General features: G+C 36.6%; 2 long non-coding RNA genes across 2 annotated transcripts in view; both read left to right on the top strand.

Moving 5' to 3' along the window:
• Positions 1 to 2,772, top strand: part of LOC147829835 (uncharacterized) — a 63,262-nt gene extending 60,490 nt beyond the window's left edge. The window contains exon 4 of the long non-coding RNA XR_015445939.1: positions 1 to 2,772. This exon is cut by the window's left edge and continues 11,033 nt beyond it. This is a non-coding gene — a long non-coding RNA (uncharacterized LOC147829835).
• A 32,080-nt stretch (positions 2,773 to 34,852) lies between these two features.
• Positions 34,853 to 59,389, top strand: LOC147829834 (uncharacterized). The gene is made up of 4 exons (XR_015445938.1): positions 34,853 to 34,992; positions 48,576 to 48,634; positions 49,864 to 49,921; positions 58,563 to 59,389. It is a non-coding gene; the product is annotated as an uncharacterized LOC147829834 (long non-coding RNA).
• The last annotated feature ends 12,700 nt before the right edge of the window (positions 59,390 to 72,089 follow it).

Here is a 72,089-nt window from a genome sequence, read left to right as displayed (position 1 = left end):
ATATCTTAGGAATTATGTCTTGCAGCCTACTAAATATGCTAATGCAGCACTAAGCAGGGATAAAGTTCTTGCCATACACCCCAACAGTTGTGTGGAACCTGCTGCCAAGTGATTGTTAATTGTGAAGCACAAGCAGGGTTTGCAATCCATCTTAATTGTCATACTTACTTCAGGTTTTGTGGTAAGGCTCGATGTTCTGTTTAAAGTGACAGTGTTGACAAGGGGAAAGGGTGTGGGCCTGAGCCTGTGGTTCTGAAGGGGTTGTGTGCTCTGACCTGCCGAAGGTTGATATGGATGGTCTGTGAGGGGATTTTAGTTGTCATGGGGTCCCCAGGCAGTTGAATGGAGAGACTGTCTGTCCTGCTTTTTCCTGTTAGGATCCTGACACATGGAGCATTGATGAACTCAGCACAACATTGAATGGAAGCTTTTTGGCAGCTGAGACACTGGGGCTAAGCTGCAGGTCAGAGATAACACCAGTGCGGATCTTCTCCTGCACACAGCTCCTCGCGAGCTTTCTTCCCTCCTGAGTTCAGGAAATGGCTTGTGTTTAATGCGTTCACTTTTCAGTTTTCCTTTCTTCTAAAATGGAGCTTGACAGATTGGACATTTCAGCTCCCCCTTTTTTCACCACCTCTGCTTTCTACCTCAGAAATACTCTTCAGGAAGCAGGAGTTAATCTTGGTGAGGAAACAATAAGGTGATTCTTGATTTTCAGGGAAAAGCAGAGGGACAGGGCTACCTCCTTGCAGCACATACACATACTGCTGTCCACCACGGAGGCTTTCCTTAGCTGTCCCTTCATTGCTGACCGGGAGAGTAATAGAAAAGAGAGGCTACTGCTCAGACAAATGTGGGTAAGCACAGTGTAGCACTAAGCATCATCAGAGAATAGGAAGAACAGATTTGGGAGGTATTATTGGCTTTTACAAAGTGTTTTCTCTGACATGAGGGTGGCTCTCTAACTAAAGGATGTGTCATCACTCACATCAAAATGCCTGGGCATTGTTTTATATGGAGCTAAGTTTTGCAGGTTTCTGAGATATGGAGAACAAAGAGAAACTGCTGAAAAAGAGTCACTCTAATAATCTTTGGCCAGCATCCTGTATTCACGAAAGCAATGTAGAAAGAATTCTACTAGTTTTTTATCTGCTCTGAGCTTGGGCAGTCAGACTGCATTTAAAGGAAAGGTATTTGAAATGGATCCATATGTGGTATTGATTCATGACTGTGAAACCAATACATTGCAGCCACTCCCAGACCAACTCAAATTCTGAATCAGGGCTCATGTGTATGCTTTCAGTGAGATATGAAAGTTGAGTTTATGATGGCTTTTGAAGCAAAAGGGGTGTGTGTGTGTGTGTGTGTGTGTGTGTGTGTGTACATGTAGGTAGAGGGGGTAGAGGGGGAAAATGGAGTGAAGAAAAGGGAATGGAAATGATGAGGAAAACTTTCTATCAGGGTTCAGTAAGCCTTAGAAAATAAAAGGGTTGTGGGTGGAATTTAGAGTAGCAGTACAGTCCCAGGGCTAAGGCCTTAGAAAGAGTAGGTGATGCTGCCCTTTCATGTCCATTACTTCTCACCAATTTTGTGCATCCTTTTTGTCACACAAGGGCATAGAAGAAAGGGAGGAGGGAAGAGAGAAGGGAGAAAGAGAGAAAAAGAAAGAAAGAAAAAGAAAGAAAGAAAAAAAGAAAGAGAGAGAGACCTAAAAACTCCATATGTCTTCTAAGTGTTTCTGCAATTAGCCATGGTACCTGCTAACGAATCTGATATTTCTCTTGGGAGAGTAATTCCTAATTCCTACATAGAAGCATATTTTCTTGATATTCTTCAATCATATTTGAGAGAGGGCACCTTTAATGATGCGGATGATGTTGATTTCTTATTTACTACCCTTATGACAACTGGAAAGACAGAAACTGAATATATGTGGCAGCTAAATGGGGTTTTGTTAATTATTTACAAATTTTTGCACTTATAATGGGTCAAGGAGGTTGCTAAATTGGAGTTTATAGTCTCCTAAATAATTTTTAATATATCAAGATATATAGACGTTAATGTTTCTAGTCACCTTTGTGGAACAAACAGAGTTTAATTTTGGGTTCTTTATTTCTTTTCAACAAGACCTTTCCTTTCTGACCACTCTATCCTGTCCAATAAGAGGTACACCTTGTGCCCATTTTGTTTTGTGGCTCTCCAAGAGAGAGCTTATCTTTATCTTGTTTTTCCTAGATTATGAATTCTCAAATGTTTTTCTACTCCAGTGAGTATACCAGAATACTAGTGTATTCTACTTTGAACTATATTTTAAAAATGTCTTTTTTTGGCTAGTGGTGGTGTAGGACTATATCTTGGCCATATTGCCCAGGTTGGTCTTGAATTCATGAGTTTAAGTGATCCTCCTATGCCAATGTCCTGAATAGCTGGCACTCCAGGTGTATATCACTAAACAGTCTCTTTTGAATAAACGTACCCTCCCCTTTGATTCTGTGATGTCCTTTTGGGAAGGCATATTTCTTTTCCCTTGTTCATGTCTTTCATCTTTGTTTTCTCCCTTAGTATAAGAAACACCATAATTACCTGAATATTTTTTCATTTTTCATATAGTTGTTTGCCCTTTCCCCTTTTTCAACAGACTTACTTGCTGTAAGTTTGTACAGGGCCCGCAGTCCTGTATGTATTAATTTATGTATTCAAAAAAATGACAAATAAATACACCTTGCGTATTTTGTAGTAAGTACTTGTTTTATTTTCTTTTGGACTGCTGAAGTTTTATATGTCTATATTGTAGAATGCTTAGATATAAAGAAAGTTATGGGTGAGAATAAATTCACCTATAATTCTACCATCTATAGTTAATCATTGTTACAATTTGGTTATTTTTTTTCTTGACTTTTTGTCTTATATATTGAGAATGCATGAATCACTGTATAATTTTCAAAATTTTTTTCTTTCTTACCCAGAGATTCAGCCATTCAAGTTGTTCCCTTTTCTTTTATGTAGTGGGTCCCAAGTGGGATCAATATACAATAACACTTTAGTGTCTAAAGCTAGATCTGGCTTGAATTCCGGGAAGGTCAGCTCACAGCCTCTACATACTGAATTTGGATCTTAATATGCATTTTCCTGCTCTGAAGCAGTGATTTACTTTTTGATCTTTGTCAGTGCTTCTTTTCAAGCTTGAAACAAAAGAAATTATCTAAAAATAACCAAAGACTATTATCCAAGACTTTAAAGTAGTATGAGCCCATAGTTTGATACCTTTGATTCTTAGGTAAAAAGTTATAGCTTTTTTTGTTGGCTTTCTGCAAATGGAGGAAGTGGTGGTTAGTTACAGAGTTGATGCTTTTTTATTTATAGTAAACAAAGCTCTAATTTTGTGAGCACTTACTACTTAAAAGTATGGTATTTTTACTTATAAGCTTTCTATTTAAGTTTATACTTTAAAAAGTAATTGTACTTCATTTTTAAAATTTGGAGTCAGTTTTTAAAATTTATTTTTATTCTTTAAAATTTTTTTATTATAATGTAGTACAAGTAGATATTAATAAAGAAAATATGAAAGCCATTCTATGAAAAAAATAATTTTTCATAGCAAAAATTATTAGAGAATAACCATGGTAAATACACTGTGTATCATGATCTTAAAAGAATATATTTTCATATGCTAATCAATGTCTCAGCTCATTTCCTAATAATACTGTACTTTTCTTGCATAAAACATTTTAAGTATTGACAAAGTATCTCACATTCTGTGTAATTTTGAACAATTTCTTCATATTTCACAATATTTATTATTCTTTTTGGTCCTTATTTTCACTTTCAGTTTCTCACACCAGAGAGACAATGTGATATTTACACATGTGTTTCATTTATTTCACTTAAGAGTATGTTCTCAAGATGCATCCATTTACCTAGAAATGTCTCAAGTTTATCCTTCTTTATGGCTGCATAGTACTTCATTATATATATTTAAAAACCCAGATCTTCTTTTATCCATTCATCAGTTGATGGGTATTTGGGTTGTTTCCAAGATTTAGCTATTATAAACTGTGTCGCTGTAAACATAGATGTGCATATATCTCTGTGGTATGATGCTTTTAATTCTTTTGGGAAGATACCCAGAAGGGAAATGGGGTCAAATAGGACCTCTAATCCTAGTTTTTGGGGATCTTGGAGCCAGTGTTGAAGTATATGGGGAACAGTCCTGTTATCAGAATATTATCCTGATTTAAAATAATGTCTAGGGCCGGGGATTTAGCTCAGTGGTTCTGGCACCTGCCGCACAAGCGCCAAGTCCCGAGTTCTATCCCCGGTACCCCCCCCAAAAAAGTCTGCTCTTTCTGAGATCTCTCTCACTCATTGCTTTTACAGCTTCCCATTTTCAGTAGGCAAAAAGGAAGCAAATGTAGTGGCTCAGGCCAATTCTGATAAATTAAAAATGAATCATCTCAATTTTAATATTTGATCTTTTGAGGAGGGAAATTTTTATCCTTTTTAGGCAGGAAGGATAAGAGCAAATATGCTCTTCTGACCTTGTTGAGGAGTGAATGTTGGATGCAAAATCAGGAGAGTTCTCTTACTTTCAAATAGAGCTGAACAATTTTTTTTTTGAAGTTATGTGTTTCGATCAATATTGTGAAAGTAAGCATTAGTAACTAAATAGAGAAATAAAAAGAGAAAGACAAGGGTCAAAAGGCCAAAAATGTGTTTAATTCAAATGCATAATCTGTAAATGTTTTATATCTACTATATATAAGGATATGAACATACAAATTATGTAGAAATTAAGAAACAGCAAAGCTTATGTATATGGGGAGGGTGTAGGGATTGAAAGGAGGGTGGGAAAATGGGACAAAATAAGAATCAAGATATATCATGTACAGATACAAATTCTCAATGATGAATGTGATCCTAAAGTATACCTAAACATACCAGGAAACTCAATAAAAATTTTAAAAATGAAACAGCATATCGTGGTTATCTTGGTAGTTTTCTCACCTATTTCTTTCAGATTGAGTGTGTTCTAGGTGGTTTTTTAGTCAGACATCAAGAGAGATAAATTTCACAGATAGAAGTGGACAATTTTTTTTTCATCAGAAGACAGGATATGCCATTGACAGTTTGCGACATGGAAATATGGAGAATTTAAATGTATTCTATGTCAGAAATTATCCTGGATTCTTGAATTGAGGTGTTTAGAGTTTGCTGAAAAAGTAGGTGTTATAATTCAACCAAGTGAAGATGAGTGTGTATTGGAGACAAGACCTTGTGCAGTCAAGCAAGTCAATCTGTGGGATGGAATATAGCTGCTGACTATGCCTGCAGATGCAGACTATCTGCTAGAAGAGTTGACCAAATGATTCACAAATGCTGGAAAACTCTTGGTGAGGGAAGAGAGAGGGAGATGGAGGGGAAGAGGGAAGAAGGAGGAGGAGGAGGGAGAAGAAGAAGGAGGAGGACGAGAAGGAGGAGGAGGAAAAAGAAGAGGAAGAAGAAGAAAGAGGAGGAGGAGGAGGAGGAGGAGGAGTAGGGAATCTGTAGCCCACTCTTTTTTTTTTGGTACCAGGGATCAAACTTGGGACCTTGTGTTTGTGAAGCAGGCAGAGGAACCACTGAGCTAAATCCCTGGCCCAAGCTCACTTATTTTTATCTATCTATCTATCTATCTATCTATCTATCTATCTATCTATCTATCTACCTATTATCTATTTTTGTGGTACTCAGAATTGAATTTAGGGCCTTTGAACTGAGCTACATCCCCAGACCCTTTTAAATCTTTTATATCGAGACAGAATCTTGCTAAATTGCCTAGACTGGCCTCCAACATTTGTCCTCCTACTTTGGCCTCCTGAATAGCTGGGATTGCAGGCATACTCTGCTGCACCTGACAAGTCTGGAGTTTGATACCAGCTCATTACTAGTAAAAAATGATATTCTTTAGATTGTTTTACTTATATCTTTACATTTATAATTATTTGAGTATAAGATAACCTGGGAACAAAGGCTATAATAAAACTATGTTTATTAGAATTGATAAGAAACCATTTTTTAGCTTAAGTGATACTTTGTGAAGAAAGATGTAAAGATTTCAGGTTTACCTGGCTTTTGGGGACAGGAGGGTGAGGGTTGCTAGGGATTGATGTCAGGTTCTCATACATGCTAAGAACACACTCACAGGTTAATCTTTTAATCCAGATTTTTATTCCTACTTCACTATATTGTGCTTACTTTTAAAAAAGTAAACTACCATTATTTTTAATTTAGTTTCACATCATATTCTTTTCCTTTATTTCTCCACCAAATTCTGTCCCTAGCATATCTGAAAGCCAGTCAGGATGTATCTGCTCATCAAAAGTTGAAATGCAGTTCTATTTATAAACCCGTACAGACATGCATGTTTCTTACTATTGATTGTGGTCATGAACACTGCCTTTCTTGACATGGAAGAAGGCAGACATAGTGTCTTTGTATTTAAAGGACATGTACAGCATACACTGCATAATGTGGTACCTCCATGCTTTGTCTAATAAATATTAATTGATGTCGATGAGTGAGCACATGTCACTAACAAGAACCTCCTGCTTAACTTTGGGTCTTCAGAGGCTTAAAGATTCTTGTAAGCTGGAATGATGCCCTGTTGTGGTACTTCCTTATGTTTTAGATAAATGAAGAGATGATTTTCCATATTCCATTTTAGGAGCAATCTTCTCCCCAATGATTTTGGCATGATACATGTATTGCTTATATTAATTTTTCAATAGTTTAATAATTGGGAAATTAAAAAATGAAAAAAAATTACATATTATATATATATATATACACATATGCCATACAAACATGTATACATATACTACACACATGTACATACTGAGAAAAATGGAAATTTGAAATAAAAAACAGAAAGATATTATTTCTATCTTAAAGGAATTCAATCTATTTGAGTAAAAGAAGTAAAAATCTTTAGAATTGGTTATTTATACTCAGCATTAATTCATCAATAAATATCGATGAAATATCTACAAAATACAAAGATGAAGAAGTTTCCATTAGATCCTCTGAAATATTTTATTTTAGTAACAGGGAAATGAACACAAATTTTACTAAGACATGGGACTATTAGACTACCCTCAGAAAGCTTTTAATCTAATGGGTTAAAAATAACTGTGATAGAAAAAACGATTGTTATTTTCAGAAGAGAGATGTTATGGTTTAGATCTAAAATGTATCCTTAAAGTCTCATGTGTTTGGACGGTGATTGGGCCATACACTATACTTTTCAGTGGACACATTCATTGCTGAGTTCAGTAGGTCATGTGCTGTTAGAAAGTGGGGCCTGGTTGGAGCAGTGGGTCACTGGGGGCGTGACCTGAAAAGGTATATTCTCATCCCTAGGTCCTTCCCTTTTGTCTGCTTTCTGGCTGTCATAAGGTGAGCAGCTTTCCTCTGCCATGCACTTCTACCATGTCACTTCTGTCTTGGAGCCAGTCATTCATGGACTGAATTCCCCCCAAACATGAGCCAAAGTAAACCTCTCCTCCTTTAAGCTGTGGGTATTGGGTATTTTGTCCCGGTGACAGGAAAGCTGACCAATACAAGAGCCAAAGAATGCTGAAATGAAAACAACAAAAATACCTAACCTTGAAGAGTTCTTATTCCATATCAGGGGATATATATTTTAGGTGTATTGCTTCACTTAATCCTCACAACACTTTCTAAGGCAGGTACTTCCTCTGCCTTGCTTCCCCTTGACTTTCCAGCAGCATGTAATTATGCGTTTTGGTGAGATAAGCAATGGTGGACACACAGTGAGGGCATGGATGTCTGATCCCAGTGCTAGGGATGTCAACCCTTATGCTCCCTACCTTGTAGATGACGGGGATGGAGACATTATGTTTGATTAGGGAAGGGTAAAAGTAGTTTCCTTGAAAAGGAGACAACTTGATTTCAGTCTTAGAGACTGGCAGGTTTGTGAGGGACAGTGCTATAGGGGTGTGAGGATGCCAGTTTGAGAGCCTGAGAGTCCTTATGTCTTGAGGAACAAGAGCTCAGCTTGGGTGGCACAGAGCTCAGTGGGGCCTTGCAAATATGCAAGGGTTACAGATGAGCAGTGGGTCAGTTGGGAGCTGAAGAAGAGAAGAAGACCCAGTAATCTGACCTAAATTCAGTACGAGAGGAGTATAAAATAGAATAAAAATTTTGTGAAAAATAGCTCTGGAAATGGATATTAATAAAAGATAATCATTATGAAGAGAATTTCAATTGTCAAAGACTTAGATGAACTGGATTTTCAGCTAGGGTTTGAAGTTAATTGGAATGGAGTTGGGAAATATATCAGTGACTCAGAATTCTATGATTTTAATAGTAGATAAGAACACCTCAAAAATCAGCGGAGCTGAGGAAAGATGACTTTCCATAAATTCAAGGATTGCTGAGGGAGAAGTTTGAATAAGTGGCTATCCCTTAAGACCTTCTCTTCACCCCAGTTGTCTTTATCTGAGTGAATAGCCACCATCCTCCTAGCTGTTTAAGTATAAAACATGACAATTATTTTTAAGCTCTTTTCTCCCTTCTCACTTAAACTGCATTCTTATTCCTTCTGATGCCATTCTTCATTAGATTTGCTAGCCATCCCATCAAGTCGCTTCCTTGTTTCACTATCCTCCAAAGGCTGGCCATTGCATTTAGAAAAAACTCCAACACTGTAGCCTCTTAGATGTCCAGCCTTACTGCACTTGGCTTTTTCATTATGCTTAGTCTTCCTTCCTCTTTTCTGTTTCTCGTATCTACTCAGGGCAGTTGAATGTTCCAGTCTTTTAGTAGAAAAACAACTCAGGCATGTCAGTCTTAGACAGTCCTTCTTGGCCAACCAACCTGAAACATTATCTCCATGACTATTTTCTTCTAAGTAATTATATTTAGAATTATTTTCCAATTAGTCTTCATTCTTATTTTCTCAGTTATATTTTCCTTGTAGTGCTTACAATTTTCTAAAATTATTTGAAATAGATCTATCTCCCTGTTTCCCCTTTACCTGTCTATTATTTTGCTCTTTATTTATATCTTGGGTTTCTCATGTAAGGGAAACAATTTGACATTGGCTTGGGATAGGTCTTTTGCAGTTGGGAAGGAGACTAAGAGTTGGATGGAGGGTGGAGAAAGAGAAGGAGAAGAGAATGTGAAAGGAATTAAAATGTGTTATGTGCTTGTACCCACTCCCTATAATGAATGCAATCATTATGTACTGAAAACATGTACTACTAAAAATAAAAATTAAAAAAAATATTTGAAACAATGTGCATTTGTTCTATTTCTTTCTTCAGGATAATTTAGGCTAAAGGAAAAGACTTACTTTTTATTATCCAGTGTTGCAAACTCAGTGCCCAGCAAAGTGCTTTGAACATAGTAGGTGCTCAAAAAATATTTGTTAAATGAAGATTAATGAAAAGAATGTGGGTGAGGATTGAGTAATGGGAAGCTTACCTTTTATCTTGTAAATTACGTAGGTAGTGAAATAAGTCATGTGGAGCTTTTTCTAACCCTGTTCTGTTTCAACAGTTAACTAAGTTGTTTTCTTCTTGAATACCAGTTCATTGATGGTAGTAGGTGGACTAAAAGCCTTTTGTTTTGCAGGGGGAAGACAAGCCTGAGATTTGAAAGAAAAAAAAAAAGGCCTTAGTTAATCCACTGGTGGGTGAGAGCTCAGTCGGCATACTCTCTGGAATTTGCACAATTCAGTGACAGGAATACTAGGGTACAAGTGTTGGGGAGGTCAGAGGAGTTTGTGACATATGCAGACACTTTGGATATGTTTACTTTTTTACAGTATTTTCTAGTGATGTTTAATTTGCATGGGAGACGACCCTGTTTTTAGTGCCTTCCGTAGCCAGTATAGGATTGTTCCTTCAACAAATATTGGCATGCTTTGTTGAGTATAATTCTTAAGTGTTTTAACAGATGGAGTCTACAAATTTATTTTCTGGTAGAAATAGTGATTTCAAGACAAGGAAGAGGTTGTAGGAGCTACTTATTGTCACTTTTTAAAAGAAATACCTTCCTGGCAAATAAGCAAGCAAATAAGTAGGCAGCCTCCACAGCTTTCTTGGAATGAGTCGACTGCTGTAGGTATGGGAGAATTCCTTTGGCCAGCCTTAGCTTTCCTGTGCTTTTCTTGCACTTGTATTGGCACAGTTGGTGGATTTTATTATTAGCGGTGTGTCCTACAAGCCATTCAATCATGGAATATGGCCCTGGGAGAAGAATCTTAATGTGCAAATAAAATTATTATTGTTTTTCATTGGCTTAGGGGACATCCCACATAATAGAAGAACATCCCTAAATAGAAATACCTCAATTCAGAAGAAAACAAAAACATAAACCCAAAACAAAGAAGAGGTGAAGAGAGATGTTCTCAGTGGAATCAGTCGGAACTGAAAATTGAAGCCTGTTTTGTGCAATGCTAGTTGCCCTGCCAGTCTGAAGCTGGCACTGTGGGCTCGCTGTAGCTGCTGAGGCTGAGCTGAGGAATGGAGACAGTTTGCTTCGGTTTTATTGCCGAGCCTCACCATGCGTCTCAATATGTTTTTGATTTTGTATTTTTAAAATAAGGTGAATGATCTCAAAAGGAAATCATTGCAGGCGATTTTATTTTTTTGCTTTTTCTAATGGACAATTAAAAAGCAATCCTGGTCCTATTCCAGAGATTTTCTCATTTCTTAGTACAGCAGTAATTTAGGCACATTGAATAGTGTGATGGTGTTATTAGATATTATTGTTTTTATTTTATTCATGAAAATGTGTGGACACACCTTTTTGTATTCTTCTCAAGGAAATGTCCTGGAATGGGTTTTGTCTTGGTTCCTGTTTGTGTATGTCATAAGGTGTGTGTTAGAGTTTAAGATCTGAGGAATAAGAATAGAATTTCTTTCTTTTTTTCTTTTTGGAGTGCATAATGATTTTGAGGAGTTTCAATAGACTATTGTTGCTTGTTTTCTCACAATGCTCCAGCCCACGAAGTCCCACTGTGACACACTTCCTACCAGCTCCAATGGCAGATATTTATATTTCAAATTCGAATAGACGATAATTAATTTTCTTCTGAAAAATTTTTGGAATTTTGTTTTTCATGATCTAAAAGGTAATTGGATAGACCCTAGGCTATCACAGACTTGGGGCTGGGAATCACTGTTTTAATGATTAGCATTTTGTAAGCCTTTAAAAATATTAAAATCAGGATAGATTGTCTAATTTCTGGTGGGTGGATTCACTTTAGTGTAATATAATGTGTTAAGAAATGCTCAGACAGGAGATTGTGGATCCAGAAAGATGGCTTTTGCAGAATTTATTTGGATAAAAGCCTTCTGCAGTGGTGTACTGGGGCAGAAGGAATGAGGTGACTCAATTAAATGACAGGGAAATCTCCAGAAAAAATTTTGTCTTAAGTCAACCCAATCTTAACAATAACATTATCAACACTGAAAATCATTAATCCTGTAATAGATGCATAATAACTTTAAAAAAGATTCTTTTATTAAGTATGTTTGTCTGGCTAGCTAGAATGAAATATTGAAACCAAATATAGCTTTCTTTACTTTAACAGTGATAAAGTTCTAAGTGTTGAGAGCTAATCTCGGATGAGAAGGGTAAAAAGAGTAAAGACATTCACCTACTGAATTTGTGCCCAAAGCCGCCTATCTTTCCTAAAGTCATTTTTGGCTCTTGCTTACCCTAGCCGTGGTGACATGCTGAGAAATTCATGCCCAGTCCTCCTGGGTTGCTGAGCCACTTGCACAAAGCAGTGGTAGAGCAAGCTCCAGGCTTTGGGTACCACTCAGTAGGGAGTCCTCAGGACTGGGGCTGGGCAGTGCCTGAAGAACCACTGCGTAGCTGGCTAACTGGTACTGTTAGCCTGTTGCCATTCCATGGATCCAGGGAGGCAATCTGGTCCCTGCCACATTCACAGCTGGACTCAGCACACTGGTAGTTCTGTACTGAGAGCATTCAGGGTCCATCAATTTGATACTGAAACCTAGATCTGCTTTGTGGCTTTCTGGGATATATTTAGGACATTTTTGTAGTGTTTACATACGTATAGTTCACCATAGATCTACAATTACATATACAGTTTGAAAAGAGATTTAAGTAACTAAACAGGTAGACAGTGAGAAGTTATGCTACTCTGAAGACACCTCTGTTTTCTCCTAGAAGCATCCTTTGGCAAGGATGTCTGGTTTGGGCCTCGTGAGCTTCTTGCCTGGTAGTCTGCAGGATAATTGCATTCCACAAGATAGGACAGGCTGCTCCTGAAACCTCTGGAAGGTACTCTAATGTAACAGATATTCCCCTAGCCTTTGGGGGGAATATTCCCCTATACCTTGGTTAGTACAGGAAGTACTGATTAATGCTCAGTAGTCCTAAATATATTTTCACTATAATTTTTCTAAGGGATAATGTCATTTTTCTTTAAAAGAATATATCTAGTAATGGGCAGGAATCCCTTTTGTTGTTAATTTTTCTCATTTTTTTATCGTCTAGAATAAAGGAACAAATATAGGTGAAGAACCACTTTGTCCCTACAATGATGTGTTCTTGAAGGGTTCAGCTTCTACATTCATTTCTCTCAAAGAAAAATTTCTCAAGTTTTTTCTAAAAATTAAATATTTATTTCTGTAATATAACTCTTAGCTCTATCTTATTTTTGTATATATGCTTATATTTTGGGATTTCCTTGGACATCAAAATAAATTTCAGACTTGAGAGGACAAAGCTAGATAAATCTATAAAAAATAGTACTTTCTTTTCTCTTTCAGAATGACATAGAAAGGAGGAATTGGATTTTTTTTTTGGATGGTTCCATTCTGCTCTGGACAACTTGGGTTTCCATTCTATGGCTCAATTCATTTGTACCTGATTCTGTTGTCTCCAAGGTCAAGGGTTTGATCCTCTTGTGTGTCAGTTTGCTGCATATTTTCCTAACAGTTGTACAGAGAATTAGTGTTACTAAGAAATGGCAGTCATGAAGAAGACTGGAGCACACTTAGGTGGCAGGTGAAAATCCAGCCCCACTGCTAGGAAAACAAAGCTTGTGCCCTACTGTCATTGTGTATTGGTACAGAATGTGCCACTTACAACCTCCCTGCATCTCTGTCTCCTCATCTGTTGAATGGAGATAAGATTTACTGCCTTTCTACCTCACCAGGATCTGTGAAGATTAGATAATGGCTGTAAAGTCTTTATACAAAGGTATGCACATTATCACAAACAAGGAGATCAGCCAACAGATGAAAAAGAAAGTATTTAAAGGACCTCCCAAAGTGTATTGTCTAATAATTTTGAATTAGTATTAGTGGTTTGCAGTCCAATCCATTCTGAGTTTGGTTTGGTTGGAAAGAGTTAGATGTGTTTGACTTCTCTATTTATTTATAAGGTTAAAAAATTGTTTGGAAAAAAATTGTTTGGTAGTGAATATTTGCATTAATAAAAACAAACGGGTTTGAATTTGAAACAGGTTTTATTTGTAAAGAAGGCCAAGGGGAAAGTCTCTAGGAACATATGTACTACTGAGGAATATTTGCATGTATTTGATCTGCAAGTGCGCTTCAGTGATTTTCACAGTATACCTTGGAGTTTAGGTTGTAGCAAAGAACCACTGCCACGGCTCAGAATGTAGTCTGCTCTCTCCAGCTTTATTATGGCATAGAGCGACAACTTCATTTTTAGCGTAAAAAAATCCTCTTCACTTAATTCAGACAGTGACCTGCAGGCCTCATTCTGACTGAAGGAGCCATTCAGAATACTTCCAGACAAAAGCAGGGCTTTTTCCTAGCAACCAGATCAAAGCCAAAGCTCCCAGAATAGCTCCCTCCCAGGTTTCCTTTGGCTCATAGGTTCACAGGGATTCTAAGGCTCATGGTCTCCAGTTCAAACTGTTCTTTCAAACTGAAATGGAAAGGAAAACTCCTGAGGAATTTTCGCAGACTGAAAGCTGGCGAGCACTACAGCAGCACTTAATCCTGGGAGAACATGGTGGTCATTTGGAGCACCCCCTAACTTTGTTATCGCCTGCATCTGCATGTACATTCTGCTGGACTCCCAGAGAATGAGGTCTCTGTTTCCTCTCTGCCAATACCTAATATCAGCTATGCCCAGGAGCCCGCTGATGAAGACTTCCTGTTTGTTTTGAGTCACTGTTAGAGTGATAAATATACTTTAGCTTTCTGCGTAGAGGGGAAAGAAACCAGCTGCCCTGAACTGAAGAGAAAAATGCAGAGATTCCACTGAATGGCCCTGTTATCATGGAGTTCCAAGGGCAGCATAAAAATGAAAACTATAGGCCTGGGCAAAGTAAATAATTTCCATATTAAAGCATCTTACTACTTTGCACAGACTAAGTTGTTTGCCTTTAATCATTTAGGCGAACCATGCATTTTTCACTCTTTTAAGACTAACTCAGCATTGTTTAGAAATTTTAAAAACTGTAAGCTTACACTACAGAGTGATGGTGAGTTATATAAATAAACAGTTACAGTTGTGGTTGTTTGATCTGACCACAAGCTTTTAATGCCATTTTTGCATGAACATATAATGCTTCTGGATAAACAATAATGTTTACATCATTCAGGGCATCCACTGTTGTATCGAGTCATTTACATACATGATTATTTGGATATAGAATAACCCAAGAACAAAAGAATATTTTGAAATTGTTTAAAGTAAGAAAGACAGGAAATCCCTTATCATTTAAATAGCACTTCTTAAGTAAAGTTGAGGAATTTTAAAGTTGTGTTTTAATCTCTTTTTTCTTTCATTTTGAATAGGTTTGGATTTGATGAACAGATTATCCTTTGAGGGGAATTATTACCGTGATTCTGATTTAGAAGACAGTGAATTTAGAAAGTCTTGGTGATCTGAATGTCTTGACCACTATATTTTAGCTTTTGTCTTTTTTAAAAGGCTCAGTATAAACTTGATGTCTAGAAGTTGTAAGTTGTAATAGATGACAAAGACTTATATATGCACGGAGAGGGTATGGGTTGCTCATTTTCTTCCAATAGGAATGCTTTCTGACCATTATCTCTAATCATAGAACAATTTATTAGCAATCTACAATAAGTCTTTTTGTTCAGGATGAAGAAAATGTTCAATCAACAAATTCAAAATAAAATCAACTTTAACACTTTTATTTTCTCCAATTAGTGATGTGAATATGGAGGCAGGATGGAGTACATTGGCCTTTTGACAATGTATCTGTTTTTATTTGTAAATAATAATCAAAGCTGCACATGAATAGTTGTATATGAGGTAGGTTTCCCAACACATTTTAATCAATGATTGGGACATCAACACAGTGGCCTCCTAGGTGAGAGAATTAAAGTGTAAAGGCTTAATGTAGAATAGTCTAAGGTTCACATAAAATTGAATGAAATAAAAGGAGGTCACTCATAAAGGAGAACATTATGTAGAAACAATCAGCAACAAAGCCAATGATGCTAAGTATTGTTTTTAATTATAAATATATTGTGAGGTGTGTTTTTAAAATATTCTTTTTAAGGATTTGAAGAGGATGAGGAGGCATATTTAAAACATATTTAAAACAATGGTTGAAGATAAGAAGATTAAAAGACTGAATAATATAATTTCTATCATAATGGAGACCTGTATGTACATGAATTTAGAAGAATGGAACTACAGATTGGCTAGTATTAGAAGGACAGAAAAAAAAAATAAAGCCAGCATTTTCTGTGGATAGGTCCAAAACAAGGGATTAAATAAAATTTTGAGATAGGTGTATTTGCAGAGCTAAATATGCTGGAGAACAATTTTAGTAGTTATATCTGCTTCTGTACTTTTAAGTGAGGTTAGAAAACTTGATAGAAACATCAGATACTTTAGGTAAAGTTTCTGGGCTTCTTAAAAAATCTATCATTTAAAATAAATTAGAACTCTACTTGGGTGGAACCTATCACTTACAAATATAAAAAGGTGTGAGATAACCACCCTTTACCTTTGTCAATACTACTAAAGGTCATGTGGTGAAGTGAAACTACTATGGTTCAATTGATGCTATTCATATCGAATCACCATTTTTTTTTTCAGTACTGGAGATTGAACTCAGGGACTTCATATTGGCCTACATCCAATATTTTGAGACAAGGTCTCACTAAGTTGCCCAGACTGGACTTGAACTCAGAATTCTCCTGCTTCAGCTTCCCAGAATGCTGGGATTACAGGTGTGTACCGCCATGCCCAGCTCAAATCATCACTCTTTACAGCAACAGTTTTGAGTTAAATTGTTCAAAACTAGCTTTGGTTGTAATAGTATCTGTGTGCTTTGGCCTTAAGGAATGAAAAAATGGGAGGAATGCCATGAACTTATAACTAGCATCCCTTTCTTCATGATCAAATCAGAACACAATAGTCTCCTCTTATTTTTAGCATATTACATGTCAATTGACAAAATGTTTTCCCTTGTAACACCTCCGGTGACCCTTGACTGTAACTGGTTCTGGTGTAAATGGGAACAGTAACAGGTGGTCATCTGTCCTATACTAATGACCATGACTTCAGCAATGTGTTTCCTTTTTAAGGGTCAGAAATCTTTTCCACACTGCCTACAGCATTTCAAGAGCATCTTCCTATGAAACAGAGAGTGGTAAACCAGTATTTTTGAGTGTAGTAACTTGTAACATAGGGAAAGCAGAGTGAATTTCATAGAAATTTACACTGCATCTCCCTGAACTTATGTCACTCCATTTCTGATCCCAAGAGTTCTAGACAAATCTGCTGAAGAGGGTGAGGAATTGGCATGAAGAATAAGCACTATGGACTATTCAAAATCATTTACTGTCTGAGTAAAGGTTTTAAAAAAGAATTCATTTATTAGAAGAAGTGGGGATGGAGGGATGTTTTTCACACCCATCTTCACACTTTTGAGGTGATAAGTCAAGCCCTCACAAAATAAAATGGCAGGTTTCACACTAAACCCACCCAGACATATTCTTGTACTCTCCTGCTCCACTATTTTTTTTTAGAATAAAGGGGCAACAAGACCTCTTGCTCAAATGAGCTATAGAAAGAGGTCTCTGCCATCTTTGCACTACCCTTCTGTCTTCCTCATGTATTTACCATCTTCTCAGTGTCACTGTGGCTCTGCAGTGGGTCATTGCTCTGTCTCCAATGTCATTGGTTCTAGATCACCGATTTCCTTTTTTTGTTCTGTTCAAAAATCTTTTCTTTTAAAGAGTAGGAACAATTTATTGAGAGAAAGATGGCTTCTTTCTAAGAGATAGAAGGGGGACCGGAAAATGGGATACCCCTCTTAATCTTAATATGTAGTGAATTAGATCATTAAAGTTCATGAACTTTGGGCCGGGGATTTAGCTCAGTGGTCCCAGTGCCTGCCTCGCAAGCACAAGGTCCCGAGTTCGATCCCAGGTACCAAAAACAAAACAAAACAAAAAAGTTGATGAACTTTACCAACTGGGCTCAATATTTTACATTACTTAGATACTTGTAACCACCATTTTTTTCTAAGTCACTCACTGATGTGCCTATAATTTGTTTCTCACCGTCTTTCACCTTCCAAAAAGATCTATTTGATCACAATCTAGAGTCACAAAATCCTATGACTGGAATCCACCTCAGGGTTCACGCAGAGCAATATCCCAACAGAACTCCTGGTTTATCAATTTTCAAACCTGTTTTTCACTGTTTTTCTCTAGGCCAGGAAATGTCACTGTCACTTACATAGGTGTTGAAAAGAAAAACTTCTATGTCTTTTCCTTGGTTCTTTCTTACTGTTACCACCCTGTATCTGGTTATCAGTAAATCTTATGTTCTTGCTGGCCTGAATCTATCTAGTTCTTTTAAAAGAGATATCTTTCACCTCTTGCCTGGTATTTTTGGAGCCAGAAGTACAGCTCCTTGCTGCCTATCCTCTCACATTTCTGTATGTTATTGTCCATGGTTCACTTTGTAAAACTTTGTTTATGGATTTGCTTCCTTTGATTTTCTTGTCCTGCTACTCCTTACTAGGCTGTCATTTCCGGAAGAATGGAGAACTCAGCAATAAAGTATGGCATTGTATACTCTATTGATATTTGTGTGTAAGTGAATCCCCTCTCACATAGACTAGAAACATAGGTCACAAAGAAGTTTAGTGGATTCTTTAGGCTCACAAGATTAGTTAGGAAATCTACAACGAGTTTAGGTCTCTGTCTAATGTTCTTCTCATGTTACCATATTGTGGTTGCTATTATTGTTGTATAAGAGTGGATTATATAGATTTAAGGAATGCAGTCCCCATAGCTGGTGGCTTGCACTGTGGTGTGTCAGGAAAGTGAGGGCAACTGATTATAAGATCAGTAACTAAGTGATTGAGTGAAGTCCAGGACAGATCTGTTGCATCAAATTCTATTCTTCAGCAAAGTCTGAACATCTTATTCAGTGCATTTAAGTAGCTTTGACTAAAGCTTCTTAAAGACCTCTAGAAACCAGGTATGATGGCATATAGCTGCAATCCCAGCGCTCTGGGAGGCTGAAGCCAGAAGATTGGAAGTTCTGTCCTGGTCTAGGAACCTTTACCAACTTAGTGAGATCCTGTCTTTGTCTTTTTATTTTTCCTGGTACTGAGGATCGAACTTCAGACCTTGTGCTTGCCAGACAGGAGTGGAGCCACTGAGCTACATCCCCTGCCCGAGATCCTGTCTTTAAAAAATAGTCTGAGGATGTAGCTAGTGTGAGGGCCTGGGATCAGTCCCCAGTAACTAACCCTCCACCCTCCAGAAACCAGATCTCTACGAATGTTTACCTTCTAGGTGATTATCCAATACTATTTTAGTTGTAATGTCATTTTCATATAAAAATATATATATTCATATATAACGCACTTCTTCCTTCTGTCTGTGAGAAGTGTGTTTCCACTTTCCAAGGTAAATGGAAGGTTCTTGCTGTACTTGTATTTTGCATCAAAGTTTTTCCAGCCTTTTCTGAGACTTTCTTTCCTCCCTAGTTGCAGCCCCTTTCCTGCAACTCCTGCAGCATTTCCTTCTCCACTGTCTTCCTTTGTGGACTATAGTGCTTGGGCTCTAGACTCTGTAGGCCTCAGTTGAACCCAGGTTCTTCTGTTTACTAGATTTTGACAGTGGAGACATTGCTTAATTTCTCTGAACCTTGATTCTTTGCATATAAAGTGAGGCTAAGGAAGACCAATTGTATAGCTAAAATAAGAAAAACTATATAAAGAACTTCTGACACAAAATATCCATTAATAGTAGTTACAAATATTATTATAAAAATAATCAGATTTTTACTATGTGAAAAAAAAGCATCAACAGAAGTGAAAAGATCTCCAAAATTCTCTTACCTCTACTATCCCTACTGTTTTTTTTGCCATCATTTACCTTTATGCACAAAATTTTTGAAAAAATATGCTCCGTGTTTATTTCCATCTCTTTCTTACAACATTGCTGAACCTATAGACTGAGAAGTGTGTGTTGTCCAGTGTCAAACACATTATATTAAAATTATATCATTATAATATATATTATATTAAAATTAATATCAAAATTATATTCTTGATTCTTCTATGCAAACCATAGTTATTATTAGAAAATGTCTGTTTCTCATGTGCCTGTATTCTTATGTTGTAGGATAGTGAGTGTTCTTAGTCCCTTAGGAGAATGAGATGGGTCACTAAGTTAGCCTGGTGGTCTGGGAGGAGTGTGGTGAGTTAGTGGGTAGTGTTCTATTAGGACTGATATAGTTAGAATAAAGACAGGTAGGCCATTATTTGTAGGAGACCCAACCAGAAGTTTGGAAGAACTAAATTGCTGGTGTAGGAGGTATGTCTCATGAGGAATACTCTTCAGGTTAAAATGCCAGTATTTAGAGCTAAGGGTGCCAGTGGAAGGTGACTTAAAAGGAAGAAATTCATAGGAAGTTAGTTGTCAGTAAGTGGCCAGCCGCCATAGCGAAGCTACTCTTAGGAAAAGCGGGAAGAGAATGGCTCTCTCAGAACTGCAAGAAAAATTTGCCATTGATGTTGTAGATTTACCTATGGAAAGAGACCTCATCTAAAGTCCATCAGGATCACTGGGCAGCTAACTCACTTGGGTTGCAAATAGTAATGGCTTACTAGATTTTTTTCATGTTTTTTCCTCTAACTAAACTTTCCTCTGCTGCAAAGCAGTCAGTGTTTGTACAGAGATAATTTCCAAGTATCTGTGGTGAGGCTCAAAACCAAAGGCACAGGAAGCTTCTAGAAACTCACCTCAGTTCAGAGTGCTGCCAATTTCTATGAAAAAAAGGAGGTTTCTAAAAAATGTAACTCAAGCAGTAGCATTCCAGCTTGCACTCCCTTTAACCATCTGTCCCTGAATGCTCACTGCTCTACCTGGTCAAACACAAACTGCCAATTCTACATTTACCCGATCTGCACTTCGTGAGTAAATTACCTACAACACGTTTTCTCCTAACCATTACATTTCTTTCTGAGAACAGAGTTTTGAATGTCTTGTTTTAGTTGGAAAACTACAAAAGGCCAGTCACTGGAGAATTTGATCAATCTTGAACATACAAGGTTGTATTAGATCTTATATGAAGTACTGCAGACACTTACACTTTGAGACTATTGGGGATGGGAGCTTTTGGTATGTGGTCCCTCACAGGTCTTGTGATTAGGATGAGTTTGCTTAAGTAGAGAATCTATTTCCTTTTATTGTTTTGTATTATATTTATTGTCACCTTATCTTCTCCGTGTGCCAGTTTTCCATGGAATGATTTATTCTAATAATTAAAAGAAGGCAATATTCTTTTGGTGGATGAATGTTTTGTCTGAGGTGTAAAATACAATTTGCTTTTTTCTTTGTACTATTGTTCCAGAAAAGATTCATCTTTAATTAGTTTGAGGTACTGTGGCTTACCTTTGTTTCCAAGTAAAAGATTTTTCTTTTACAAAAATGGATGAGTTCTGAGCTGACAAGGTTAAAAATCTGCAGTAAGATTAAATATGCTAAGACATTTCTGTAAGAAGTACCTGCTAAGTTGCTTAATTGAGCATTTTGAGTATTGAGCACCTATTCAAATACTTGTTTGCATTATGTTCGATGTAAATTAGGTGACTCACTTTCTCTATTTCTGTAATTTAGAACCCTGTAATTTTAGAACCCTGTTCAAAGCAGGAACTAGACTAAATAAAATTAAATCATTGTTCTGGTTTGAACCTTCTAATATTCTTCAGAAAGCTGAAGATGACTGAAAGATTGTCCCTTTTTGATTGATAATTAAACTGTGGCACTAGAAAATCATATAAACTCATAATGGATTAAACATCAAGGCTGTAACTCACTGAATAACACTCCTATGTTTAAACTGATATAGTTCAATATTACCTTTGGATAATTTTAATATTTGAACTTTTAGAATGGCTACAGCAAAATGGAATAATTAAAAATAGCCATTTTATTTTACATTTTAATTTTTGTTGGAAAGAGGCTTTCACATTGGATGGAAAAGAAAATAAGAAAAATAATGGGCTTGCATCATGTATGGTTTTTGCTGCATTGAAAAATGCTTCTATGGATTGGTGGTAGCCATTTCTGCTTTATTAAAAAATATTTTGTTTTTTCCTACACAAGTGACTCATGTGTATTCTAGAAATTTTAGGAAATACAGAGAAATAAAGTGAAAGAATTTAGAAACCAGGCACAGTTCCCAAACTCAAAAGTAACCATTGTTCATATTTTGTTGCACAACCTTTCAAACATTTCATCCATGTATGTTTATGCACTCATTTAAAAACAATGTAAACCTCACTGCCTTTATAACATCTATTTTCATAGAAGAATATACATTGAGTACATTTCAGTGACATTAAATATCTTTTCACAATACCCTTTGTATGGGCTGATTTTAATCAATCCCCTATTGTTGAGCATTGAGATTCCAGTCTTTTCAAGGATAGATAAGAGATAGATGGCATAAATGTTCCATGTAGCCAATATTTGTACACACAATTATTTTCTTAAAACATACTTCTAGAATATGTATGGATTTTAGGCTTTTGGTTCATCTTAGTACTTTTTATTCTTCAAAAGGATTATACTGTTAGCACATTAATTTGATTGTACTTTATTAGTTTAGTATTTCAGATATCACAGCCATTGCTCTTGTGGCATTCAAATATGCTTACTGTGTGATGCTCCACATTGATAATAAGAGGGTCAATAATAATTGGCTAAATTCTACAATGCCCTGATTATTTCAGCTATATTAATTTGGCATAATTATTTTCCCAGTCTGCTTTTGGCTAGCTGTATCTGGATCATGTGTTTCACTATTTTGTAAAATGTCTGTAAGAAATTGAAAAAGAGAGCTTGTCAGTTGCAGTCTGATGTAGTCTATTAGCACTCAATCCCAATTCAGGCAAATGTCTTCTATTAACCATAGGCCAATGCAGGAACAAGAATTGTGATGATGTTAACCAGAAAAAGGTCCGAGGGTAGCTCTGAAGCAAAATATGTAACCTATTCACCCAGCAGGCTATCACACAAATGAATGCTCTCCCTACTAAAACCAGCACAGCTTCCAAAGCTTACCTGGGTTTGCTATTCAGATGATGTACAGGAAAAAGGCCTAGGCACAATTTTACCCTTTATTCTTCTTGAGATCTTCCAAATTGTTTTATTTTTTTCCTTCCTTAGATTTTACTATGGAGTGTGGTAGAGATTATACACCATTTACTTTTTTTAAATTCAAATTGTAAAAAAAAATAAACATTGCTGCGTCTTGATATTTTCATTAGTGTCTATAAACCTCTCCATAAAGCATAAAGACTATTTGTGTATGAACCAGCAAAGAAAACCAATTAAAATATCAACATCACAATTGAAGTCTCCCCCTTTTTCTACTAAAAAAAGGTTTTGGCCTGAAAAAGGAACTTAGTTCTCGGCAATGTTAGCCTAAAATGCCTCTTCAGCTTTTCTTAGACTCTGGCCATCTCAAAATGCAAGTGTAGACAAAATTAGCCCGTAAGATTAATTTTTTGTGTGTGATTGAACTTATATCTTAAAAACTAAGCTGTTTCACTTCCTCATGAAAAATCAAATTTCTTAAAGATAGGTTTCTGTTTCATGTTTGTATCCCTAAAGTGCCTAATGTTTAAAATGCCTTTGTGTGGAATGAATGACAATGTCCTTTACTCCTACAATAGCGTGGTATCATTATTACTGGCAATATTTTACTGGAGAGGATACCTAGATAGGCAGAGAGATCAGAATGTCCAGCTTTTCCTTCCTCTTGCATCAGATTTAGGCAAGTTACTAAATCTCTCAATTTTGGTCTATTTAGTTTTCATAGTTATAAAATGGTAATGCAAACAAATTTTTTCCCTTAGAGAGCAGGTTGTTTTGTGATCAAGGGAAATAATAGAATATTGGCATAATCTGGTCAGTATATTTCAAGAGAAGGTTATTATTTTGAGGATGTGTATTACTATTTTCTTTATTGGAATTCTTATTTCCCTCACTTTGGGGTTGGAGTGATGACTTACATCATTTCAACTTCCTTTGCAGGCAGTGTTTAATTTTATATTACATTTCATATCTAGAGATATTTTTCTAGAAATAGAAACCATATCACCTTATATATGTTTCACTCATTCTTTCTCTTTTTTTTTAAATTAAAGGTTAACATCATTGCAGAAAAGTGCCCAAGCCATGGGAGAAGAAGCCATGTAACTAGCCATGTAAACAGCCCATGGTCAAGGGATTAGCACAGTGGAAATTTCCCTCCTGTCCTTTCCAATCACTATCTAACTCTCTATCCTAAAGGGGACTAGGAGCTTGGCTTTCAGCACTATCACTTCTTTTCTCAAGTATGTCAAAATGGTGCAGAATCAAGGCATGTGCCAACTTGGTGACAAAACAAATTACCCAACATTTCTAGGCTTAAATCTTTTCTTTAAATATAAAGAGGTTGAATTTTTGTTTGTTTGTTTGTTTGTTTTGGTAACGGGTATTGAACTCGGGTCCTTGAGCTTGCGCAGCAGGCGGCGAAACCACTGAGTTAAATCTCTGGCCCAAGAGTTTGAATTTTTAGTAAAAGTCCTTTTTCATCTCAGAATTTACTGATTCCTCTAAGGGACACTAAACATCTAGTTATCACTATGTTTGTACAACTTCTGTGGGTTGTGAGCTTAGGTGGAGCCCACAAATAGCACATTCTAAATGAGAGGTGGCCAGTCAGCTTTATCCTCTACCATGAAAGCAACTAAACCCCCAACCCAACCCAACATTGACTTGGAGGAGTAGGTGAGAGAGGACTGATGAATGGAAGGAACACAGGGAATTCACCTTTCCCACAATGTGAGAAGAAGAATCACTCCAAAGGGCTTTCCTCTGCCTAGTGCAACAGCACAGTACAGGAAGAGCAGAAAATTCTCTATATTTGATTGTTTTAGATCCACCACTTGGTTGTGGGATGAGTATGGATTTCTGCCAGTTAGCAATTGAAGTACTGTTTGGGTAGCAATGTAGACAACATAAGTCATCAAAATCTCCTTTTTGCCTTAGTGATATAATGTTTAGAAGGAATCTATTGGTCCTAGGCCTTCTGTCTTCAGAAGCTAAATGAGATGAGGAAGAACAAGTCAGGAAAACTTCCTCCAAAAGTCGACACAGTGAGCACTGCCACCTCCTCCCAGTCTTGTGACACATACTTTGCCAAGGGTTGAGTTTTCTGTAGTTCTAGGAGCCTCTTCATCACAAAGGAAATATTTAAATGATTTTATTTGCTAACCTTTTCTGAATGGTTTCTTCAAAGGGAAGAATTTATTTTTAAAGGAACCAAAGTAACGAGTGGATAAGAACATAGATTTATTTCTTAATTTATTCGTTTTCAGACAAGGTCTTGCTATGTAGGCCAGGCTGGTCTTGAACTTGAACTTGTGATGATCCTCTTGCCTCAGCCTCTGGTGCTGGGATTACAGGAGTGCACCACCATGGCCAGTTTAAGATAATAATCTACTTTCTAAATAGGCCCAAGACTCCAAGACCAATGCCCCTGATTGAAAATACGAAATCTCTAGGACTCCAGAGAAATATCACCCCAGTACTTCCTGTTCCAGGGACAAATCAGGATACAGATTGCTATGTGTGACCCAAGGTAATCTTTTGGTCAAGGTGCTTGTGTGATCAAGTAAGCACTCAAATGTCTTTTCCTTGAGAAATACTGAATATAACCATATGGCCCAAAGGAACAGCAAGAAGTTAATTGTTCCCAATCTGGTGCCTCCAAGAACATTTTCAATTCATGGTATGACTGCCAAGGATAGTGGCCTGGTGAAGCATAGGTCAACCACCTATTATGTGCTACATCTTGATCTAGCTTTAGGAAAGGCAGGAGACACATCTCCTTCTCTGGACCACTCTAGAATGTGACTTCCCATTCCTTCTTCAGGAGAAACCTATATTCAAATAGTAATGGGTAGCTGTCTCCCTAGTTCCTTATTGCATGAAGAGAATGCTTTCTGCTTATCTTTGTGAAAATTGCTTAGATACAATTATGCTTTCAACCAGTGTTTCCCCTGACTCCACCAGTGTCCAACAAGAAACCCAACCCCCAATCTAAACACCAGACAAGTAGCTTGAAAACACGAAAATAAATTTTCAAATCCAAAAGCCGTGTGTTTCTGTGATTGAAAATCTTTTTATTAGCAAGTGGGAGTTGCTTTCATCATTGCTGGTCATATGTTTTTGTTTTTCATTTTCTGGTGGAGAACTTTTCTAGGGTATTTTTCAAACTTTCCAGCTTAGCGAAGCGTTGGCTAAAATTGAAAAGAGAACTAGGCGTTGGGTCAGAGGCAGCATTAGGTTTGTTCTCGGGGCAGGTTGCTGACACAGCGAAAATAAGACAAAACATTTGAAACTTCTGGCTTTGTACTTCTCAAATGCCTCTTTTAGAAATCGCTTAAGTCGTTATTAACATCCACCACCCACCTTCCCTTTTTGGTCCTGACGTTGGGTAATAATAGATAATGTTGACATATGTTCCCTGCTGGGCAGAAATACTATACTTCTGTGAAAGGTAACATTTTCAAGCTATGACAAAATGTATTTTACTTGGACAGAACATTAGTTATTGGACTAATCTCAGAATGTGGGCTGTGGGGCAAAAGTTTTAGTTGTGGGAGAAAGTTTGTTGGGAGAGAAAAGGCATCAGTATGGGGTATGTTTATCTTTCACCATTTCTAAAGGTATTGGCTTGGTGTCAACTCTTATGTCCCTAGAATGTAAAGGAAACATTCCCAGTACGTATGAAGAACAGCTGTCCATGAACACAGCAACTTTTAAAAATGATTATACCCAACTTTACTGCAGTATGGATTATGGAATCAAAAAATGTTTTTTCACTGTGTACCGAAGAATTCTGTTTTACAGGCCAGTTTTAAAGCTTTTAACTGCATGAGACATATGCTGCAGTTCTGTTGTTTGTTCTCCATGTGACATACTTTGAAATATGTTTTTTAAAAAAGGAAAAGGGAGGAGGGAGAGGGAATGGAGAGAGAGAGAGAGAGAGAGAGAGAGAGAGAGAGAAAGAGTTATTGAGATTCTTTTGATCAAATGTGGTCCTCAAAACTACTTTTGAAACTAATTTAGGGTATGAGTTAGGAAATGCCCCAGCTGGCTTCCATCCTATTGAAGTCTGAACAACCCTTTGCAAAACTGAAAAAATTGATTTTGTTTTGAAGGCTCACACAGACTTAAGTGTTGTGGAAGTTGGATTGAGTTTTTATTGAATCTGGTCCTTTGTGTTTTATGACACTCTGAATGGGTGTTAAGATTCCACGAATAAATCTCCTGCCGTCTCTGAAGTTTCTGATATAAACATGAGCTCCGTCAATTTGTTCTTTGCACAAATGTCTTTCAGAATGTTAACAAACACGGTGCACTGATGGGTGGGGTAGCTGATGGGGAAGCAGGCTGCCTCACTCAGTATGATATTCCAGTATGATTCCTTTTGTTTCTCAATGCTGTGGCCATTGAGAAATTCAGGCAGCTGGGGAATGGGCTGGTGGTAGGAGGACTTCAGGACATGGGAGAATTTAGGTCTAGGTTGGCTGGGGAAGTGGTGTTAATGGCCTTCAATTGAAAGTCTGGCCAAGTACCACATCAAGGGGATTATGGATTAGCTTCCAAGAAATGTATAGTTATTTTCTTCTGTGCCTCAGGTAGATTACTAGGAGGAACATAGTAAAAAAGAGAGCATAGTTTTAAAAGATTGTTGTCTTATATTCTGCATCCGTTTGTGATTTTTTCAGTGTACTTTAAATTCAAATGTCAAATTGATAATACCCTAAAATTACTTTCTAACTAAATACTGTAATTTAAAGCAAGCAAGCCAAAAGAAAAGTGTCTCCATTTTCACAACTAAAATTAGGTCATGTACAATGTAAACACTTTTGAAAGAGAATCGCGCTTGCGTTTCAGGGAATGTTAAATTCCACAATTAATGGTAGTGAAAAATTGCATATTGTATAATTTGAACTCTTCTAATGTGTAACTATCATTATAGCTATCATTCTGAATTTAGCATCAAGTTTTTATTTTTAAGCAGAAGCCTAAATCTTAGTTACCTAAATTTTATTCTTCAGATACTAAATGCCCAGACTAAAGCTGTGATGGCTCCTTTTTCTTGCATCAACAAGAATTTATTATGTGGTTAAACTGCCCAACGGCATCCAGCTCTTTACTTAGTTTTTTCATAATTGCCCTTCTAGGGCGGTTATCTGGAATATGGAGCCATTCCCTAGCCATAGTTTCCCCTATGCACTGCTCTTCATGGAGACTGTAGTCATTTTGTTTGTTTATTTTTTTTTGGTACCGGGGATCGAACTCGGGTCCTTGAGCTTGCGCAGCAGGCAGCGAAACCACTGAGCTAAATCCCCAGCCCGACTGTAGTCATTTTGGTTGAATTTATATTCGATGAACTCAATGTCCTAATGGGAATACATAATGGGAGATATTAATACATTCTACATTGGCATTATAAATTGGGCCAGTTACTTGATGTGCTTCTCTTTGTGGGCCAAATTCTACTCTGTTTCTTACTTGAGATTCCCACTGAACTGGTAATTACCAAGTGGAAGAATACTACAAATGTTCAGCCAAATTTTCTTCTAAGTTGCTATCATGTAACTCCCAATGAAGTTAATTACGATTTAGTAAGAACTAGTGCTACAGCATCTTAAGGGCTTTGGAACTCTGTGATCTGCCATCCAAGATACCGGGCCAACAGCCTGCCTTTAAATATCTCTTTTTAAGAGGTGAATTGACTCTGTTGAAGGTAAGAAATGGCTATGCTAGTAACTACATATGTAATGGTGCTTAAATAGTAGAATTAACATCTTTGAACTTCAAGAAGTTTGATCTTTTTGTAGTTTCTTTCTTTGGGAGAGTCTGTTTTATAGAAGCTTTAATTCTCTCTACTGCATTGAGTCCATTGGTATGAGTTACCTTCTGTCCTATTCTTCCAGGATCCCTTAACTGTACTAATATATAATTTTTATTTCCATTAATTGTAAAACATTTGCTTAAGTCATCACTGCTTAGCTATTATTTCCTGGAGCTAAACCATTATCTTTCTTAAATACAGATGTTTATATTATGCATAATATAATTTCTGTCATAAGAATTCATTATAACTTTTCAAAATACTTGGGCTCTCATTTAACATATGTCTCAGTTTAGCCTTTATTACATTTTAGTAGGAAAAAAAGGCTTCATGACCTATTGGATAGCAATACTGTATGTGCCACTAAATAGGCTCCTTGTAGGATTTTGTCATTCTGCAGATAGGATCTCCAAGACAGGAGACAGGCCATTGTTCATGGTTTGGTGTGAGCAGAAGACACTGAAATTAAGACCATTTGCAGGGTTGTGGCAGGATAAGACTCCCCTGCCTCTGAAAGTTGGCATGTGGAGCTGTTCAGCCTGTTATCCTCTGGTCAGTACCTGAGACCCCTCGTGGCTCACAGTACAGAAAAAATGTTGTTGTATCCCTTTGTAGTTAAATTTTAAAAAAAAAGGTAGACTCTAAAATCAGCACAAGGAAGACCAAAAAATTTTGGGTTTCCTAGGATGAGTATTTTGTTGTTTTCAACTTGTTAATCAATTGACTTTAATTTTTTCCTCAGATTTTGATGTTCCTTTTAATTAGCACAGGATGGGCCTATTTGATCGTCTAGCAATGAAGACTACTAACCCAGGTCAGACTTTCAGAGAAAATTTTCAAAAGTAGGTGATGCTTTCCTTGAATCCGAAGAACTTGAACTTATGTAGGTCACAGTGGAGTTGGTTAGGTGCCTTGGCTAGGACTGGGGAAGACGGCAGGAATTCAGGAGCGTTGTGTGTCATAGCAGGTGAAGTTCTCCACGAACGTATACTGAGTAGAAAATGGTGCCCGTGGTTTGGTGTGGGTGATGGATAGAAGAGGGATTTGTAGAAATGAGAACTATTATGATATGTTAAAGAATTTGTATGCCATCTGAGGGAAAGGAGGAACCACTGAGAATGTGACGAAAAAGAACTAGAAATCCATACTTTAGAACAATAACTAATTTGACAGTGTTGATAAGAAACTTGGGGATCGGGCTGAAGGTAATGGTCTGAGAACATTTGTAGGCTATTTAAAAACTCCCAGCCAATAATTAGAGGATGTGAATGATATTTCAATGGTTGAATACCAGGACATGTAAACAATTAAACCATAGGATTCACAGGACATCTTCCAAAAATGACATTCATATTGCTGGCTATTTTGGTGTGTGGTGCTAGGGATCAAACCCAGGCCCTTACCCAGGCTTAAATAAACATTCTACTGCTGAGCTATATCCCTACCCCCTTTTTAGTTTGAAATAGGGTCTCTTTTAGTTGCCTAAGCTGTCCTCAAACTTTTGATCCTTCTGTTTCAGCCTCTCAAGACATTGGGATTATAGGTGTCTACCACTGCCCAGCATGTTTCTGATGTTTTGACTTATCAATGAGTGATTTACTCCAGTGACATTTGAAAATTAGTGAAGAAACATACTCAACAGGCAAAAGATTTATTCTTTTTTACACACCTTTGATTTATTTTCTGAGGCATTGAAAAGAGAGCTCTGTTAGCTTAGACTGTGAGAAATATTGTACATCTTAAAGCCAGAAAGTTGAGGCTGAAGAGAATTGTTAGGGTTCCTTCTATGTTATTAAGGACTTTAGTTTTGTCCTCTGTTTCATTTATTCATGACTGATCCAATATATATGTGCGTGGCTGTTAATGTGAATCTCTATTGACACTCTTTACCAGCAACATATATCAAACTCATATTAAACCAACCCAGTCTATTTTATTTCTGTGGCAATGATTCACCATGATCCAAGTCTTTTGTGTTCAGATAAATAAAGAGCAACTCTGCTGCTGCCTCTTACCCTACCTATGGCCTGATAGGTGGCATGGAAGTGGAGTCCACTATGGAGGCTGGATCAGCAGCAAAGGATTAGTTTCTATGCCCATGGAAGAACAGTTTTGTATAATATCCACATACAGATCCTACACATTTTATTGACTCAGAAAGAAGAGCAAGGGAACAGAGTGGCAGATCTATTCTTAGATGAGTGGTGCTTTGCTGGAGTCCATGATCTGCCAGGACTAGACTCTTGTAGAAAATGGCTAAGAACATGCATGCTTCTTGGGATCCAGCCAGGCTGGAGTTCCAGCTCTAAAATTCAGCAGCTGTTAACATTTTTTCCCTGCCATTAGATTTTCTCCTATGTAGACAGGGTGATCATAATATCAACCTCATGGGGTAGTCACTCGGATGAAATGAGATAGAGCTTGATAGAATGGTTAACAAAGTGTCTGACAGTAGCATGCAATAAAATTAGCTAGTATTAGTTTTTTTGGATAGATTTCAGGGAGTTTGTGAACGCTGAATTTTATGAATTGTTTTGTGAAAATTGTAAGAATGTGGGGAAGTATATCTTATTTTTTCTGTGAAAGAGAATATAATCATGCATTGCTTAACACAGGGGTTGCATTCTGACAATTGCATCCTTGGGTAGTTTCATAGTTGTTTGAACACCATAGAACCTCCTCCAGGCAATCAAGAGTCATGGTAAACCTGAGATGTATAAGGCTGCTATTGGCATAACAAGGCATACTGTTTTACAGCAAAATTTATTTATTTATTTATTTATTTATTTATTTATTTATTTATTTATTTATTTTTTATGGTACCGGGGATTGAACTTGGATCCTTGCGCTTACAAAGGCAGGTGGCAGAACCACTGAGGTAAATCCCCAACCCGCAAAATTTATTTTTTATAAGTAAAAAATGTACACTCTAAAGTAATAAAACAAGTATTATATAATAAATATGGAATTACTGATTTTCACTACCAAGTATTAAGTGCTATATATGTTCTACACTTTCATAAGATTGGCAGCATAATAGGTCTGTTTACAGCGCCATCCCTACGAACACAGGAGTAATGTGTTGTACTATGAGAATATGATAACCATGATGTCATTAGGCAATAGACTTATTTTCATCTCTGTTACACTATTATGGAATCACTACCGTGGGTTCTATTGTTGACTGAATTGTTATGTGGTGTACGACTGTGTATGGGTTTCATTAAAGTCTCCAAGTAGTCCATAACTTAAAAACGACAAGCCCCAGAACAAAGAAAAAAAGAAAAACAAAGTAAAAGTTAAGAAGGAATGTCCTAGACATAGTGGTTAAAAAGTTGCTTTTTCTTTTTTAAAAATAGACAATGTTTTTTTAGGCCAGTTTTAGGTTCACAACAGTTGGAAGGAAAGTACAGAGAGTTCCCGTATGCCTCCTACCCCCACATGCTCACAGCCTTCCCTGTTATCAAATTCATCCCACAACATTTTTTATAATGGGTGAAGCTACTGCGACACATCATTATTCCCCAAATTCCATTCTTTGTTTTAGGGTTCACTCTTAATGTTTTATATTCTATGGGCTTTGGCAACTGTGTGATGACATATACCTGCCTTTGCAGTATCACAGTTTCTTTCATTGCCCTAAAAATCTGTCCTCCTTTTCATTCTTTCTCCCGCCTTCCCTCCTGACTCATCTTTTTACTGTCTTCAAATACTAATATTTGACTTGTTCATGATGTCTTGTAGTTAGAATCATAGCGTGTAGCCCTTTCATGGTTTTTTCAATTAATAATAGCCATTTACTTTTTTCCCATGGCTTCTCATGATGTGATGGGTTATCTGTTTTACTTCGGAGTAACATCTCTTGATGTATCATCATAGGGTTAGCTGCTTACCTCCTGAAAGACAGATTGGTTGTTTTCAAGTCTTGCCATTATGAATAAATCTGCTATAAACATTTGTTGAATGAGATTTTTGTGGCCATACATTTTCAACTCTTGGGTAAATATCGAGAAGAATGATCAATGGCACAGTCTTATCCCCTATATCCTACATCCCTGTCCAATAATTCATTTCCCTACAAACACTCTGGATACTGCCAGTCCTACTATGATGAGTGGACTTTACCCTATCATCCTTTCTTTTTCCCATCCTCATTCAGGTGCTCTGAACCCATCTCTACCCACAGCAGCCCCTAAGGAGGGTGTCTAATCTTCCCAAGAAGGACTCCACACTGAAGCCTTTTCATCCTTTATTCTCTACCCGACTCAATTTCTGCCTCGTTCCTATTGTCTGTAGTTTCAGACCTTTGTTAGGGAACTGAGAAATAAATTCCTCCTGCTGAGTTGATGGCTAGTATTGTTATTCTTCCAAGGTATGGTATTTACATTTTAATAGGTTAAACCTTTCAAAGTAGTGCTCTAGATGGAGTGGGAAAGTTGGAATGGAGATTTAGGCCACCTGGCTGACTAGTTATTTTTGGGTCTGGAGGTCTTTATGAACTGCTGAAATACTACTCTATGATTGACTGCTTCCTCTCTTGAATAAAAACCACACCTGTGAATTTTCATCCTTCTGTAGTGACTAAGACTTTGTTAAACCTCAGGGAAGCCATACATTTACATTACCTCAGTTATTTTTTCAGCAAAATGGGAATATCATTAAACTTTTTGCCTAAGAAATAAATATAGATTGAATGTTTGCTTTCTTCTTTTGTTTATTGCGTCTAGAAGATGGAAAGTGCTAAGAGTTATTGAATTAAAATATGAAACTTAAAGACCAAAATATCTCTGTGTTAATGATAGATCTCATTTTTGAAGAAATCTCAATGGGGAAGATTCAACTTTCATTTATACTGTGAAAGAAATAGTTATCTTACCCCATAATGTTATTTTGTAAAGTCTACCTTAAAATAACACAAACAGAAAACTTTTTTCTCCAAGAAGCACTTTTTAAAAAGGAGTGAAAACATAGTTGTAACATTACTTTTTGTGTGGCATATGAAAATAAAATCCTGGAAACACATGTTTATTTTTTTCAGTTCCTGACCACTGGGTTTGGAAAAACTGCCAAGTGTGACTTAAAACTTGCAAATACAGTAACCTGCTTTGAAATTTGGGCCCATAACCTCTTGGGCTGTTATTTGTAGAAATGGAATTGTTATGTTAACTTTGACTTCTTCTGATCATTTTGCTTCCCTGAAATCAGTCTCATGCAGATTAACAACAGATTCCAATGAATGAATATGCTAAATGTAACTGGCAGTTCTTAATATACAAATACTGAATGTGGGACATTATCAATTCTTCAAGAAGTACTCTCTATGCTTCTATACAAGCACTTAAGAACAGTCTTTTAAAAAAGATGTTGAAAACTTGCCAAACCTTCTTTGTATTTTGGAAGTCCGCATCAAGGAAGGGTAGTAAACAGTCTTTGAGTATAGGAAAAAGGAAACTATTAGCATTCTTTTCTTTTAAAGATAAAAAAAGAGTTCCAAAGGAAAGCTTCACAATCTTTGAAATATGTATATGTTGTTGAATCAGTTTAAACAAATGACAATTTAAAATTGTGCTTCTGAATAACTAGACAAAATAATTCATTACTGTCTAATTTTAAGAAAAGTAAACTGGCTGTTTTATTGAGGATGTATTTCAGGACAACTGTTTCTATTTTACATTATTTACAAATAACGTGCAGATTGGGGTAGAGGTTAGCTTTGAATATTCAATTTTAAGGGAGGATATACTACACACACACGTGCATGCGCATGTGTGCACACACACAGTCTAAATACACCCGTGTTTGCTTTTTAAAATACAGTAGCTACTCCTCAAACTTTTACTTCTCAGATCCTCTTTTTTATCCCAGAGACCCTGGTCTGTTAAGTATTATCATATTGAAACGTTCTCATTTGTTTTGGGGACAGACATCACTGCTGCACATTTTTGACCAGCATGATAATACAAAAATATTTGTAATAAAATTCTCTGTGATCCAGCAGTGGCAGTCAGTGCACTGAATTTCTAATACCCAAGGGGTTTCTGACTTGTAGGGTTTTTCTGTGTTATAAGAACTATTAAAAATAATACTTTCCAGTGTAGTAAGGACTTTGATGTAAATGTATTATCTCATTCAAGTTTAACAAGAGCCCATACAGCACATGTTATTATTCTCTTTCTAGGTGGAGATTTTGTTGCCTTTAACAAGCAAAAAGGAAACGAAATAATAATTTTCAATCATCACTTCCGTCCTATATTGGAAGACAACAGAATTAAGGGACTTCCTTATCTCTTCATATTATTGGCAGCTAATAATGAATGAAAAGGGATTAGTCTGACTCCTAATATGACAAGTCTGATACCTGTGGGTCCACATCTTTGTAGTTGAGTTGATGGTAGTTTATTTTTACCAGTGTTCTTGAAACTTTAAAATGCCTAGATATTAGCTTTGTGTCTTATCAAAACATTAATTCTGTTTAGTAGGTCTGGAGAGAAACCTAAGCTTGCTTCTCCAAGACTCTTACAATGGACTGATACTTTAGAGGTAAGGATGACACTTTTAGTAGTGGGGTTCTAGTGTGTCTTGAACTGCTTTATTAGATCTATCCCCTGCAAGTTTAACTACTGATCAGTCCAATTATTTAAATACAGGATGACCAAAATTGCATAGTTTTGGTTTATTTTTATAAGATAATATAACAGAAAATATAAAAATGAAAATTTTATCAAATTTATTCAATACAAGAATCAACTGATTGAAATGACACCTGCCCAAGAGATGCTTGGGGTAGTCAGTAAGTAAACAAATGCACTGCTGGAGTGATGCTCACAGTAAACTATTAAGTGGTTAATGTGTTCTGCTCATTTTTTCCCTATGGGAGAGGTCTTTGATTTTCTAGAATTTCTGCCTGTGATAAGTAGACAAATTGACTTCCAGAGTTGGGGGTGGGAAAGAAAGTATTCCTCTTTTGCCTTGGATAGAAGTAGCATTCTCCAGACAGTTTGCCAGGAAGGAAGAAAGCAAAAACTATTAGAGCTCCTTCTGATCTATCCCATTTCCCAATGAGTCAGAACTAGGAGTACACTAGGTTGAGTTAACTTGACCACACTAGCAAAATATTCTTCAGGAGTTTGTTTTCTTGACCCTGGGAAGCTTGCACTGTAGAGGAGAGAGACAAATAATAAACAAACAAACAAATAAACAAATTACATATATGGCATATCAGATGGGGTTTTGATGTCTTGTTAGGGTAGGTGGAATTCTCACTGCACAGGGGACAGATATAGATTATGTGAGATAAGATCAAAAATGAAAAGTGAGTGCTGAAGAGATGTTGATTTCCCATATCTCTGCACACCTGACAGTTTAGCTTATATTCATTCCTTGTGTTCATTCAGTTCAGGGAAAAGGCTTTCTTGGTTTGTGGGGGTCTGTGTATGCCGTGTCTCCTTGCTCATAGCTCAGAAGTTCAATGGCAGTTGGAATATCTTCCACTGGGATCTCATGAGGTCCCCTGATTTATTTGCTGCTCTATAATGTATGAACTTTCCCTTTGAGTCAATCATCTATGAGTAGTGGCCATCACCTTGGAGAAATTCACTTACTCACTAAATAATTAAAGGAGCATGAAAAGGTACAGTTGAATAAGTTGGGAAAAGTTTCTAGCTCCTCTGATGATCATGTTCTCCCAGCTCCTTAGATTATCCAGCTTGAGAGAAAAAACTCTAGAGATTCATGGATGAGTAACTTGGTGGGTGCATAGCATGGGACCTGGAAAAAGGAAAGCTCTCAAGAATTATTTTTTGAATTAGTATAAGATTGGATATCAGAATGCTGTGTCAGCATTAGCTAATGAGCTAGGCACTTAAGGTTCCTCTCTCATCCTGGGACACTTTAAAAAAAAATACGGGGAGGAGGTTTCTGGTTTAAATGAGTGACATGCTATTGTTAGGATCATTGCTAGCAGTTTCAGTTTATTAGTATGTACACCTTGGTTTTAAGGAGAGACTCCATTCTAGTTTTCTGTAATTGTGCAGTAAATTAGGCTTGTTATACTTAGATGGGAGTTTCAGAGTCATCAACTAGTCACCAAAGAACTTATTCTGAAAACCACTGTAAGAGCTATTTGTTTTAGGATTGACTCTGCTATTTGAATGTATCTTTCACTTTGTTTTTTTGGCACCGGGGATCGAACTCGGGTCCTTGTGCTTGCAATCTTCACTTTGTTTTTTATTATAAATGTATTATGTACATTTCTAGGTCAACATTAAAATAATGTACAATTTACTGAGCTAATTTGCCACTTTGACGCACCATACTCTAAAGTGGATGTGCTCCACATTTCTTGTTTCTGGACCTGAAATGGCCAGCTGAAATTCCAGTGACTCTATCTTTGATTTGTTCATCTGCAAACTGGGCATAGTGTTTCATTCCTACAGAAGAGGCTGTGACTGTGAATTAGGTAGTTGTAAAGGGCGTTGACACCTGGGAAGAATGACCTTTTATAAAATCAGGACACATTGTATTTATCCTTATAGTATTTTCTTCATTCTAATTATACCTTTTTTTTAACCTAACCTATAGTAGGAGGATGGAAAAAGGGACAAAGTTAGTACAGAAAGTGGCAATGATTTCCATCACAAAAAAAGAGATTTTACAAAGCCAAAAGGGAAGGTTACACCATAGCATAGGCTGATCCTAGGTGGGCCTAATATGAAATTTCAATATTGAAATATTGCTTGGAAGTGAGGCAGTAAAAGAAAAAGAAAGAAAAAAGCAATAGTTGGTGTATGATTCTATATAGGTATAATTTAAAATACTTAAATTGTCATTATTAGAGAAGGATTTATAGCTCTTTAATCTCATCCTTTCATAGAAGAGAAAGTGGAGATTAAAAAAGTTTATGTAACTTCAAAAACTATAGTTATTGAATGATCTTTCTTTCTTTCTTTCTTTCTTTCTTTCTTTCTTTCTTTCTTTCTTTCTTCCTTTCTTTTTTCAGTACCTAGTATCGAACTCGATATCTTGCACTTGCAAGGCAGGTGCTACACCACTGAGCTAAATCCTCAGACCTTGAATTAACTTTATATTGCATATGTCAGGGCTGTAGGATGCTATAAGCATCATTTTCAAAATATTTCAGAATATTAATAAGTACCAATAAGCTAAGCTGAAACTTTAGGGTCTACTATGACAAGAGGGCATGACTTATTAAATTGAAGTTTCTTTCAGTGAATTTCCATCTCTATTATCAGTTATCAAGTTCCCTGTACCTCTTGGATCTCTTGGAGTTCTTAAGTTTCAGAAATGGACTCTGGTCAAATTAAATACAAATCAAAAAATATATACATAAATGAACATGTTAAAGATAAAATGTATCCAAGGAACAAAAGAAGAAGCCAAATAGCCAGGGCTCAGGAAGCTTCAAGCCAGCAGAGCTGCAGGGATCCTGGTAGCAGAACCTGGTGGAGGCCTGCTTAGGATCCTGTGTGGGATGGAGCAGCTCAAGTCATCACTTCAACAACTTGTCATTCCTGGAAATCTTCATGTCAGGGACAGAGGATCTGATGAGTCGAACTATGGAAATAACCCATAGTTCGGCTGGACCTGGGATGGATGGGTAGGGAGAAAGTGAAGCATTTTGATGGACAGACTGCCTCCCTATCTACTGGGATTATAGGCATGTACAATCATGCATGGCTCAAATTTTTACTTTGTAAAATAACTTAAAAAAATATAAGCTGGGCACAGAAGTGGTGCATACCTATAGGAGGATCACCCGATGGCAGGAGTTTGAGACCAAACTCGGCAACATAGTGGAAGAACTAACTTTAGCAGGCAGTAGCTAATTATTGTGCCCTGGATCAACTTGTCCCTGTCTAGAGGGAGAGAGAAGGGAAAGAGTTGATGTAAAATCAGCCAATGCAGAAAGGGTGTTCTCTCTGTGTTTAAAGTTCTCAGAGTGTAAAGATTTGAAAAAAAAACCTAGGAAGTCTTTTTAGATTATGAATTATTTCTGCACTTTTAAATTACCTGTATTCTGGAGTATATTTTATTTTCATTAAGTTTATTGGTACATTTTAGGTATAAAATACAGTTTCATTCATCTTTGGGATCTTGGACCTTTACATGATGTATCTTAGTTCTTATTTTTCCCCATTTCCCTGCCCTCCCTTCACCCACTCCACCCTTCCCTATTTACAGAGACTTTGTTTTCATTTTTTCTTTTTCTCAAATTTTTTTCTTTTCCCTTCTTTCCTTTCCCCTAACCTTCCCACTTCCCCAACTCCTCCCACTTCCCCAACTCCTTTAGACCTTTTCTTCCTATTTCACATTATCAATTATATCATTAGAACCTTATTTACACTTTTAGTATTTCACACCAGAGAAACTATTCAGTATTTATACATGTGTGTCCTATTTATTTCACTTAAGATTATGGCCTCAATGTGCATCCATTTAGCTATAAATGTCTCTAGTTTCTCATTCTTTATGGCCGAGTAGTACTCCATTTTATAGAAAAACCACATCTTTATCCAGTCTCCGGTTGATGGGCATTTGGGCTGTTTCCATGTTTTAGCTATCACAAACTGTGCCACTATAAACATGGGTGTGCATATATCACTGTGGTATGATTCTTTCAATTCTTTGGGGAAGATACCCAGCAGAGGGATAGCTGGGTCAAATGGGATCTCTAATCCTAGGTTTTTGAGGTATCTCCACATTGATTTCCACAGTGGATGCTGTGGATTGCACAGTGAATATACTCCCACCAACAATGAAGAAGGGTTGCTTTCTCCCCACAGCACTGCCAACATTTGTTATTGGTTGATTTCTTGATAGCAGCCATTCTTTCTGGAGTGAGGTGGACTCTCAGTGTTGTTTTCATCTGCATCTCTCAAATGACCAGTGATGTTGAGTATTTTTTCATATATTTATTTGCTGCTTTTACTTGTTTGTCTGAGAAATGTCTGTTCATTTCAGATGCCCATTTTTGAATTGGGTTTTTATATTTGGGGGGTCTGATTCTTTTGAGTTCTTTATATATTCTAGATAGTAGACCTTTATTTGAGGAACAGCTGGTAAAATTTTTTCCTATATTGTAAGTTGTCTCTTAGCTCTGTTGATGGCTTCTCTTGCAGTGCAGAAGCTTTTTAATAAGATGAGATCCCAGTTGTTGATCTTTGTGCGAGTTCCCATGATACTGATGATTTGTTCATAAAATCTTTTCCCATGCCAGTATCTTCGAGAGTTCTACCTAACTTATCTTCCAGTAAGTTTAGTGTTTTGGTTTTAATATTCAGATCTTTAATCCACTGTGATTCTAGTTTAGTGCATGGTGAAAGATAGGCAGGTTGAACTCCGGTTTTTCCAGCACCATTTGTTAAAGAGGCTATCTTTCCTCCAGTGAGGATGATTGGCTCCTTTGTCAAAGATGAGGTAGCTGAGTATGTCTGGAGTTGTTTCTGCATCTTCTAATCTATTCCACTGATCCTCAGGTCTGTTTCTTTGAAGTACCATGTTGTTTTTATCACAGTGGCTTTGTAGTATAGTTTCAAGTTGGGGATTGTGATACCCCCTGTCATGTCTCTGTTGCCTATAATTGCATTTGCTATTCTAAGTCTCTTCTTGTTCCAAATGAATTTTTGGATTGTTTTCTCTAGTTCTGTGAAATATACTTTTGGGAGTTCAATTGGGATTGCATTGAATCTGTATAGCAGCTTTGGAAGTGTGACCATTTTCACTATATTGGTTCTTCCTACCCAGGAACAAGGGATATCTTTCCATTTTCTTTTTTTTTTTTGGTACCAAGGATCAAACTTGAGTCCTTGCACTTGCAAGGCAGGTGGTGGAACCACTGAGCTAAATCCTTAACCCTCTTTCCATTTTCTTATATCCTCCTTGTTCTTTTTTTTTCAAAGCGCACAGTTTTCAGTGTAGAGGTCTTTTGTCTCCTTTGTTTGATTGGTTCCTAGATATTTCATTTTTTTGGATGCTATTGTGAAAGGAATTGTTTCCTTAATTTCTCTCTCAGTGAGTCTGTTATTTGTGTGATCTTTGAGTGTTTACCTTGTATCCAGCTACTTTACTGAATCTGTCAATTAAGTCTCGAAGTATTTTGGCAGAATTTTGGGGGTCTTCTATGTAGAGTATTATATTGTCAGCAAATAATGACAGTTTGACTTCTTCCTTTCCTATTTTTATTCCTTTTATTTCTTTCTTTTGTATAATAGCTGTGGCTAATGTTTCCAAAGCTATATTGAACAGGAGTGATAGCGGACATCCTTGTCTTGTTCCTGATTTAGTGTGAAGGTTTTCAGTTTTTGACCATTTAGTATGATGTTGGCTGTTGGTTTTTCATAGATAGCCTTTATTAGCTTCAGATACAGACCATCTGTTCCAATTTTCGGTAGGGTTTTTAATATGGATAGGTGTTGGATTTAATCCAATACTTTTTCTGCATCTATTGAGATGATCATATGGTTTTTGTCCTTGAGTCTGTTAATATAGTGTATTAATATTATTAATACACTATATATTAAATATATAGTATATGTATATTAATATATACATTATTAATATATTAATATATAGTGTATGTATATTAGAATAACATATGTAAATTTATTGATTTATGTATGTTGAACCATCCTTGCATCCCTGGGATAAATCCGACTTGGTCAGGGTGTATGACCTTCTTAACCACCCTCTGTATTCTATTTGCCAGTATCTTATTGAGGATTTTTGCATCTTTGTTCATTAGGGAGATTGGCCTGTAGTTCTCTTTTTTGGTAGAGTCTTTCCCTGGTTTTAGATTCAAAGTAACACTTGCTTCCAGGAATGAATTTGGAAGTATTACTTCCCTTTCAATTTCGTTGAAGAGTTTAAACAGTAGTGGCAATAGATTTTCTCTAAATGTCTTTTAGAATTCAGCGGTGAAGCCATCAGGACCTGGGCTTTTCTTAGTTGGTAAAGTTTTAATTACATTTTCAATTTCACTGATTGTAATTGGAGTTTTTAGACTTTTTATATCTTCTTTGTGCAACTTTGGTAATTCAGATGTATCTAGCAACCTGTCCATTTCTTTTGTGTTTTCCATTTTATTAGAATACAGGTTTTTGAAGCAGGTATTGATGATCCTCTGATTTCTGCTGGATCTGTTGTGATTTCACCTTTTTCATTCCTAATTACATGAACTTGAGCCTTTTTTTTCCTTTTTTTGATAAGGTTGGCTAAGGGTTTATCAATTTTATTTATTCTTTCAAAAAACAAAGTCTTCGATTTGTTGCCTTTTTGTATCATTCTTAGTCTCCATTGCATTGATTTCTGCTCTGATCTTTATAATTTCCTCTCTTCTATGAGCTTTGGGTTTGTCTCACTCTTCTTTTTCTAGGAGCTTAAGGTTCAGCATTAGCTTGTTTATTTGAGCTCATTCTGTTTTCCTAACATGGACATTTACTGCTATGAATTTCCCTCCTAGAACTGCTTTCATTGTGTCCCATAGATGCCTGTATGTTGTATTGACATTATCATTTAATTGTAGAAACTGTCTAATTTCTTCTTTAATTTCCTCTGTGACCCAGTACTTGTTCAGGAGGGTGTTATTCAATTTCCATTTTTTTTGTGTAGTTCTTGTGGTTTCTTATGCTATTGATCTCCAGTTTAATTGCCCTATGATCTGATAATATACAGGGGATAACTTCAATTCCTTTGCATTTACTTAAACATGAATATGAGTGATCACGTGGTCTATTTTGGAGAATGACCCGTGTGCAGCCAAAAAAATGTATGTTCTGATTTTGTGAGGGGGAACATTCTTTAAACATCTATTAAGTTCATTTCTTCAAAAGCTTGGTTCAGTTCTATTATTTTGTTGTTTATTTTTGTCTAGATGATCTGTCTATTTGTGACAGTGGGATATTGAGATCCCCCACTACAATTGTATTACTGCTTATTTGGTGTTTCATGTCCATTAATATTTGTTTTGTATAGTTGGGGGCATTAGTATTTGGTGCATACATATTTATAATTGTCATCTCCTCCTTTACAAGGATGTAGTGGCCTTCTTTGTCTCTCTTAATTAGATTTGGTTTGAAATATATTTTGTCTGCAAATAAGATAGCTTCCCCCACTTTTTTTCTGTGCTCCTGTCACCTGGAGAACTGTTTTCCATCCTTTTACTTTCAGTCTATGAATTTCTTTGTGAACTAAGTGGGTGTTTTGTATACAGCATATTGTTGGATTTTGCTTCTTAGTCCATTCTGCCAGTCTATTTCTTTTGATTAGTGAGTTGAGACCATTAACATTGATGGTTATAACTGATGTGTATTGGCTTATCCTTATCATGTTCTTTTCCTGCTGTTGGCTCTTTTATTTTTTATTTTCCCCCTTCTCCCTTTAATTTCTTGTCTTGCCTGGTGGATTTGCTCTGTTGGGCCTTGTGGAGTTGTGACCTTCATTTTCTTTTTCTAGGATTTTGTTTAGAATTGTTTGGAGTGCTGGTTTGGTATTCATGAAAATTCTCAGGTGTTCTTTGTTGTGAAAGTATCTTATTTCCCCATCAATTTTGAAAGATAATTTTGTAGGATACATCAGTTTAGGTTGGAGGTTATGTTCCTTTAAGGCTTGAAATTTCTCACTCCAGGCTCTCCTGGACTTGAGGGTTTGTGTTGAAAAGTCTGCTGTGATTCTGATGGGTTTCCCTTTGTAGGTGATTTGTTTCTTTTCTCTAACTGCTTGTAGTATTTTGTTCTTCTGGTGAGTTTCAGGGACCTTGCTTATTATAAGTTTAGATGTATATCTTCTTTTTTATCATGGCTAGTTGGAGCCCTATATGCCTCAGTCATCTGTATGTCAAATTCTTTCCCTCTGTTTGAGAAGTTTTCTGTCATTAATTCTGTGAACAGTTTCTTTATGTCATTTGTTCTTTCTCCTGATTTTTCATGGATTCCTATCATCTTATATTATTTTTGGTATCATCTAGGAGCTGCTGGATCAATTTTTCATGGTCCCTTACTATTTTTAAGAGATCTCTCTTTTCATGGTCACTGACCACAATTCTGTCTTCTATGTCTGATATTCTGTGTTCACATTTGCTCATTCTGCTGTGAATGCTTTCAATAGAGTTTTTAATCTTCTGGATATCTGTTTGAATCTGTTTCATGAATTCCATTTCTTTCCTATGTTGGGCATTCATGGTTTCCATTTTTTTCCCATGCTGGGCATTCATGGTTTCTATCATGGTCCTGAGCTCATCATCTATTTTTTTGTTGTTGTTGTCTGTTTCTGTTCTAGAGTCTCTAATCATGTCTTTTATGCTGCTCAGCATCTCTGTGGTTGTCTGGTAAATTATTTCTGTTTCGAAATTTTCTAGAGCCTTATTCATCTTTTTTGTTACTTCCTGTGCCATCAGTATAGGGTGTCTAGGTGATTGATTATCAGACTTTTCCACCTTGTTTCCCCCAGAATTTGCCTTTGGTGAGCATGTAGCCTGATTTTGTGTCTTGATTAGGTGTCTTCTCATTTTTATTTTTGTTGTTGTTACTGTTTTTAGTTCAATTCCTGGGTTGATACTTCAATATTGCTTGTTGTATGTATCTTTGTTGCTTGTATTTAGAACTTTTTTTTGCAATGCTTATTTCTCACAAGTGTCTTCCAGATATATCTGGTCTTTAGATTTTGGGTCTCTAATGACTCTTCTTCTTCTTACCAAGAAGGACAACTGATTCAATCAATCACAACACCTTAGCCCAAGTGATACAATCAGCAACAACAATAGCATCAAGGACAGTTTAGAAAATGACATTTTGTGGTAGTTATTAATCTATTACTTGTAAACACATTAATTAACTCAAAATCAAGTACCAGCCCAAACTATGTCTGTAGTGAATAAACTGTTCAATATAGCAACTTTACCCTTTGTGATGGAGACTTAGAAGGAGTGGGGAGGGAGGGATAGATAGATATGATAAGGAAAGGTTAGAAGTGAGGCCAGAGGAAAGAGGAAGATCACAAAAACCCTAGGAAGCTGCTGAAGAGAAGAGGAGAAGACAGACTGAAAGAACAAACACAAGAACAGAACAACCTAACAGCAACAGGGAGGCTAGAAACTGCATTTACTTTCCTTTAAAACTAATGACAATTGAGAGAAGGAAAAAGAAAAGAAAAAGCAAGAAAAAAAGAAATTTGAATTAGGACAGGAACAGGAATAAAAAGGGAGAGAAATGAAGAACAAGGTGGGAGAGAGAGAGCAAGAAAGAGAAAGAAAAGAAAAAAGAAAAGAAGCAAAAATAAGGAAAAATTTGAAAAGAGAAAAGAACAGATAAAAATTAGAAAAAATATTAAAAATAAGAGAAAAAGTTACTTTGAAGATAAAAAATAAAAAAGGGCCTCCTTCAGGGTATGTCTCTGCTGTCAGTATAGATAGCATGGGCAGGATTGTGTAGATCCAAGTCAGTTAGTCTCAGCAAACCAGTAGCTGTCCCCTGAGATTCAGGCTAATTTCTGCCTGCAAGGCCCAAGTTGAGACCTCTGACCTCTTGCTGGGTTGAACTCTGCAAGGTTCTACTAAGTTCTACTGCAGGTTTCAGGTGCCCTTCACCTGAAGATAGTCCAGGTTCCAATGGGAGATGGTGTTCCCTGCAACTTACCAACTATGGTGGTCTGGTGTGCCTTTATTGCAGAGATTTTCTTCACTTTTCCAGTGAGCTTCAATTTTCATCTAGGAGCCTCAGAGAGGCCCTCTTTCTCTCGTTCACTTCTGCTCTATCTTCTGGAGCTCAGAGCAATGTCTTTTCTGACGCACTGCCCCTCTGTAGTGTGGATCCAAGTGCTGGCTTGGCCCAGTGTTCAGAGGTGGTGGTGGGGATATGGGATGTGTTGGCACCACAAGCTGCTCAGGACCTGCACTCCTCTGTGCTGAAGGGGCAGAGACACCTTGGAGAATCTTTTTAAGAAATTAAAAAAAATTTAAAAATCTCATTTTCTTTCTTCCTTAATGTGATACTGCTAGGTCGGAAATGAAAAGCAGTCAACACAGTTCTATTTCTGTATATGGAGGATGAATATTTTTATTTGCACTGCTATACTTGTAAGAAATAATATAAAATTAATATCCAAATTGCATAGATAATTAGAGTTTTTGTACGTACACATAAATTCCGTCAATGGCATTGCCTGCTGTGAGCAGTTTGATTTCATGGCTTTCTATTATATCTGTATTTGAAGGCTCTACCTTTGTTCTTTCTCCATTTCAAACTTTATTAAAGCCTTTCTCAGTGAAATTTTGTCCAATGACTTGACTCAAATCAAAAGGAATTTCAGAAATAAGATCATGACCTTTCTGCCATTGATGTAATAGCGTTTTTCAGCATGCTTTAGTAGTCATGAGTGATGTTTTGGGATGTAGGTGAACTCATCCTAGATATCTGATTTTGCTAGTGATCAATAACTTACAAGAGATACCTCAGGGAAAGGGACATTATTTTAGAAATATTTTTAAATTTTTTATCAAAGAATGTTATATTTTGACAAAATGGTAGTTGATTTAAAAATATGAGAATTTTAAAGTGTGTTTCTATAGAAAACAACAGTGTATTTTCAACACAACAAATTCTAAACATGTAGATTCCTTAAAACAGATTGGCATTAATGTTTCAATACGTCTTCAGCTGGCTAGTTTGAAATAATTTTAATAAGTAGAATTTTAAAAATATTTACCACTATTGAACTATTGTATTTAAGTTTATAGTTTATTTTTATATGAAATTAAGTTTGAAAGGCTTCCTTGTTAAAAATTGAGATAAAATTCATTTTGCTTTGTTTTATATTAAATACAACTCTCTTTCTCTTGTACAACTAAATCTTGTACAACTCTCTCTTCTTCTTTTGCATATTTGGGAGTTCTCCCGAGTAGCTCTTTTTGATCTGGAGGTTTCTTCAGGTAACCAAGACTTTTTTTTTTTTGTACCAGGGATTGAACTCGGGTCCTTGCACTTGCACAGCAAGGGGCAAAACCACTGAGCTAAATCCCTGGCCCAATACTTGATTAGATACTCCAAGTAAGTTCAGCCCAGTTTGCTTTGCTTCTGTTCTCAGGTAGAAACTGTGTCCCTCTTGTTCTGGAAGTTCAATAAGCTTTACACGTGGTCAGATCTGAGGTGAATTTGTGCAAAACCAGATTGTTTTTGTTAATTAGTGTAATCAGTGTTTTTCTTGGACTGCCAAGGAGAATCACCAAGAGAGTCCACAACTTTTTATTGAGAGACAGTCTGTGAAGCTATGAGGTTTTTTATAGGTCTCTTTGCCATTGCCATGATTCTAAAACTTCACTTATCATGAAGTCAGTCCTAATCTTCTGGTTTCATACTTTGTGCTAGTTTTAGTTTTAAAAGAGCTTTTCTGAAAAAAATTTAAAAGCAAAACTCCTTTACATTACATGGTGATTTAATTATAATTGATTAAGGATATTAATACCCTGATTTTTGGTCAGTATCTAAGTCAAAATGTTCTTTGTATTTTAATAGCTGTGAGAAACTGAAATGCCCTAGACAGAGGCAGTAACTATCTCTGATGAACAGTTAATAGTCATCATTTGAACAGTGATTTCCATTACAAATGCTAAGCTACTTGAAATAATCCATTCTCTTGATAAAAGGAAGTTATAAGATCACATATGATAGTTATTGTCAACTGTTTTTAATAGAATACAGTGTTTTAAAAGCAGAAGCTCTGGAGGATGAAAATTCTATAATAAATAAACTATATACTAATACTGACAGGTCACATTTTAAAATAGTTATTTCATTTCAGTTACTTCATCCATAATATATTGTAGTGATACCTACTTCATGGAGTGATTAAAATATTTAGAATAATACCTTGCTCAAACCAGGATTCATTAAATGCAGCTCTCTTATTCAATTTGTTTTGTATCATCATCTAAATATTATTCAATAAAAAATCTTTAATTCTAAAAGGGATTTTCCAGTATCAATTAAAAATAGGGCCATTGGTAGCTGAATATTTCATTATTTTAGTAATTACTCATAAAATAACTTCTAAATTCCATAATCTGATCTAATTACCATTAAGATAGATACTTACAACTTTTATTCTACTTTTTTTCTGTGAATCTCTTAGTTAGCTTTCATCACTGGTACCAAATACCCAACATACACAGTGTGAAGGAGGAAGAGTTTATTTGGTTCATGGTCCTAGAGTTTTCAGCATGTGGTCAGCTGCTCCGAGGCAGGAACATCATGGCTGGGAGGGCATGTTAGAGCAAAGCTCTTCAACTCGTGGTGGCCAGGAGCAAGAGTGCCAGAGGAGAAGGGGCCAGGGAATACATATTGTTCCTAAGGTCATGCATGCCTTCCCGACTCACCCTCATACATCCAGAAGTGTGTTTTACTAATCTGCTAGAAATCTCTTACTCCAATCAAATTGGCAATCACACTTTATAGTAACAATGAATATATTATGTATTTATTTTTTGAAAAGTACTGTTTATAGCTTTTAGTTTTCATTGTTATGTTGAAAAAAACGGTTTATTTAAATTGACCTCAAAACCACAATGTTAAATGAATAGTAATCAACTATATAGAATAATAAGAACTGATTTAAAAATCCCTCTATTGTTGGATATTAAGTTTGCTTGCATTTTTATTTGTTATGACTAGCATTGCCATGAGCATCTTTCTATATACAACATATTGAAAGGAATTTGATATATATTAAGTAATTTTCTAAAAATTTATAGCAACTTATCTACATTTGAGTATTCCTCATAGATTTGGGGACCCTAAATCAAGACTTTTTCTTTTTTTTCCATTTTGATCTGTTAGTCCAAAATATAAATGGATACGTTCTTACCAATTTCCCCCATAGTTGACACACAAAAAGTCTACTCTTCTTTATTACGACATTTAATGAGATATCTTGAATCACATAGAAGTTTAAACAGTTATCACTCATTTCTGAAGGAATTTTAAGTAACAACAGAAAGAGATTTAGAAAAGAATTATATTATTGGATATAAGAACTACAGGGATTTAAAAATGGATAATTGTTACAAAGAATAGAAAGGCCAGACTAAAATTATTTGTACTTTTGCCCTCATTTTAAAGGTAAAAGGCAAACAGAATGAGAAAATTGATCATCAGCAATCGTCCAACTGGTGCTCCCTGTGAGTTATATGTTCTTTGCTACATTATTCACAATAATCTTAGCCCAAGGATGTATAGTGGATGTCATATTTAATGGGAATGTGACCAAGGGAATTTTAGGTGAGAAGACATACTACACATGTAGGATTCTCCAATTAGTGCTAGGCTTCATTCTGAGTACATCAATGAAACAAAAAGATAAAAAATCTTTACTCTTTTGGAATTTATCTATTGGAAGGACAAGATAAAATCGATCAATTTTACAATATATTTAGAAGTTATAAGTGTCACAGAAGAAATAAGGCAAAGAAGAATATAAAGAGTTGGGAGTGGAGTAAGAGTTCATACCCTTACATGTATGGTCAGGAAAGGCTTCCTCGTGAAGGTGACTTTTCAGCCAAACTTAAAAGAGGTAAGGAAATGAATCACTAAGACACTTGGGGCAAGAGTTAGGCACTGTATCCATTTCTGGGAGTTCAGGAATGTCTGGTTGGTGGGGCTGTTGCCTTTATAGAAGTCTTGGTGAATGGGGTCTAAGAGATCTGAATGAGAACTAAGAGAAGAAAGCTGAATTCAATAGATATCCCATGGGTCACTGAAGAGGAGGGAGAGAAATTCTGCATGGTGGTTCATATTTAAACCTGGCTCTGGGTAAGTCTAGAAATAACTGTATTGTGCAAACAAAATTTAGTTAGCCCAGTGTGTATCATAATAGTGAGGACCCATTTTTTCCACCATAGACATTAGAGCAGAAAGGACTGTGACATAGGGTGAGAAACAGCAGTGACCACTGTTCTGCAAAGCCCCAATGGCCCTTGGCCCCAACACTTGGCATTGAATTGTGGACATTGTGGTGCTTGTTGTGTATTGTGCAATAACAATGACCACCAGTGAAGAACCACTGATCTCTGTGAAGAAACCTGCAGGAGCTAAGTTCAAGTAGCAAGGACTGTTTAAGTTAAGGACAATGAACAGCTGACCATTGTAGCCACCAAAAGAACACAGTGTACAGGAAATACCCCTTGGGAATGCCCAGATACGTGTGTTTGTGTGTGTCTGTGTGTGTTTGAGCTTTATAGCAATAAAGGTTCTGTCAGTCATTTCTGTATGAAATTTATTTTAACCTAATTTTTCTGTATTTCTGTATACATTAACAAATGTATAGACTATTGAATAATTTCTTATCCTCTTTCAGTGTTGAACTAAAAACTTGATGTAAATAGTTTTTATTAAATTTTTTCTTCTTTAGCCCAAGGATACTGAAGAGCAGTTTCTTGAGCTGGGACTGGGAAGGACAAGTAGTAAAAGTGAGTACTAGTCTCCATAGTAGGGAAGTGTGACTACTACTATAAATCTGTAAGTTAGCAAATTCACCTGACAAACTGAATGTAAATGATCACAGCTCTTTCATTCTGTTATTTTTACCCAGTTATTTGAAGGGCAGGTCATCAAGAAAGACGTAGGTCAGAGACAGAGGAGTTCATTACTACATTAAGCAGTACAAGTATCTTTGTTTTTGGTGTCCTAAACTCCCGTTCTTCCTGGGTAATCAGGTGTGATATCTGTATATGTAGTTAGTTATGTTCTGGACAGAAATATTCTGCACCCAAGGAACCTGAAAATTTCACATAGAACAATGAACACACTATTGCTTTAGGGGAGACTTTATCTTCCAAAGACTGTTTATAAATATCCTTGCAAATATAGTCTGGGCAAAGCAGTCAGTGAGTCTGCTTGCAAGATATGCAGAAAAGTGAGATGCCCATTGAGAATTATCTCCCAGCATGATTTACTACTGATTTTAAGGAAATCATCCAAAAGAGAACAGTGCACTCACAATTTTCTATTTTTTGAGGGTACTTCTTGCCTGGAAGGGACTCTGTCACAATTAATGAATTGTCAACTTGCCACAATCTTCAGGCTATTAAACGTATTGTCCAGGGCAGTATCTTTTTTTATCATGTGACGGCCCCTGTGTGCATGGATCTTCAAGATTCTTCAGCTAAGTTTGTTGCAGCTGGACAACTTGTTAAGAGTGCCCCTCACTCATTCATTTTTCATTTACTTTGTCTCATACTCTGCAAAACTGAGAGCATTTGGTCCTAAATGGTTAGATCTACCCACCTGCCTAGCCAGTGTTCTGGGATGGAGTCTGACATGGAGAAGAGATTGCTGAAAATTAAGTCTGACACAATGACCAAATCATAAACCATAACTCCATTAAGTCCTATTTTCATATAGGATAGGCAATGAAATTGTATTACCTGTCTCTAGAATGGAAAGAAAAATCAATATATGCTGTTTCTTCACTTAATGAATGTCCTTCCCTAGCCTCTTGGCTGTTACTAACCCCCCCGCCCCCCACCCCGCCCCTGCATTTTACATTAGCATGATAAGAAACACTGTAAAGATGTGTGGGGATGGGCCTGAGTCTGTAGAAGGCGATTTCTCATATAAGTGTATGGGATTTTTAAACCAGTCATTTGTCATTAGGGCTAGAAAAACAGCCTAATGAAGACAAAGTAAGTATTACACTGAACAAAGTATTATTGAATAAAGATTGCTCCTACCATCTAAGATTTCTGGAATTGTAGTTATGTTTGTATTGTCTAATAGAAAAAATTCTAGATCTGGAATTCATTTCAGCTCCATACTTTACTTATGTGATCTTGAATGATGATCTTGATCCGATTCATAGATATTAACATTTTAAATGAAGGAATTAATTTGTTCTATCCACCTCGTTCATAATGATTATTAAAATTAACAATATGCTATATGTACATGAAAGTGCTTTGATAACATGTTTGCTACAATTGTAAAATGGTATTACAATTATGCTGCATTTAAATTTGATAGGATCTTATTTAATATTGACGTCGAGAAACAGATTTGCTGTTTCCTTGAGTTTCAGGGTTTTTAAAATACAAAGTGAATAAAAAAACAAAATCTCTGAAAGAATGAATAAATAACATCTAGAATACTTTAGGTGAATCTAAGTAATAACTGAATAACCTTGTTCTCACTTTCACTAACATGTTTTTCTTAGTTGCACAATCTCCAAATATATTCAACAAGAGTGACCAAGTAGTTTACTCAGTTTTTCTCTAATGCCCTCTAAACTCTTTTCATCTGAAAAAGCTAGTATAACCCTCAATTAATGACTCTAATCATAATACTAATTCATTTGACAACTGAAAGATTATAGGAATCAACAAGACACTTGAAGTGGGTTGTAGAATAAAAGGTCTTCCCACTCTACACACAGCTAAAACAATTCACGGAAATTTTAACCTACAAAGCAGCCCGCAATATCTCCTTTTTTAAAAAAAATTTTAAAATAAAGAATGGGTCCACAGTGATTCCTTGGATTCTAGCAACCAACACAGTATCAGTATACACTAGTACCGACATTTTTTTCAGTAATTCAATCACTACTAACTTACAAAAGTTCTCATCTTGGAACTAGTCATGGCTGACACAGAAATATTTCTAGGATTAAAATTGAAAGCAGTTAGGTATCATGACTCTGTAGTTAAGAACAGCAAATCTACCTGCACTGAAGACATATTGAGTTTGCTGAGATTTGGTTCATTGAACAAATGGATGAATGCATATCATAGTTCAGATATGACTGGATATATGGTATTTCTTTTAGCACCTGAATAGGTGTTCTGTGTGTGTGTGTGTGTGTGTGTGTGTGTGTGTGTGTGTAGGAAAGCTACCCAGAATGGCTAGCTCATAACTCAGGTATTAGATCTGTCCTTGGATGCCCAGAACCACTGGATCAGTGTCATTAGCTAAATTTGAGGGAACAAATATAAGAGATATAGAAAGTAAAAGGAAGTTGAATGGGGGTGTTAGAGTCCTGTTTCCTAGATACATTTGGAACAGTCAAAACACTCCAGTATATCTGGAATGCTAGGAAATATTGCGTAGGTCTGAGTGACACTTTGGACATCATTTAATGCCCAGACTAAATATTCCTGTAGTCACCAGCTTTCTGAGTACTTGAAACGCATGAAGGAATATGAGAATAGCCTGTATCAGTCTTTCTCAAATTTTCGCATGCTTCAGAATAACCTAGAGAGGTTTTCAAACACATGCTGCTTAGCCTCATCCATGTTTCTGTTCAGGAGGTTGGGGGCAGGGACTGAGGATTGATGTAGATTTTGCTGGATGGAGGACTAGAACTAGAGACCCTCTGAAACCACCCCATATCCATGCGTGTGTTTTATAAATAATCCAAAATAAGCTACATATTCTAATATCTGTGAATGAACTTTGTCCTCCTCCTCCCTACCAAGTACTATGTGTACATGGAGTCCAGTAAAGCTTTTTAAAGTGATCAACAGAGTCTTAGAAATGAAGTCTATGCTCAGAGGGGTTTCTTTCTTTATTTCGGAAACTGGCTGGCTTTTTCTGAAGAGAGCTAAATTCAGGTGTTTCTTTCAGAGAAAGAGGCAGAAAAACAGGCACAGAACTAGGTGCGAATCTATTACAGTAATGCAGAAGGAAGATGATGGTGGCCTTACAAAATGTTAACTGTGAGTTGGAGAGTACCCAGATTCTGGAGAAATGCAGTTTATTAGGCACTATTGATTGTTTGCTTGTGTGTATATGAAGTGTGTTAGTGAAACAGAGGCACTTAGAATTATATCCAAGGTCCTTGCTCTTTGATAGTGTGATTTGAAGATCAGTGGCATTGAAACATTTAGAGATAGTTGTAAGTGCAGAATCACATGCTACCCTCCAGACCTACTGGATTAGAAGATCTATAGAGGTGGAAACATTAAGTAATAACTGAATCTGAATTTCTGGGTAATGTCAGGGCTAGATATAAAGATTTTGGGATTTGTTTGCTTTTGGATAGGCTCATTATTCAATCTATGAGTGGATAAACTCACTAGTAGAAGGGTATTATCGATAGAGAAGACGGCCAGGAGTGAGATGAGCTTCACAAAATTTAGAAGCTTATTTTAAAAAAGTCAATGAAGGGAAGTGAATTAGGGAAAGCCATGAGGATAAGAAAATATTTTAGGAAAAGGAAAGCAATCAACTATGTTGATAGTACTGAGAGGTGGAGTAAAATAGGGAAAAACAAGTATATTAGATTAGGCAACAGTGAAGTGGTGAGGACATTCATCAAGTAGTATGAAAATGGTGGTAGTGGATGCTTATAGAAGGACAGAGGAGAGAAATTTTGAGGTGAGCAAATAGTGACAATGCTTAAGGATGAATTTTTTCAAATTTCTAGGAGATAGTATAGTTTGTTTCATCTGTGTTCAAAAACCAATGATCTCTTTTAATTTTTCCAGTCACAGTCAAATTTCAAATTTTGTCCTTCCAGACACTTACAGTACAAAGTATAAAAGGTCCTAGCAGCCAGAAATGGTGGTGCATGCCTGTAATAAAAGCTACTCAGAAGGCTGAGACAGGAAGATAGCAAGTTTAAGGGCAGCCTGGGAATTTAGCAAGATCTTGTCTCAAATTACAGTAAAAAAAGGCCTCAGGACATAGCTCAGTGGAGGAATGCCCCTGATTTCAATTTCTAATACCACAAAAAAGAAAAAAGAGGGTTACCTTTAATAAACTCATGATCAAGTGAGAGATGCACACAAATAATTAGAATATTCTGACAATTTTACATTAGACTTATAGGAAATTAAGAATTGGAAAGTGTTAAGATTTCTGCTTGCATCATACTAGGTACATTGAATGTGTGAATTAGTGCTTATTTCATTCCTGTGAAGTTATCCTGACTTTATTGATGAGGAAATGGAGCTCGAAAGAGGTTCAGGACTTGTTTTTGGGTTGGAATTAATAAATGGTGAAGCTAGAATTTGCACCCAGGTCTACTGACTCCAGTGTTGTGCTCTGCAAAACTGCACTGCTTTTTCATGATGTAAGAGGCAATATGTAAACATTATTCCTACAAAGCTGTGAGTTACCCTTCACAAACTGTGCCATATTAATGCAGTAGACTTACACAATGTTTAGATTCTAAATCCAGTGCTCACGGGTAAAATTCTAAATTGTAAAAATTGTCCTAAACCTTCTGTTCTACCACATATATATATATATATATATGTCCCTGAAAAATGCTCAGACCATGAGAGCCAGTTAGGAACTGGGACCAACTGAAGAAATGTCAGACTTCTATCTCTCCACTCACTCAGAGAACTACAGGCACTGAGAGAGCATGTCTGTAATGCTATCATTATTTTTGGTGTACCTTTGATTTAATTAACATAAATTTAATTCTCATTGCATGTATCCTAGCCATAGTTAATGTCAATGAAAAGTCACCATGTATGATTGTGGGAACCCTAGGACATTGTAAACATGGCTTTACTAAAATTTTAATCCTCATACTAACCCTGAGATGGAGGTATTTTTCCCCATTTTGCTGATGGGAAGACTGACTTGCCCAATGGCACAGAGCTCATAAACTGGAGACTTACTTGTCCAATCCCAAATGACTCTTATGCGGACATGTCTTTCACTATGTGTCTTGGTTACTTTCTCTTTGCTGAAACAATCACTCAACACCCACAAGTTAATAGAGGGAGGGTTTATTTCAGCTCACAATTTGTGGAAGTTCCAGTCTATGGTCAGCTGGCTTTAAGGCAGGGTGGCACGGCAGAGGGACATTGCAGAGGAAGAACAGTTTGTGGCATGGTAGGCAGAAGACAGCAGCAGCAAGCAGCAAGCGGCAGCAGTGAAACAGCAGAAGCCACAGCTTCTCCTTTTTATCCCATCCAGGCTACCAGGCTTTTGGGTGGTGCCCGTGACACCCAGGGTGGGCCTTCCCATTATCCACACCCAGAACTGTGCTAAACCAATCAATGGACTAATTTAGTAATCAAGTATTCTTAATCCCAGCATCACACCCCTAATCCAAGAATCATGCACCCTAGGTCCAGCCACCTCTGAAAAGCTCCACCTATGACCCTATGAGATATTTTGGGGACATGTAAACACAAGCCACAGCACTATGTGCATAGTCTGCAATTTCTGTACCTGCCAAAGATCCTTTGTGTCAGTTAGCTCAGGGAACTACCTAAACATATGAGCTGTCCCTGCCTGTGTAGCTTCCCCTTTAATCTCCAGCTTATACTTTATCCCTTTTCTGTAATAAGGCCCCTTAGCATTCACTTTTCTCCCCCCCCCCTTTTTGATACTGTCAATTGAATCCAGGGTTTTCATACTTACATCCCAGACCTACTTTTCTTTTCTTTTCTTTCTTTCTCTCTCTCTCCCTTCCTTCCTTCCTTCCTTCCTTCCTTCCTTCCTTCCTTTTTTCCTTTCTTCCTTTCAAGACAGGGTCTTGGTAATTTGCTAAATTGCCTAGGGCCTCTGGCCTTGAATTTGCAATCCTCCTGCCTCAGCCTCCCATACTGGACAGGCTTGGTCCACTACAACTGACTTATTTTTTTGAGACCAAGTCTCATTATATAGCCCTGCCTCAAACTCCTAGCAATTCTCCTGCTTCAGCTTCCCAAGTGCCAAGACTGCAGATGTGTGCCACCATGCCCAGCTTCACTTTCCTTATTAAATTCTTGCAGGAACTCACCAGTATCTAGGGACTCACTAGAGAATTTGCATAAATAAGCCTGTAAGTAGGAAATAAATTCTGGCTTCAGATACCAATTAGTGTCATGTGACCTGTTTTAATGTAAATATACTAAACAAATCTTTGTCAAAGTAAAAACTAGTTATCTGCCTTTCAAAGTTGTGAGAGTAACTGTTTTAAAGGTTTGAATGCTCGCAAGCTGGGACTATCGCTTTCTGATTCCTAGCTTCTATCTCCAGCCCTGAAAAACAGATGAATGTTTATGTACACCTAAAATAAAAATTAAAATACTGCTTAATTTAAAATCAGATATAATTTGACATTTTTATTAACATTGGCCTCCTCTTAAAGGTTACTTACAATTTCTTTTCTCTGGTCTCTCTCAATTACTCTGGATAGTCCCCTATTTCTTTAGTAGGCTAATGCATATGTAGTTAATCAAAACTCAAGTTTTAGGGCTTTGCATAAGGACCCCCCACTTTGACTCTAGACTGGCTTTGATTGTTAATTCTGTTTCTCTGGAAAATGTCCTGAGCATTGTGAACAGTGACCGTCTTCCAAGTCTTTCTCTTGGTGGAAAGAGCAGCCCAGTGTGTGACTTAATTCACTTCTTTAAGATCACAAGGAAAGACACAAAGCGGTTAGTGTTGAGGAGTGAAATCAGAACTTGCTGGGTTGTTTGGGATGATTCTACAGTTTCATGTTTTCACTCTCTTGCATTTGGAGGTAGAAGAAGGCAGTGATGACAATTAATTATATTAGGGTTCTTCTAGTGAGATTGGCTTGGAAATGAATTTTGAGACATTATATTAGCCCAACAGGGAAACAGGGAAGATGATGTTCCAGTAACAAACAGCACCGAAACCTCAATGGTTAACAAGAAGAGTAGATGTTTCAAACAAGCAAACCATCTGCTTGTTCAGACATCTCTCCATGAGCTCTCTCTGCAGGGACCCAGCATTCTGGGCTGGTTCCATTTCAGGGCACTTTCTTCTCAGCACAAGGGCTCAGAGTTTGTCTAAGAAAAGACAGTAAGCACTGAAGACTATGCATTGGCTTTTAAGTACTTTCTCTCCAAAGTGACTTCCATGTCCAGCTCCATTGGCCAGAGCTAGTCACAGTCCCACCCAACTGCAAAGGAGGCAGGGAAACAGTCTTCTGCATGACCAGGAAGGGCTAGAAAACCAAAGAGGGCATTAGAAATGTCTGTTGCAGACACTGGGAAAGTATTCTTACAAGTTTCATGTTCTTGAATGTTCACATGGATTGAGTACTGGAGTACAGTTTAAGATAGAGGAATGTGTAGGCAGAGGAGTGAGCTATTGCCTCATTTTAAAGGCAGTTACTTATGTCTTTATCCACAAGACTGGATGATGAACTTTCAAAATTTTTTCACATGCTGTCTTAGCCCAGAGACCACTAAAGGAAAACAGACTAATCTCCTTATAGCCTGAGTAAATAAATGCACTTTTATGAGGTATTTTATAAGGTTTTCAAGGACTTTGAATTAAAGACTTAGATTTGGATCTTACCAGGGACAGAACACTCAAGCACAAATTTATATATTTTTAATTCTGTTTTGTTTGGGTTTATTGTAGGAATTAAAAATTAAAATAGAGTCTGGGCAGTGATGATGAATCAGAGAGGGAGTGTAAAAAGCTTGGCTATGTATACGAAGGATAAATTGTAAATCTGTGAACCTTCCCAAGAGACAGGAATGGGATTTCTCATTTAACACATCTTAGTTTGTTATCCTGGGAGTGAATTTGATATCAGTTTCTCATTAAGGGAATGCTGATCGGGGCCTACTGCCTTACAAATGTCACATATATGTATATACAGTCTCACCTCTAAGTTTTCAAGGTAATAGAAAGTAATCTAATTATGTAGATAATTAAAAACAACCAAAGTGCAAGTTTAAAACTTGTACTTTTATGACTGTAAAGCAGGCTATCAAAATGACAGGGAGTCTGGATGTGATCGTTGCACGCATCCAGATTAAATGAGTGCATTAGTTGATTGTTTCTGGTATGAAGATAAGCAGAGAAAAGTATAATAATGCTGGCATTTAAGTGGACCTAATTAGGCTTCAAGTTTAACACTCCATTAAGATGAATGGGAAAGGGTCACCCCGTGCAGACTGTGGCACTGTCTTGTGTGTCTGGATATTGCCTCTGAAGACAACAGTCTGTCACCACACGTTCTCAGTCACCCCTGGAAAGCAGACTAGAAATTTAATTCTTTTAAAATTAAATCTCAGGATCTGGAGGCCACAGTAGAATCCATAGGAAGATGTTAAATCCTTAAATTCTGTAGCTGTATTAGCCATAAACAACAACAATAGTAACAGTAATACTTTCCTATATCCATAGAAACTTTCAAGTGCAGACTTCAATGTTTCCTGAATATGATCTCACGAAACTAACAGTCTCCAGCTATCACTGAAGGACCCTGTCCTTGGAAAGGGTGAGTGACTTGGCTAAAATTACATGGAATGTCACTGGTAAAACCAGAAACAACATGGTGGGACCATTCAGTTTTGTTGGATTAGTTTGTCATTCATCAGGGGAGGGAGCAATGAATCTTGTCTACTAAACAGAGTTGAACAAACCTCACTGCAGACAGATTTGCAGGGACAAGATTGAGGAAATCCTGCTGTCTTTCCATAGGGAAAATTGGCTCAGTAATGTGTGAGTCAGACAAAAGTTCAGTTATGACAGTGCTTGAGGTAAAGGGGATTAATATGATCTTAAAGTTATGTGACTGTGGGAACACATTCACAATTGTCACCCAAAATGCTACAAGGTCAGCCTCTGGCATTGAGTGACTGGACTCTGAAAGTGGATGCTTAAAGGTTATAGAAGGAAATTTTTGGCTTGAAATAAGTTCTTGGGTGATAGTTTGCTTGATTTCTTGTTTCTCTGAAAAGTAGTATGGCTACGTCATTAATTGTGATTGTGATCTCAAGACTGCCAGCCCATAATTCTGCTTGTTCTATAGACCTAGTACATGTCATTGGGTGACTGCTTTTATCTTGCTAATTTTTAGTAGCTTATTTTCAGAATTAGTAAGATGAAATATAGTCTGCTTATCAAAAGCCTAGGTTTCATGATGGTGTTTTTCAGTGAGATTATAGAAAGGAAGTTTTGTTGTATACCTAGCGCTACAACAGACTCATTAAATATCCAAATCTTTCCTAAATGGCTCTACATGTGAAATTATTATAAATTTTTGAACTTTGTAAATGGGTCCAATTTTAATAAAAGAATACATACTTTTTCTCTGTTATTTCTCCCATTAGATTTCAGAGAAAGGACTCTATAACAAATAAAGAATATCTTCTGCAATTTCTTTTATCAATTAAAAAAATTTGACAGGTATATCCAGCATCATTCTTATAATGACTTTCAAGACAGAATTCACAGAATTTGTTTTTCATAATTAAATGATAAAATGCTCCAGTGCAAGTGCCTGGTACTGAGTAAGTGCATGTTGTGAGTTGACTTGGGTTCTAACCTCTGGTGTCTGTGAACATGACCTGATTTAGAAATGGGGCCTTTGCACACATAATCAGGTTAAAATGAAGCTGTGCTCAGCGAGGGTGTGCCTTAATCCAATATGACTAGTGTCTTTCTAAAAACAGCAGAGACCCAGATGCAGAAAACAGACAGCTTCACAAAGATGGAGGCAGACTGGGGGGCTGGTGCCCCATGTGAAGGAATGTCTGGGGAGGCAAACAGAAGTATCTTCCCCTAGAAGTTTTGGTGGGAACATAGCTTGCCAACACATTTATTTTGCCTTTCTAGCTTTTGGAACAGGGAGAATAAATTTCAGTTATTTTCAGACACTTGTAGTATTTTGTTACAGCACCCCAAGGAAACTAACACAATACTCAATAAATAGTTCCTAAACTTACTGATGGATGTTGTGGACCAATTCATCGGTGGAAAGGAGCTCCTCAGAAATTTAGAGACAATGCTATGATCAGACAAGAAACAAAATGACATAAATAATCCCATCAGATGTATTTATATTCATTTCTATTCTCACTAAAATATTTTTGTATGAAGTTTTATTTATTGATAGGTTTATAATAATTCATGCTCATGGTAGTCACAGAGTGTAGTGTGTAGTGTGTAGAATCAGCGACTACCATGTGCCATTTCATTTGCAGTAAGATACAACTCTTCTAAGGGCTTAGTGTAGTAGTGTCCAGCCTATAAGTAGGTGCTCAGTAAATGCTTATAGAAATAAGACACATAGTAAACAACGTGAGTTGTTTATAATAAGATTAGAGAAAGATCCTATCTCAAAATGCCATCATTATAAAGGGACATTACCCTTAAATATTTTAATTAGGTATGTTACAGGAATCTTGGGAATTCTACCATGTACAGGTGTTCTGCCGTTTTTTCCCACTAGCCAATTTCTTGAAACACATTCCCATGACTTCAGTCCTTATCATTTCCGGGTATCTTGAAGAAAAATAAAATCAATGACTTGTTAAATGTGGAGAAATAAAAGAGTGAAAAATGAGGCAAAAGGAACAAAACAATGCTCTGATTCTGGTTAGGATACAGTTTGCCATTGTTGTTGCAAGACCAATTTTAGTACTGACTTTCCCTCCTACTCTATCCTGAAAGCAGACAATTGTTACCATAAGATAAAGACTGCAACTCACAGGTCGTAAGCTCACCAAATTATAAACAGCCAGCAAGTTCTCCAAACAGATTACTATCGTGCATGATGAGCTAGTTTGAAAAAAATCCATGTTCCTTTTAATAATCTAATATTTTATTTGAAATGATAAAGCATTCAAAATCATTTAACTTACCTGACTAAGTTAAAAAGCAGCGATGAAATATTTTGGGTTTTCAAAGCAAGAGGCATCATTTTGGACCAGAAAAGAACAACCAAAACCAAAATAAAGCAAATTCAAAAAAGAAAAACCAAAAAGTGGTCAGCCATCTAGCATACACATGGAAATATGGAGCACTTCAATGTTCACGTGTTTCCAAGAAGTTCTAAGCTATTCATGTTCCCTAGGCTCATCCCACCGGCAGTGCCGCCCCTGTCAGAAATATAATGGCTTGTCTTTGAGAGGCTGCCCTGTGCTTGTAACACTCACAGGTTTTCTTTCCCCCCAAATTTGAGCAGAGGCACTTTTCCTTTCTAAAGAGCAGCATCTGGCCTCTTCGTGCGCTCATTTGCATGCCAATACTGGATTGCTCTCCGAGCGCACAGCTATTTAATAGTGGTGCTGGTGTCCGAGCTTTGGGAACAAACCAAATGGTTTGGGTGTGCTTTTGTGTGCAGTGCGGGTCGTTGCTACAGTGTGCTTATTAAGAATAGTACACATTCATTATAACAAGATTGCTCTTTTGCTCAGGGGCCATCACAGCGCATTCTGTAAATGAATTAACAGTAGCATGCATTTGTGTATTATGGGCCCAGAAGATGCATTTGTTTATTAAATAAATCTGCAACACAGAAAGTATAGTTGAAAAAAATCAAGAAAATAATCAGTGCGCATGTACAGTAGTTATTTGGGTTTTTTTCTTTGAAACTTCAACATCTTGGCGAGTTTTCCTCCTTTGTTTCTTTTAAAATCAGAGATCACAGGCCACACAACAGACAAATAGCTTGCAGAAACTGATATAAGAAAATAGAAGCTAAATTTAAGTTACAAAAGCACAAACCATTTCAGGAGTTGTATTATAAATAATCCCCCTAACTTTTAAATGATTTAATATTATACTTCCTTTGTTTTCATATAAATTATTTTGTTTTTCTTAAAATAGTTTTCTCTAAAAATTATTTTACATACTTTTTATTTTTGTGTAAAATTTAACTTTTATTACATGTATAATCTTTCCTAGTGAACTTTGTTTTATTTTGAGGTATCAGCTCTGCTTTTTGGGTATGCAGTTAATATTGATCTATTTCCAACCTTGCAGCCCAGATGCGGTAATACAAATACATTGATAAACATGAGTCAGTTTTTTGGATTTTATTACAGTTAACTAATGATTTTCTAAAGCCCAATGGCAGTTCACTGTTTCATTGGGAACTCAGAATATGTTTTTAGATATGGTTCTTCTCTATTTCTTTCCATTTATCTGTTGCACCTTCCTAGTTTTAATATGTAACCTGATATGTCGAACACTTAAGGAATAATGGAAAGAAAGCAGAATATTTAAAAATATGAAATGCTGAAAGAATCTAAAACCTCAGCACGGGTAGTAGGAAGTCTGTTAAAATAAACCAAGCAAACAAGGAAAGAAGAAACAGTCATATTCCCAAATTTTAAAAATTCACTTTATTAGAATAATGAATGTTTTTAAAAAAGATAAATTGATTTTCTATTTGATTTCTTGAAACCTTCCTGTAAAATTCAGGGTACTAAGTGAAAATCATCAAAATATATTAGGAAAAGCTTGGTAGGAAGACTGGCTTAGGAGTTCATAGATTTTAGCTTAGCAAAAGATCTGTGACATTATTTAAAAATACCCGGTTAATTAGTACATAGGCAATAGAGCAAAGTATGTTTTATAAGAAACGTGACAGGGCTTATACAAGATATTCCATATGCAGCAAAAATACATAGCTGTTTGAAGTAGGATAGTGCTTTTCTCCCACATGGAAATTTAAATACTCACCATTTTGTCCTTAAAGAAGTAATATTCAGTTCTGCTACGTATTGAAAAAAGAAAACCTTCCATTATAAAATTGATTTAATAATTATGACGGGAAAAAAGAAAATATTTGAAACCCACTTTCTTTCCTTTCATCTTTTTTTTAAGCTCTATTTTTCCAGAGCATTTTATTTATTCTGCTGCAGCTTTTAGAGAGGCCAGCCAATCAGAAAGTCTGTAAAGGGCCCAGGCCCAGGCTCAGTGCTGAGCTCCAAATGCGATTCCAGTCCTGACAGGGGGATTATAGGAAACAGATGACTTACGCTTCTAATTTGTGGCCTTAAATTGCAAACAGAATTTCAGGAGTCGAGCAGAGTAATAAATGGCAATAGAAAAAGCCACACACAGCCAAATCAGTATGTGGTGGTTGTAGGTTAAACTAAATGGGAAGAGACAGGTTATGATGGTTCAGTGTATTACAGAGAAGAAAGTCTTAAATTACTAGTGCTGAGAGGTATTGCTCCATGGCAGACAGTATTGCATTGTGTAGTCTACAGATATCACAAGCAGAACAATAAAAAACCAGGTTTAACATAGAACCTGTTGCTAGAGGAATCTGGGTTTTTTTTCTTCTTTTAGAAATGGATCCAGTGTTTTATGTTTGTTTTGACCTCTGCTGTATACTTGGCCCCTTAACATCTGTTTTCTACTGTTGCCGTTTTTCACACCAAATTAAATGTCGAGGAGTCAGATAAAATAAGTTCAAAATATGTCCAAATTATTTTTGTTGACTTCCAACAAATGTCTTGGTTACTCTTTTCACACAGAATGATACCATTTAAATTCCAACATAGAAAATCATTTTCCTTTCAACATTTTAAGACCAAAGAAAGGAATTTTGAGGTGTAGTTAAACTCAGGAAATATTGCATTGGCCTTTTTGGTAACTTGTATGACTATTTCAGACTTGCTATAAGGCTATTCCATCATATAAAGTTATGCACATTTGTTGGATAAAAGTTCCAGGAAAATTGTTTAACAGCAGCATATAAAAAGTGATTATTCAGAGCTGCTTCACACTATAAATACCAGTTAGAATAAAAAAAGGTTTATCATGTATAAACTAATATGTATATGTTTACCTTCATATTTTTTACATATGTGCGTTTGTGTATGCATATAAATGTGACATATGGTATAAGAGCTAGAATGATAATGACTTCTTTTTTAAGAATTCTGACAATCATAAGTCTATGGTATGAAGATAAATAATGGCACTGCCTTTTCAACTTCAGTAGATTTTTTTCATCTGCTGCCTTTCTCTCTCTCTCTTTTTTTTTCAGGTACTGGGGATTGAACTCAGGACCTTGTGTTTTGCGATGCAGACGCGGTGCCACTGAGCTAAATCCCCAGCCCCTTGGCTGCCTTTCTTTGACAACACTTTTTTTTAAAGATCTAATGGATCTATCTGGGATTGGCAACTAATTCATGATAAAGACGGATTAAAAATATTATCCACATCTTATATTATTTATTGCCTATATATCAAAATCATACCCTCTTAGTGAATGATAGAAACAGTGCTAACTGCAGACCTCCGTGCTGTGATGGAAGTCATTGAGAATCTACAATTTTTCTCCTATTGTCTTTATGAACAAGAAATCCATCACACTGAAATGTGGATCTTTTAAATTATTATACTAACTTTACGCTTGAACCATTTATTTTATATGCTGAAGAAAACCTATTATCTGATGGGCAACCTGGAGAAAAAGAAATAATTTTTATTGTGATGTTAAGCAAGTCTGGTGATAATCATTGAAGATGACTAAATTTTTATGAATCACTTGCAAAAATTATGCTTGTTAGGACCACTTTATATTCTGTGTCATGGTAATATTCATGTAGGATATTGATAGCCTTTTTTAGAGGGTATTTTTTTTTTTAAATCACCTGGCAAAAAAGAGAAAACAAACCTTAGTTGAAAGCTTTTGTTTCTAACATAGAAACCTCTTTTCATGCCTGTCCCTTTTCGCTCTCTTTTTTAAAGAAATGCTCAATTATTATTTGTGTTGTAGTGGGAAGACTGGGTCTCTATAGGGCCAGGACCTTTTCAAAGAGGAGATAGCTTTTGTTTTTGTACCCCATCAACACTGATCACCTAATTAAATCTGATATCTCTGGCTGAAGCAAAATGATTTGTAATCGTTCTTTGGAGTTTACTAATTAGTTTTGATGTCTTTTGTGTGGTAAATGTGGTGATATTTTTGTAAAATTGGACTGAAAAAAAGAGGAGGTAAAATGTACCCTCACAAATGGTGGGAAAGAGGAGAGGTGACAGGGAGGGTAACCTACTAGGACCAAACCCTAAAGTAAGGTGTAGTTTCAGTGAGAGAGCTTGCAGGCCCGCATCATTCATTAGTTGAGATCATCAAGCAGATCTGAACTGGAAAAAGGCTTTCTGTCACATGTAGGCCTAGGCGACTGTCAGGGACCAGATTCTACACCTTGATCAGCCCAAGGCACTGACACCATTTTCTTTAACAAACACCAACAGTCTTTTATTTTCTCCTTCATTTTAACATTTCTCAGGGGTTGGATTCCCTTTCTTCTCCTGCGATGTAGAGAGAAAAGGGAGCTTGTTAACTTGCTTAGATATTTTGACTGTGGATGCTCTTTGGCCACTTGCCTGTGGTAACAGTGTCAAAGAATAACTTGGTATAATTGCTATATTTGCAGTCAGAAGAGTGTTCTGTCTTTATGTTCAAGCTGCTGAATAAAAGGGAAATCTCATTTTGGAAAATGCTGCAAATTATTCTCAAAGTTTAGGTGAAATTCAATGTGTGACATACGTAGTATGCCCTGTGTTCAGTGCCAATATACAGAAGAATAAAACAAGTATTTTAACTATGTTGATTAAAAACTGGTAAATAAATGCCTGTGTTTGTTATGTTGAGATTGGATAAAGACAAAATAACACAACTGGGCTCTTTATAATTTAAAAAGTAACTGCAAAGCATTATAATCTTTCATTAATTATCCACTGAGTTAAAATTTATATATAACATGGATTACAAGTGATAATATTTGATGTACTACCATATAACAGAGACATGCATAATTTAGAGACATTAGGAATGTGCATTCTGTAGGTGAGAATTAAGATTATAGTGGAAACATCCTATTGATAGAAGGAGATGGCAAGCCCAAACTATTTTCTTTATAAAACACAGCTTAAACCTAATAGAGTTATATTTGCTTTGTATTTGGTATATTTCCAGAGAGTTGTTACAGTAGGGAAAAACTGGAAAATGGGATTTGTGGGGTCTTTGCCCATAATACACTGCAATATGAAATGTGAGGCAAACAGTAATGGATGACAGAAAAAAATGGATATTCCTCTGGCCTTTTCCATGCAAGATTCATGTGTGCACATCTTCAGGGATGAAACTTACAGAATGTGTGCCAGCTACACATTACATCACACTGCTGGGCACCAGGCTGCCTATGCTGGCATTCCTTAGTCTGAGAAATACGATCCTTCCTGTTAGGTAGAACCTCCTGGTGTCTCACAAATAGTACAAAACTCCGTGCCGCTGACAGGTAATGACTTGCAATTAGCATGGCAGGCAGGTAATGACTTGAAATCACTTGCCAATTATTTTTGCCCATTTGCTCTGTTGCAAAGTCATAGGGGGCTGTGAGGATGCAAACAGAGAAAAGAGGAAGGGACACAACCCAGGAATCTCTTTCTAAGTGGCCTTTCTCTGCCATTTGTTTCTTATTTTACCCCCAGGTTCTCCTTGAGTGGCTCCAAAGAGGCATAGAGAATTGGCAGGTTGTTTTACCTGCCTGCTGCTCTTACTGGGAGAGATGATGCCTACTGAGAAAGTCTACAATGTTTTGGAAGCAAACCAACCTTCTCAGATTCTGCCTCTATACTAGACAATTGAGGTCCAGATAACAAAGGCAGTTTATCGTGTTTGAAAAGAGCAATGAATTGCTCAAAGCCAGATTTTATTTCTCTGTTATGGCCTACTTTTTTTCTTTTCCCTGAGCTTTTCCCAACTTCACGGAGAGCTGTTGATACTAAAGCAAGAAAAATTGAGAAAACTAAAGGTAGCCCACCTCTCTAAGGATCCCACAAATGCTTTAGACACACACACATACACACACACTATATATATATGTCAAGTAAGTAACATAATTCCACATATTAAGAGCTGGGTAGGAAGGATGGAAGTGAGGGTGAGCTGGAGAATGTGTGGCTTCTTTAAATTGGAGGGACCTCTATTCTCCAACCAACAGCCACATAAAGATCCAAGGTGGCTAGATTTTCTAAATTCTTAAGAAGAGTCATAAATCTAGAATTTTATGTGAAAATATCTAAATTTTAAAGCATTGATGGGAGGGGCCTTTTGTGTTGATGAAACAAAACCAGTGTGGTAGATGATCATCTCTATTTTAAATTGTATTTTTCTACTTCCCGTCACCTTTTGTTGTAATCTCAGTAGATCATTAAAGAGGGGGAGAAAAACAGGGACAACTTAAATATTAAACAAGTGTAAGTTTATTTTTACAAGTTTATTTTTTTGTGTGATTATTATGTCCAAATATTTGGAAAAGAATATTTTAGGAAATGTTCCCCTACAAGGTCTGCCTGGTTATAAAATTTCCTTCAATGCTGAGTGCTGCCTTAGGCCAACACTATGGATTTCTTGCAAAGATTCTTTTAGAGGAGAACCTCTCTGGGCTTGGAATGGTGGGTCAATTAAGTTATTATTGAGGAGAATAATTGAACCAACCTTTTCTCAGGCCACCAGTCTACAGGTTTCAAGAAACACAGTTTAGGAGCCACAAAGGTCTAGATTCCATTAAATTTGGGCTTGGACTCTGACTACTTAGCACTACTATGTCACTGAGCTAGATACTCCATTTCTTTTTGGGTGAAATAAGAGTAATGTAACTATCTTGTAGGATTATGGCCAGAATTAGAGAAAATTGCTCAAATTATTTCCTTTACTAATCTTTTATATATCACAGAAGAATAATTTCAGCCATAGGACTTGATAGTTCATACTTCACGTTTACGTTTATGGGAATTCAAACCTCTCCTTATAAGCTTTTCCGGAATCATTAAAGAGAATTAGTAAGCAGTCTCTGTAAATATCATTTTCAGTTTACATCATCAGATAAAATCACATTTTGACATTTACAATACTAAAACAACAATGGGATCTATTTTCAAAAAAAGCATATTAGAGAGTTAATCAGAAAAAAAAAGTGAACCTAGCTTTTCAACGTAAAGTGTGAAGGGAAACTTGCCATCCTTTGATTTTTGGGGCTTAGCCTATTAGACAAAATGATAGGAGTTATTTTTTAAAACACAGGGCTATTGTTCTTTTACATACAAGTAAGAACTTCATCCAGCATATGAGCATCACTAGAGAGTAGCTTAGGATTTATTAGGTTTGTATGACAGTGACAGCAATAAGTGGAGCTGGTCACTCTACTGTGCCTGCCAAGGGATGGAGGAAAAGAACTCTCACAGATGTCTCATAGAGAACCAGAGTTTACAAGTGACCCAGCAAGGCCCTAAAACAAGTCTACACTGTGGGTTATTTTTACACAATTACTGCAATTTTAGAAGAGAAATTTCTAGCTATATTATGTCAAACTACAAGATTATTTGCTTGTTAGGTTTTTCCTTTTTCTTTTTGAGAGGGAGGCAGTAATATAAGTACTAAAATCCAGTCCCACAAAAAACAAAAAGCAAAAAACTTTGTTCTCCAACTGACAGAAAAAATTGAATCTATGTGAAGGCAAAGGTGCATTGGACCTAATTTGTACTTTTTTCCCCAATGCATTTTATGAATACCTTTGTCTTCTTTCTAATTGTCATAAATTTTGTAAAAACTCTTTATAAGAAAAAAAGAATAAAATTAGTTTCACATTTAGCTACTAGCTTCCAGTTTTTAGATTTTGTTTGTTCAGTTGCATATGAAAAAGTCAACTAAAGTTTTTTGAAGTTTTTCTTCTCAGAGTAAAATAAATTTAGCACCTAAATTGTTTGAAGATTCAATTTAACTTAGAATAGGCAAAACCAAGCTATAGGTATAGAAACCTTAAACTATTACCTAGGGATGTATCTGTTGTATTTCTTGTGCTATATAAAGATAAGAAAAATTATATTTTTTTATTAAAGTATTTCTTTCTGAAATACCCTACTATACAGATGGTACCTAAAATACTATGTTTTGCTCATAGTCTAATCCCTCAGGTCCTGAAGTGTTATTTGTCCTCCTCATTTATTTGCTTTTATGTGTGTTTCTCTAAATATTAAGTAGAATATTAAATGATAATTTCATTTTCTATAATGTAGGAGTCTAATAAAATTTACACTGAAAAATCCAAACACACATTATGAACGATTGAATGCAAAAAATTGCAATTGTTACGTACTTTATCAGCATGAAAATGAAAAGATAGCCCATCATAACTAATTATAACCATCAGGTCTTTGTTGCCACTGGAAAAAAATCCCTTGCGGTCAAATTGACTGTTTTGGTAAGGAACCAGAATTTTCTATTATAATTTGTGAAAATGTAAAAACTAGACAAAATGATATCACACTTTAAAAAATGTTAAAAAATCATTTACACTGGCTTTTTATAAAAGCTTCTGGCAGTTTTTGCAGTTTCTGTAATTGAATTATTTTCTTTTAAAGAGCTAGGCTTAGTGGGGCTAGGGTGGTAAGCAGTGGGTGGAGGGAGAGGAAAGCTCAAAAGCACACATATAAATTGTCTTAATTTCCAAGAAGCGTGGGCCTGACGATCACTTAAGACAATGTAGTTGATACGGCTGTCAGAACGAACTCTGTTCAGAGGAGTGTTTTTATAGAATATCATTGTGACACTTCACTCAGATGGATGTCTTTAGTAGTATTTGATTAATGTAATGTAATAAAAGAGATGCACACTAAAGTGTCTGTACATGTCTTGTTAAGTATGTTTGATTCATTATATGTGGTTCTCAGTTCTTTCCTCTTTCCGCAGTTCATTTTTTATCATTTCAATAATATATCTATAAATATGAAAAAGTTGGCACTTTCAAAGTCTTTGACATATATAGCTATTAATTCATAACTCTAAAAAATTGTATCTTTCAACCTGTCATTTTAAAGCTTGTAGAGTTTATTACAGTAAGTAACCTGTGTTAGAAATTAGATTTTGAACTTTAGCAAGAAGATAAATAAGCTCCTGAACCTAAAAGTTAAAAGATACCTAGACCTAATCCTGAAGTAGAATTACATGAAAAGTTTACATATTGAAGATTATAATTTTAAACTCTCTGTAGTTTAAACATTGTGGTTTATATTGGTTATTAGTTTCCAATTTATTTTGTTTTCCAGCTCTAGATGCCAAATACAGGACAAACTTGTAGTACACAGAGCTTTTCAAATACAGTTCTTTGATTATCCTTGTTGGGATGTTTTGATAAGATAAACTTCATGGTTTATATATCAACTACATAGATAGTTAAGTAAAGATACCCTGAAGGCTAAAAATAGCAGCACTTACTTGTGCATACTTTTTAGGTATTACTATTTTAACAACAGTAAGATTTTTTTCTTTGACATGGTGTGTGGGCTCTGTTGCTTGGGCTGGTCTTGAACTCCTAAGCTCAAGTAATCAACCTACTTTCACCGCTGAGGCCTGGGGCTACAGGAGCTTGCTACTCTACCCGTCTAGCAAGAGTAAGCTCTTTACTGCAGATGGTATTTTATTTGCATTTTACTGATGAGAAATTTGAGCAGGGAGTAACATCCCCAGGATCACCCACATGCTAAGTCTAAGAGCTGGGCTTATAACTCAGCAGTCTGACTCTGGCTCCTCTGGTCTCCTTTAAGAGATCTAAACTGTAGTATTGCTTTCTTGAGTCATTTGGTCTGGCTTCATACCCTTTACTGCATCGGTAACAGCATGGTGCTCTTACTTCTTATGTTCCTTTCCTTGGTTCAATTAAGAAAATCATGGCCAGGCATCGGGAGGCTAAGTCCAAACTGCACCACGCACCGAACTCTGACTCACAGATGGTTTGGGGATTTGGGGTGCCAGGCTAACATATCATGTGTGGATAGGTTTGTGGCAGGGGCCGAGGGTGAGACTTGAAGACATGGTTTCTGTTGGAACCTCACAGTGCTCTGGGTGACTCATGTGCACTCGACAGCAGAGTCATGAGCCATCTACACACACCCAATATCAGCTTCATGCTGAGGCTAGTCTCCCACAGCCACTACAGCACTCTCTCTTTAAAAAGTAAAGAGCTTATTTTAGCTTTTTTCTTTAACTGGAGGAGCATGAAAGTGAACTAAAGAACAAACAGCTCTAAAGAACTGCTATCCCCTTCCTGGGACAACTGTTGCTCCCTCTAATCTAAGAAAGACACTAGGATGGTACTTCCCTCTCTTTTGCCTCCTGAAAGGAATGGGCTTTGGGGTCAGACAGACCCTGGCCTAGGTCTGAGCCATGTCCTCAATGCCTCTGAGACTGTAGGCCATCCACTTATTAGTGTTGGACTTATTGCAGCATTTCTTAGAAAACTATAAAACTTATAGAATGGGATGGATGCATTTTGATGCATTTATGGGAAATTAACATAGACTAAGCTTTAACATTATCTTCATTGGTCACTTAGCTAATTGCTTCAGCTCAGGAATGATTGATGGATGCCAGAGCACTAATTAAGGATGGTAATTTTATTCCTCTTTGTATCTGTTTCATGTCAAGTAGGAGGAAGAGAGGTCTTAAAATATGCGCTACTAATTTTGTTTTTCACATAAGGCTTTTTAAAACTATAAGTAAAGTCAAGAAAACTGTACAAGGACTAAGAAGGAGTCAAACAAAAAGAAGCGTAAAACATGATAGGCTCAAGACATACCTGGCGTCTTCAAGAGAAGAGAAAGTAGGGAAACACGGCCTGTCCTGCACATCTCAGGGGGCTGTACCCCTGGGGCTTGCCAGCCGCGCTGCCAGGCTCTGAGCTCTTTGGCCTCAGCTGGGATCTGCCTTTGCTGGTTATCAGTGCTCTCTCCATAGGCAGGGAAGAGGAGGTGGACTTAGCAGACAAACTATATTGCTTAGATTGTACACTTTGTGAACACAGTGCCAAAAATGGATCATAGAATCCTAGTTCTAAGTGCTCTTCTGTTCTTGGAGATGGAGAATTGGAAAGCAAAGCTGTTTTTGTGACCTTTGAGGGCCCA

Source organism: Heterocephalus glaber, unplaced genomic scaffold (genome assembly GCF_053883595.1).
Source record: "Heterocephalus glaber isolate CG9 unplaced genomic scaffold, H.glaber_assembly_v1.0 deba00000347, whole genome shotgun sequence".
Classification (NCBI taxonomy): domain Eukaryota; kingdom Metazoa; phylum Chordata; class Mammalia; order Rodentia; family Bathyergidae; genus Heterocephalus; species Heterocephalus glaber.
Note: the sequence above shows the minus strand (reverse complement) of the source record. Positions and strands in the feature narration are given on the sequence as shown.